This window comes from Tachyglossus aculeatus, chromosome 26 (genome assembly GCF_015852505.1).
Source record: "Tachyglossus aculeatus isolate mTacAcu1 chromosome 26, mTacAcu1.pri, whole genome shotgun sequence".
Taxonomy (NCBI): Eukaryota; Metazoa; Chordata; class Mammalia; order Monotremata; family Tachyglossidae; genus Tachyglossus; species Tachyglossus aculeatus.
The window spans coordinates 573,574-635,502 of record NC_052091.1 but is presented as its reverse complement, the minus strand read 5'-3'; the positions used below and the strand labels follow the sequence as shown (position 1 = coordinate 635,502).

Sequence of the window (61,929 nt, the reverse complement as noted above, 5' to 3'; positions counted from 1 at the left end):
ATTAGGTGGCCTAGGCAGGGGCAGGGGTGTGGGCGGGAGATGGAGGCGGAGGTGTTTGGGAACGTGGCTGTACATTTGCTCACCAGCCCAGCCCGGCCCTGGGGCGCCTGGACCTGTCAGTCTGGATAAAAAGGCTGCGGTGAGGCCCGGGCAGCCCCAGTCGGAGCGCAGGCCCCAATATGAAGCCGGGAGGAACCTGGGAGCCCCGCTGATCCCCCAGGCCAGGTATGGGGGTTCTCCTGGGCAGAAGAGGGTGGGGGGTGGGGGGAGGCAGAGGCCTGTTTCCCAGGGCACAATCTCCCCCCGCAAACCCTAGAGCCCCCAAACTCTTCCAGCTCCCCAAATCTGGTCTCCCCAAGTCTCTGGTCCCTCCCAGAACTGACCCAGATCCCACCTGTCCCCCAAGAACTGACTGGACACCAAACCAACCCTGTCCCCCACAGAACTCCCTGGACCTCCTAGGCCCGACTCTTCCCTCCCAGAGTTGATCGCCGCCCACCCCCTGCCGTGGCTCAGCCCCAGACCTTCCCTTCCCAGAGCTGACCAGCCCCCCCACCCTCCCCCCGCCAAGAACTGACAGGACCTCCCAGCATCAACCCTGCCCCTCCAGAAGTGCCCCCAATCTCCCTCAATGCTCTCTTCCCCCAAATCAACTCTTCTCAAACCCCTCCCTTCCCCCCTGCCACTGAATGAAAGGTGCACGAGGGAAGAGTGCGAGGTGGGAGGTGTCACAGCAAGGCCCCCCACCTACAGGTTCAGACCCACTGATGGTAGGGGTCAAGATCGCCCCAACGGTCTCCTCTACCGGATGTCCCTCTCCAAAGAAAACCTCAGTGGCTCCATTGGGTGGTCCTTCCCGGTCCCGTCTCCAGCCCTCACTCCCTCTTTCCTTTCCCTCCCCTTTGCCCCTTTTCCCCTTCCCCTGCACTCTTCCCCCAATCCCCTCCCCCCCTGCAGGAGATGGCGAACCTCAGAACAGACTTCCCGGCCCCCATGCGTGTGCGCTACGGCGCCATGAGCCATGGGCCCATGGGGGGCGTGGAGACCGCAGCGCCGGTGCCCAACGCCGGCCAGGGCTGTGCCCGCTCTTCGGCCGACACAGAGGCCGGCAGCCGGAGAGGTAGGAGTGCCCGGGGGTGGGGGGCGAGGGCAGCCTCCTCGTGCCCATCCTTGTCCCCCACCGGGCCCAGAAGCAGGCAGGAGTGGGGCGACCCTGCTGAGACACAGACACGCCACCCCGGCCCGGAGCCCTGCCACTGAGGCAAGAGACGGGGTTTGATTCAGGTCTGTGGGAGCGGGCAGGGAACGGGGCAGGGTTAGGGCCGGACCCACCCCCCCGGATCCGGAAGACTCTTGGGGGGACGGGGGTGCTGAGATAGAGGGGGTGGGTTCCAGGCCAGAGAAGCAGACGGAGCCAGACCTGGTCCAGGACAGTCCAAGGGAAGGGGAGAGGGTGCATCCCCCCCAGATGTCCTGTCCCAAGAACGAGCTGTGGGGAGCAGTGAGGAGGTGGGCCTGGGGAGTGGGGTTATGGGGGGAGCTCGAACAGGGGGCAGGAGAAGAGGTGAGTTTAGGGGAGGTGGTTGCCCAGAGGAGAGCGTGGCTCAAGGGGCTGATGATGGGATAAGAGAGAGGGATGGGGAGGGATAGAATGGGAGAAGGAAGGGGAGCAGAGACCCAGGGGTAAGACGAGGAGAGGGAGGAATGATTAGGGGTGAGGGGAAAAGGGACGGGAAGAGAGAGATAGGTTGGGGAGAGCAGGGATGAGAAGATGGGGGTGTGAAAGGTAGGGGTGGGGAGGCAGGACAGCGAGAGGGAATGGGGAGACCGGCTGCCAGGGTTGAGGTCAGAGGTCAGGGTGAGGATGGGAGAAGGGGGAGAAGCGGACCTCGGGCCGGGAGGAAATTTTGGAAGGAGGAAGGAGCCGAAGCAGACCAGAAAGGTCCTGGGTGACGACGAATTTCATTTAAACGAGATGCAAATCAGGAGGCAGAGAGTAGGCAAAGGGGCCCTTGTTCCACCGTGTCTCCCAGGGCCCCGTTGGTCCATTCCAGAGGGCTGAGCACCGAGTTCCCGGAGAGATCAGGGAGTTAGCGGGGCTTGAGGGAGGGATCCAGAAGGGTGTCCAAAGAAAGAGAACGAAGAAGGGGATGGGGGCCCCTCCAGCCCACCCCTTGAGCCCCATCCCCAGCCCCATTCCAACCCCCAAACCCCAACCTCACCCGGGCCCATCCTTCAGCCAAAGCCCTGCCCCAACCCCGGCCCCAGTCCCAGGCACTGCCCCAATCCCAACTCTCACCCTGCCTCAGCCCCAGCCCCAGAGGAGGGGAAGGAGCAGAAGGGGGACATTGGCCCTGGGCCAGCCCTGCTGCTACTGGAAGGCCAGTTGGATCCATGAGGGTGAGTCAGAGTCAGTGCCAGAAGCCCAGGCCTCTGCTCATGCTAGGTAGGGATGAGGGAACCTGTCCCAGGGGAGGAGGTAGTGGGTAGTCCCACTCCAGTGGGCTTCTCTTCACCACCAATAGATCCTCAAAACGAGTGTGGTTTGTAGGCAAGGGGCTGCAGAACAATCTGGGGTAAGGGTGGACTTCAATCAGAAAGCGGTCGGCTACCGGGGTCATGGATCTAGGTCAGCTCTGGGCTAGGCAGGGGCAGCAAGCGGAGGCCCACACTCATCTACATACACGCACACATGCACGCAAACATGCAAACACATATTGAATAATGATACACTCACGCCAACCCCTCCTACAAGCACACACGCACACAGCCTAGCGGGACTAGAGCAGCCCGGCCTGGAGGCAGAGTGAAGTGGGGTAATGGAGTGTCCATTCGCAGGGCAGGATGGAGGGATTTGGGCCTAGCCTTGGGCCCTTCCAGAGCCTCCACTTACCTCTCCCTCTGGTGGGGATTGGCGGGGCCCGGCTCTGGCTGGAGCCCGCGCTGACCTCTCCACCCCAGGCCCCCACTGAGAGTCCATCCCCAGCCCAACCCCCAGCCTCCAGGCTGCGGCCAGCCCCTGTCCCCCGGGGGGGTGGCCCAGGAGGCCCCCCCCAGCCAGCCGGGCAGGGCTGCCACTCACTCCACCTCTTCCTTCCTTCCTTCCTTCCAGGCATGGAGGGAGGGAGCCGGCCCCGGGCGCTCCGCCGGCGGCGGCACCAAGACTCGGTGGCTCCCTCGCCGGTGGCACCAGGACCCGCCAGCTGCACTCCTGCCCCGCAGCACCTCACCCCCCCGGGTGGCCGGCCATGCCCGGGGGCCAGGTCCAGGGGGACCGGGAGCCCATGTCCCCCTCCGCAGCACTGGCACTCACCTGCCAGGTTCTGGCCCAGGGCGCCCGGCCTCACGGCCACCCTGGCAGCGCCGGGGGCGCCGGGACCCACCCGGAGCAGCTGTGGTTACTGTGGAGCGGGCACGGGCTCCCTGGGGCCGGTAGCCCCCCCAGCAGCCACCCAGCCCCCTGAGGCACCAGCCCCATCAGGGCAGCCCAGCGAGGGCCAGGAGAGCCCGGCACAGCCACGTGGCACCTATCGTTTCCCTGGGCCCAGACAGTGGGCCCGTCGCTGCCCCACGAGTTGTCATGTGCACCCAGGGCCTTCTCAAAGCGGGCACCGACTCCAAGAGTTCCCCTGCGGCGGGCACCGCCCAGGTCACCCTAGCGACCAACATCGATTCTGGGGCCACCCCGGCCACCGGCTCCAGCCCCAAGGGAATGGTTGTTGTTGCAGTCGCACCAGGGGGCCCGGTGCCGGTCACCACCCAGCCCCCAGCTGCCCGTGGGCCTGCTCCCCCCAGCCCCCTCCCAGCCCGGGGGGCCCACCACTCCCTCTCCGGTGCAGACTCCCCCCCACCCCCTCGGACCCATCCGTCCGCTACTACTGTCCCCCGCGCCTTGTCCGGACCCCTGATCCGACACCTCCCCAGATCCTCAGGGCCATTTCCTCTCCACCCCGCCAACCCAGCCTCCTTCCCCTCATAGTCCTGGACTGCTGCCTCCTTCCTGAACCCTGCTGCTCTGGGTCAGCTGGGGGTGCTCCCTGCCGGTCCCGGTTAAAGCCTGCCTCTTTGGCCTTGACTACCTGGGGGAGGCCCCGGCAGCCCTCTGTCCCAGGCCACCCAGCTTGTTTGCTTCCAGGGCCCCTGCCCGCCTGCCCGCAGCCCCCTTGTTCCAGGTGGCACCTGTCATCCCGCTCTCACCTCTCTTGTTCTCCTATTCACTGCTTTAAGTTCCTGTGGGCGCTGCAGCCTGAAACCAGTCATCGGGGGGGTGGGGTCGACAGGCTGGGCCTGGGAACCCAGAGGGGCTGGCTCCTACCCCTGAAGGGAGAGAGCCGGGAGGGAGAGGCAGAAGGGTGGGACGGGCGGAGAGCAGAGGGGGCCCAGTGGACCAGGAGTGTCGGGGTCTCTGCGGGCCCGGATGGGTATAGGCCTCTCTCACGGGCCCCGTGTCCCCGCAGACATCCTGACGGAAGATGACGTCTACTGCAGCTGCCTCTCCAAGACTCTGTGCCACGTGTCCACGCCCGTCACCGTGGGCTTCTATGCCCCCTTCGGCTGCCGCCTGCACCTGATGCTCGACAAGATCACCGGTGAGGAGCGGGCGCCGGGTCACCCCGGGCGGGACCCCTGGGGGGTTCCTCTTGCAGCAGGGGTGAGGTGTGGCCGGCAGCCCCCGCCCCGGCTGACCGGGCTGGTGTGGCTTCTGGGGACTCCGCGGGCCCCCGTGACCCCATGCCCCCCGTCCCCGCAGCACTAATGCAGCAGGAGGCGGCGAAGCGAGAGGCAGAGGAGCTGCAGCGGGTGCAGCGGAAGCCACGGGAGGCGTGGGGCTGGGCCTTCCCGTCGCTGCTGTGGCACCTGGTGTTCTACCAGCCCGTGGTAACCGAGATGCACCTGCGCTGCAAGATCGTGCGCTTCGTCTTCATCCGCTTCAGTGCCTGGCAGTACGCGGGCAGCGACAAGCTGTGGGCCGGGCTGGTGACCACGCTGTGCGAGGGGATCCGCAGCCATTACGGGGCACTGCCCCTCAGCTTCTACACCGTTCTGGGCCAGCGGCCGGTCTTCGCCAAGGGCTTCCGCCAGCGCGAGTGGCTTTGCCGCCGCAAGGTCGGCCTGGTCCTGCTGGGGCTGCTGGCCGTGCTGGTCGTGGGCATCGCACTGCTCTACCTGTCGTTGTGCCAGCCCGCCCAGGGCATCAGGGCCAGCGGTGGCCTGCTGAAGGTCCTGGGCGGCACCGCCACCACCCTGTCGGGCTCGGGGCTGCTCATGACGGTGCTGTCACTGGGCAAGAACCTCCTGGTGAGCCAGAAGCAGAAGATCGAGCGGCTTCTGAGCCGCGAACGCTTCGGCAGCCACCTGGGCTTCATGTGCGAGGTGAAGAAGGAAGTGGAGCTGCTCACGAACTTCGTGGCCTTCATGGAGATCTTCCAGCGCCACAAGCTGCGCATCGTGTTGGAGATCACTAGCCTGGACACCTGCTGCCCCGAGCGCGTCGTGGGCGTCCTCAACGCCATCAACACGCTGCTGTCCGACTGCCACGCGCCCTTCATCTTCATCCTGGTGGTCGACCCCAGCATCCTGGTCACCTGCCTCGAGAGCTCGGGCACCATGAGGGGCACGGCCGACAACGGTTACCTCTTCCTCAACCGCATCGTCACGCTGCCCTTCTCCGTGCCCGTCATGGGCCGCCGGGCCAAGCTGCGCTTCCTGCAGGATGCCGTGCAGAGCCGCGACGACCTGCACTACCGGCGGATCGCTCGGGGGCTGCGCCGGGCGCTGGGCAGGGGGGCAGACCCGGGCGAGAGCGCCAAGCTGCTGCGGGTGGAGGTGGGCGCCACAGAGGCCGACAGGGCCCAGCTGGATGCCGAGGCGGCCCGCTGCATCCAGGAGGCCTTCTTCGCCCTGCACAACGAGCATGACTGCCTGTGCGAGTTCGTGCCCGACAACATCATCTCCATGCAGCGCATCGTCAACACGGTGCCCATCACTATCCGCCTGCTACTGCTCCAGCAGCGTGGTGGTGCTGCCCACCTCGCCCTCTCACCACGCCAGGCCACCGCCTGGGTTGTGCTGGCCAACCAGTGGCCGTGCCGCCTCAGTTGGCTGCTACAGTGCCTGGAGGATCGGCGCCAGGCGGAGGCTGCTGCTGCCGACGGGAGGCAGGCCGAGGACTCGGCTCCCGGCGAGCAGCAGGTAGAGAGCGTAGGCCCCGGTGTGGGGACGGCGGAGGGCCCGGCTGCCGGCGGGCCCGGCCGCCTGTGGGATGTCTTCCGGGAGACGTGCGGGGAGCTGGCGGCCATGACCAAGGCTATCCAGAACGTCCTGGCCCTGGACGGCGACCCCGAGCTCTTCGAGCGCTTTCTGGACCTCGACTTCCCCTTCACGGTGCCCGAGGCTGAGCGCCTGCTGCGCTGCACCGTCAACCTGGACCACTCCATCCGCGCCAAGCTGGGGCAGCTGCGGGGCGTTAAGGCCCTCAGGGCCCCGGCGCCCAGTGAGCCCGCCCCGGCAGCCCGACTGCCCCAACCCTCTCCGGACAGACGGGCGGAAGCGTGAGCACTCCCGGCCAGACAGGGCCGAGTGGGAGCGGTACTCTGCCTTGGAGGGTCTGGGGGTCGGGGCAGCGAGAGTGCAGCCCGTCAACAGCCAACCCCCTCCCAAGTGGTCCGGACCCTGGGCTCCACGATGATGAGGTCTTCTGAGGAGGCGGGGCCTGCGGGGCAGAGCAGCCTGAGGGCAGATCGGCCAATAAAGGAAGCTGTGAAAGGCCCGGGCTCTGTGTGCCACCCCAGTAGCTGGGCCGGGAGTCTGGGGTAGCCCCCTCAGACTCCTCTGTTGCACCGCCGCCCCCCCCCACCCAGATAGTGAGAGTCCACTCCAGGGCAGGTCACTGTCCAGTCTGCTCTGGGGCACTGGGGCATAACCCTCCGGCCACGAGCCCGGGCTAGAAAACGTCCCCAACGGGGGTTGGGGACAAGAGGTCTGGATGTTGCTCCCCCGTGTGCAGTGGGGTGGTGGACTGGGGGCTCTGGGGGACGCCTGCTGAAGGGACGGGACCCCGGAAGCAATGCTGACATCTCCCCCTGCGGCCCGGGGCGACGGACAGACGGGGGACAAGGCGGTGACGAATACAGCTCTCCTTTAATAGAAAACAGTGTGACAGATGAGCCACCAGAAAAGACCCGACCCCACCCGACACTCGCAGGTCCGTCGCCCTCTGACGTAGTGTGCTGCAGGTACCCTGCTTTCAGTGTGTGCCGAGGCCGCCGGCCCCCGCCCCCGCTCCCCCCCCACCCCGGCCTGCGGTCCGGGGCCTCCACCCCGGGCCCCGGGCCCACCGTCGTCTTCGGCTGCGGCCTCACAGTTCCCTGATAGGTTTATTGCACTTAAGAAAGCAAGCTTAGGCCTGCCCCCACCCCCTGCGGCCGGCCGGGGTTCCGCTCGGTTACCACGAGGGGTCAAGTCACAGATTAGTACCGACGTCCCCATACGGCACCGGCCCCCGGCCCATCCCGGCACCCCGGGTACAGGCCCGCAGGCGGGCGGGGACGTGGGGGTGACCCCCGGCTCGGCCGCAGGGCCTGAGGCGGGGGCCAAGGGGCAGGCTCCCAGTGGGAGTCGTCTGGCCTGCCCGGGTCCAGCTCCCCGGGGGTGGGGGCGGTGGGGCCAGAAGCCCCGTCCTCCCCACCCTTCCCCGGGCTGGGCGGGATTCACAATAAATAAGGGGACTGGGGCGCAAGGTGGGGAGCGGGCAGGACCGGAGACCGTGACAGCCCAGCTTCCCCGCCCGCTGCCCTAGTGCCCAGTCCACCAGCCCGGTCTCCCCTGCAGGGCTCCTGCATAGCATGGGGGTTTGGGGGTGGGGGCGGCGTGTGGAGGAAGGGGGGTAGGCCGGCCGGGCCCGAGCCTGGGGCAGCCAGACAGCAATGTCACGAGTGCCTGGTCCTTCCTGAGTGGGGCCCACGGGCTGGGGGCGGTCGGAGGTGCCAAATCGTGGAGAGGAGTGTGTAAGGGGGGCTTTTTCCGGAAACAGCTCAGCTCATTGCAGAACACCCCAGAGAGCTGCGGGGGAAGGAGGGTGGGGAGACACCAAGGGCGCGGGTGAGGACCAAGATAGGGGTGAACGGGGGAGGCACGAGGGGTGAGGATCAACATACAGCGGGGACGGGGGTGAGGACGAAGATGGGTGGGAATGGGGGAGACCCGAGGAGCCCGGGGGTGAGGCTCCAGCAGCACTGCCTCACTCCCCTCCCACCAAAGCCCGGCCTCGCCAGGAATCACCCGCCTCCTCACCTAAAGTGTCACAGTGTCGGGCGGTGGGTCCCGGCTGGCCTCCGGCGGGCTCTCCTCCGGCTTCCGCTCGCTCCTTCTGGGCACGGCTTAGCTCTGCGGGAGGAGGGGTCGGCTGACTGGAGGCCAGAACCCCAGGCCTAGGGCTCCACCAGGCCCCGCAGCCCCACCCCCGCCCGAGAGCTTACCGTGCTCCGGGGCCCAGGGGCCCGGGCCCGCCCCCACCCCCCGACCCTTACCGTGCTCCAGGTCCCAGCCCCCGCCCCTTGTCTTGGGCTCGCACGGGAGGGGCGGCTCGGGCAGCGCGTGGGCGAACTCGGCCTTCAATCCGTTGGGCAACAGAGTTTCCGGCGGGCCGGGGCTCGGCCCAGGGGTGGTGGGCGCATCGGGGGAGCGCTCCACCAGAGTCACCACAAACACCTTGTGCCCCCGCCCGGGGCTGGAGCTGGGGACGGGCGGCCCGCCAGCCTGGGGCTCGGCGGAGGTCCGCTCCTCGGGGCTCGGCGGGCTGGCAGGGGGCGGAGGGCTGCTCGGCTCTCGGATCTGTAGGTCACCGCGCCTCTCCTCCTCCATCCCCCCTTCCTCTTCCTCCTCGTCTGTGTCCGAGTCCAAGCCCGCGTCACCCGGCCCGGCCCCCTCCCCGTTCTCCCGTGCGGGCAAGGCCTCCTCGGCCGGCTCCGGCTCTGGTTCTGGCGTCGGTTCCCCCATCTCCGGCATGGACGCCGACAGACGCAACTTCTGCTCCTTCTGCGGCTGCTCTTCCTCCTCCTCCCCTTCCTCCTCCTCACGGCGGGCCAGCGCAAAGTTGCTCTTGCAGCTGTTCTGGATCTCACCCAGAAGCGCTCGCTGTGTCTCGATGAAACTCTTCACCTGCGGCGGTTGGGGGGGGTGGGGGAAAGGGGCACCACAGGGTCACACAGGAGAGCAAGCCGCGTGGGTCCCCCGAGCCTCATTCTCTTCTGTCTCCCGCAAGCCCTGCCCTGACCCAGTCCCCACCCGGCGGTCCTCAGCACCGGAGGGTCTTATCTGGGCCCTCGGCTCTGAGGCCCCTATCCCACGAACAGCTATCGACCGCTTCACGCGATCACCATCTCAGCCAATCCAGCCTGACGCGCTTGTACGACTTCCTGTTCCTCCATCCTCCTTCCCCCTCTTGCCCCCACTGTTGGGAAATACATCTTGCCTGAATTTCTCTCTCCCACTGTCATTTATAAGTCCCTGGGAGGGAATGTTCTTCTCCTTCTGATGCACTTTCTCCAACACTTGCTACAGTGCTAGGAGGTCAGAATATGCCCAGTAAATACCACCGACTGACCCAAAGGCAATACAGGCTGGCCGGGGGGAAGCAGGGAAGTCCGGGGACCCGGATTCCAGCCCCGGCCCTGTTCTTGGCCTGCCGTGGGCTGCGTGTCCTTAGACAAGTCCCTGAACCTCTCTAGGCCTCAGTTTTCTCACCTGTAAAATGGGGACTAATAACACTGGCTTCTCCCTACCTCTCAGGGATGTTATGAGGATAAAAAGAGATCACAGGAGTGAATGTGCTTGGTGACAGTCAAAGGTTTGGAGTAAGGCTAAGTGCTCCTCCCCAGACCAAGACAGCAAAGGTCCGACTGTGTCTCTCCTGTCCACTGGCCACTAAAGGAGCGAGGGTCCAACAGTGTGCCCTCCCCCCCGACACTGACCGCTCAGAGAGCAAGAGTCCAACACTGCACCCCGCTCCAACCACTCACTGCTCAGAGTCGCACCCCTGACCCCAGTAACCGCTCAGAAAGCAAGGACCTGACAGTGCGTCTCTCCCCGCCCCACCATGACCACTCAGAGAGCGAGGGTCCGACACCACCCCCTCCCCCACCACTGACCCCTCTACCTGGCTGTCCCACCGTCACCTGAAACTTAACATATCTAAACCAGAATTCCTTATCTCCCCATCCAAACCTCGTCCTCCCCTTGACTTTCCCATCACTGTAGATGGTACTAGTGTCCTTCCTGTCTCACAAGCCCGTTACCTTGGCGTTGTCCTTAACTCCTCTCTCTCATTCGACCCACATATTCGATCCATCACTAAATCCGGCCAGTTCTACCTTCACCAAATAGCTAAAATCCACCCGTTCCTCTCCATCCAAAGTACTACCACATTAAAACAATCACTCATCCTATCCCACCTGGAACAACTGTATCAGCCTCCTTGATGACCTCCCTGCCTCCACTCTTCCCACATCAGTCCATATTTCACTCTACTGCCGCATCATTTTTCTACAAAAACGTTCAGGCCGGGATCCCCCACTCCTCAAGAACCTCCTGGGATTGCCCATCCACCTCCGCATCAACAGAAACACCTCACCGTCGGGTTTAAAGAACTCTATCACCTCACTCCCTCCTACCTCACCTTGCTATTCTAATACTACAACCAGCGGGCACACTTTGCCCCTCTAATGCCAACCTTCTCACTGTACCTCCATCTGGTCTCTCTTGCTGCTGACCTCTTGCCCATAACCTGCCTCTGGCCTGAAATGCCCTTCCTCTTTATATTCAACAATTACCCTCCCCTCTCCAAAGCCATATTGAAGGCACACCTCCTCCAAGAGGCCTTTCCTGACTAAGCCCTCCTTTCCTCTTCTCTCACTCCCTTCTGCATCACCCTGACTTGCTCCCTCTATTAATCCCCCCACACAGCCATATAGCACTTACGTCCATATCTATTTTATTTATATTAACATCACTCTTCCCCTCTAGACTGTAAGCTCGTTGTGGGCACGGAATGTGTCATATTATTGTATTGCACTCTGTCAAGGGCTTAGTACAGTGCTCTGCACACAGTAAGCGCTCAATAATAATAATAATGGCATTTATTATGCGCTTATTATGTGCAAAGCACTGTTCTAAGCGCTGGGGAGTTTACAGGGTGATCAGGTTGTCCCACGTGGGGCTCACAGCCTTAATCCCCATTTTACAGATGAGGTAACTGAGGCAAAGGGAAGTTAAGTGACTTGCCCAAAGTCACAGAGCTGACAAGTGGCAGAGCCTGGATGTGAACCGCTGACCTCTGACTCCAAAGCCCGTACTCCTTCCACTGAGCCACGCTGCTTCAATAAATACGAGTGAATGAGTGAACGAACGAATACATACGACTGACTGACTGACCACTGGAAGAGCGAGGGTCCAATAGTGCACCCCTTCCCCCGGCTCCCATACTCCAGGGACCGCTCGGAAAGCGTGGGTCCGACAACACTGCCCGGAGCCCCCGGCCCACACCGCTGGCTGAGGCATGCTCCACCTGGCTCTTAAGAGATTAACAGGGATCACCAGATCACAGATTCCAACTGTTACTGCGGGGCATCAAAGTGGATCCAGGGCCACCCGTCTCCCCAGATCCAGGCAAAATTCTTCAATTCTATCCAGAAAGTCACCCTCCCTTCCTCCCACCCCTCTTAGCCAGCGGCCTCTAGCCGGGCCACTGGGCTGACCGGGATTCCCTGTCTGAAGGGGCCGAGCGGGGGAGCGTCGCAGCTTGGGGGAGGGGGCCGGCCGGCCGGCTCTGCACTCACTGCCTCCTTCTTGGGCTCACGGTCCAGATCGAGGCGCAGCAGTGAGCGGTTGACCTTGAGCGCCAGGGACAGTGCCATGAGGCCGCCCGTCTTGATCTCGTTCTCCCGCAGGTCTAGGCGCAGCAGCCGGGGGCTTTCGGCGATGAACTCGGCTACGGCCACGGCGCCTACGCGGGAGAGCCCGTGAGCAGCTGCGTCTTTGTGCCCCATGCCCCGGACCGCTGCCCGGACCACCCCCTCCGAGGCCCCCGGCCTGCCCTCACCCTCGCAGGTGAGCTTGGCGGAAGCCAGGCCGAGGCGCAGCACGGAGCGGTTGGAGATCAGCCCGATCTTCAGGCTGCGGACGCCCTCGTTGCCAATGGGGTTGTGGCCCAGGTTCAGGGTCTCCAGGCTCTGAGTGTGCGGCTGTGGGGCGGGGGCCCCCGTTGGCGCCGGTCAGACCCCCCCACCCCAGGCCTCTCCCATCCCCAACAGAGAGGCCGGGACGGACCCACAGACCGTTCACAACCCCAGGATCGGCCACTCTCGGCCACCCTCCGCCCCCTCACCCTGCTCTCGGCCCCGCATTCCACCTTGCTCCCCAGCCCCCGTCTTCTGGCCCCGGCCTGCTCCCGTCCCCGCCTCCTGACCCCGGTGGCTCTTTGGCCCACTTGGCTGGTGCCAGCCCCTGCCCTCACCAGGGTCAGCCCCAGGAAGGCCATGCCAGGATGGCTCAGCTGGTTGTTCCACAGGACAAGGGTGACCAGCCCCTTCCGTTGCTCCTTCAGCCCCTCGCAGATGTAGGCCAGACCTGGGATGGGACAGGGGTGTCACACATGGGGCTGGGGGTATCAGACAGGGGCCTCCCACTGCCCACACCCACCTTGGGCTCTGGGCACCAGAGCGACAAGGACAAGCCCGGGAGGTGGGGAGGGGTGGCGGAGCGCGCGCGCGCGCGCGTGTGTGTGTGTGTGTGTGTGTGTGTGTGTGTTGGGGTGCACAGAAATGGGATGGACCCGAGGCAGACAAACTTCATGAATACACAGGAACGGATTGGGGGTGGAATGATGGGGAGAGAAATGGGAGCCGGATGGGAACTGGATGTCAGTTAGCGGGGTTGGTTGCCGGGGGCCAGGAACGGACCAGGGGCGGGATGACGGGAAGGCAAATGAGTGGCCGGATATGGGGTGGATAGGGGCCGGGAACAGAATGGGGGTAGGATGATGGGCAGAAGATCAGTTGGCCGGACGGGGACCGGAGGTCAAACGGGGGGTGTGGGTGGGGGCCAGGAACAGACCAGGGGTGGGATGATGGGCAGCTGAAGGGCCAGGGGCCGGGAACCGCACCGGAGTCGAGGAGGTGGTTGTTGCGCAGGTCCAGGGTCTGGATGGAGCTGTTGAAACGCAGGAGGTTCCCCAGCTGGGCTGAGTCCTGCAGCCCGTTCAGCTTGTTGTCGGCCAGATAGAGCTCCCGCAATGTCACGTTCATCTTCAGGGCCGTGGCTGGCCGGCGCAGAGAGGACCGGGCGGGGGAGAGGACCGGATGGGGGTCAGGCCCGGGCCACTGGGGGGACGGGAGAGGAACGGGCGGGTCGGGGAGAGGGCCAGCCTGGGGAACAGGAGAGGACTGGACGGTGAGGAGGGGAGGCCCGGTAGGACGGGGGAGGGCCGGGTGGGTGGGAGAATGGGAGCGAGTTGGACAGTGTGGAGGGGAGGGCTGGGCGTGGGAGGAGGGGAGAGCCTGGAGGGGAGAGGGGAGGATGGGACAGGGACGGCTGAGGACCAGGCAGGGGAGATGATGGCCAGGGAGGGGGCAGGTTCGAATCGGGCGTCTGAGGGGTGGGGGCGCTCACCCAGCAGCATGAGCGGGCGGCCCGAGAGCCCGGCGTTCTCCAGGTGCAGCACTGCCAGGCTGGCGTTGAGGCGCAGGGCCCGGGCCACGAAGGGAGCGGACTGGTCCAGGAGGGGAGTGCTGCGGGCCTCCAGGCACTGCAGGCAGCTGGTCTGGGGGCCGCAACGGGCCACGGGGGACCGCGGGAGGGCCGTGAGCCGGGCCTCCGGCAAACCGGAGCCGCCCCCATGCCACCCCCCCCAACCCGCCCTCCAGGGCACGGCCCAGCCCCACAGCCCCACCTTCCTCATCATGTGGGCGGCGGCCTGCCAGCCGCGGGTGCCTATGTGCTTGTTGGCGGAGATGTTGAGGCGGGTGGCCGACTCGTAGTACTCGATCATGTCGAACAGCGCCGAGGCCCCCTGGGGGCGGGGATGCCGTCACCCCCACCGCCGGGGACGGCTCCAAACCCGGGTGGCCGGGCCCACCTCTGACCCTCCCTCCCTCCCTCCACATCACAGGGCTGGGAGATGGGGAAGCGCAGGCGTGGGAGGGAGGGGGCTGGGGTGAGCAGGAAGAGGTGGGTGGGTGGACAAGAGTGGGAGGAAGACATGGGGGTGGCAGGGAAGATGGGAGGAGGCTAACGGGAAGGGAGGGGAGGGAACGGACCTGAGGAGAAGGGGTGGAAGGGAGGGGGGAGTGTGAAAGGGGGTGGATGGGAGGGGGTTGGTGGGAGGGGGTAGGATGGGAGGGGGTGGACGGAAGGAGGTGGGGGTGAACGGGGCAGGAGGGGCTGAGAGGGGAGGGGCCAGGTTCAATCCTGGCTCCGGTTTGCTCACATCCTCGTCCAAGCTGGTCTGCTCCAGGTCTACGACCTTGAACTGCAGCCGCTTGAAGATCTCCTCCAGGGCCTCACAGGCCCGGGCGTCCAGCTTCTCCCCTGTGGGGTGGGGGGGAGGGGAGGGGCGGAGCGGCCCTCAGTGTCCCCTCCTCCACCCCCACCCACAGCGGTGGTCCTCACCCTTCAGGTCCAGTCAGGTGCAAGGGGTGTGAGCAGAAAGAAGGGGAGGGGGTGTGAGCGGAGGGGAGTGGGTGTGAGCAGAGGGGAGGGGCAGGGTGGGGTGGCCCTCGGTGTCACCTCTCCCCCAGCCCGCCCGTGGTGGTGGCGGCACCCCTCATCCTTCAGGTCTAGGCAGTTCAGAGGGGAGTGGGCGGCAGCAGTGGGGAGGGACGGAGGAGGGTAGCCCTCAGCGTCACCTCCTCCCAGCCCGCCCTTGGCGGGGGTGGCGGACAGGGGCGGGGAGGGGGCCCTCACCCTTCAGGTCCAGACAGTCGATCCGAGGGGTCAGCACGGGGAGATCCTGGGGGTGAGAGGACGAGGGGACGCTGGCCGTGGGGTGGGTCCCGCCCCGCTCCCACTCTCGCCCCAGGGTCCTCGCCAGGGGTTGGGAGAGCACGGCCTGCTAGCCATCCCTTCCCCGTGGGGTCCGGGACCTCCCTCCCCTTCTTCCCTCGGCCCCCCGCGCCCGCTGCCGCCCCCCGCAGTGCGCACCTCTATCTGTTTGAGAAGCTTGGGGACCTGCCTGCAGTTGAGCTTGTGGCAGGCCTGGCGATAAGCCGTCAACACTTCCTCCACCGTCACGTTCTGGGCTGTGGGCACAGCGGGCGGCTGCGGCGCAGAGCCAGGGGGAGCGGGCGCACCTCCCCCCCCAGCCAGAGCTTCCAAGGGTCCAGTGTGTTCCCGGACACCCCCATCCCCTCACACGGACCCGAGCCCAGCCCCGAGGTTGGCAACGGGCCCCCTGGGAGCAGCCCCGCCCCTCCACCCGGGTGCCACGTTGGCAAAGCGTTGGGCTCCCTGCCACGAACAGCACCTCGGGGCAGTCAGCCGGCCCTCAGGTGGCCCTTAGCAGGCCGGCCAGACCCCGGGCCAGGGAAGAGAGGAAAGGTCAGGGTGGGTCAGGCGGGAAGGGGCAGCAGGCAGGTGGGGTTCATTCTTCAGTGCCCCCCACCCCCCTCCCCTGGGCATCAGGAAGTGGGACCAGACCTGCTCACAGCCTCCCTACCCCAGTTCAGGCTGCCGGACTTTGGGTCCCATAGCCCATCTACACTGTTCGGCAGCGTGCCAGGCCCGGGCCTGGGGAGGGCACGGGGCTGAGCAGATGGCAGCCACATCGGGTTGCTCCCGCCCCCCGGGGCTGGGACTCGTGATTTCTGGGTGATTCCCCCTGAATACACCCACCAGGAGGAGGGGCTGGGCCTCTCTTCGGACAAACTACGGGGCAGGAGCCCACTCTTCACGAGGCGGCCTCCACAAGGGTCTTGGTCCCACTTAGCCCAGCCCTGCAAAGGGGGTGGGGGGGAGCGGGCATATGCAGGGACTAAGCCAAGGCTTTTGGGAGAGGGGCCGGGGGGCAGCTGCCGGGGAACCTGGCTCCCGAGGCGGCCCAGGGCCTTCCAGCTGCCCAGCACGGAGTGAAGGAGGCCCACCCGCAGGAGAGCGTCCCGGGAGAGTGTCCGCTCCTGCGTTGGGGGCAGAGTCCTCGGGCAGGGCCGGCTGGGGTGGGGCGAGGAGGAGCCGGGCCCGGCAGAAGAAGAAGGAGTGAGAGGATGAGGAAGGGGCAAGGGGCAGAGCAAGGCGGGGCAGGACTGGGGGCCAGGCCAGCGGAGCTCCCGGGCCAGGTGGCCTGCTCAATAAAGCCGATAAGGGGGTTTCCCAGGTGGGGACCCCAACTCCTGGGACCTGGGTCTCATGGACAGAACAATGCCCAACAGGGCCTGGGAGCAGGGAGCTGGGGGTCTGGGCCGCTGGGGACGGCCAACTTTATTTTTTTTTAATGGTATTTATTAAATGCTTTCTACGTGCCAGGCACCGTACTAAGCGCTGTTGTAGTGTACCCTCCCAAGTGCTTAGTACGGTGCTCTGCTATCGTTCACTCATATTTACTGAGCTTCTAGAACATTCAATAGCAATAATAACGATTACGGTATTTATTCAGCACTTACTATGTGCCAGGCACTGTACTATAATAAGTTTATCATAGGACAACATGTACATTTATGTACAATAAATGGCACTGACTGACTGGGGGCTGGGGCAGAGGTCTGCAACAGGGGGCTAGGCGCGGGGACCTGGGGGCAGGGGGGGAGCTGAGTGCAGAGGTCCTTCCCTCTAGACTTTAAGCCCCTCTAGACTGTGGCTTAGTGGATAGAGTACAGGCCTGGGAGTCAGGAGCTGGGTTCTAATCGCGGCTCTGCCACTTGTCTGCTGTGTGACCCTGGGCAAGTCACTTCACTTCTCTGTGCCTCGGTTATGTCATCTGTAAAATGGGGATTAAGACTGTGAGCCCCATATAAGACAGGGACTGTGTCCAACCTTTATATCTACTCTAGCGCTTAGAACAGTGCTTGCCACAGAGTAAGCGTAACAAATACCCTCATTATCACTATTACTGTTATTATTACTAACAAATACCACCCAATGTGGGCAAGGAATGTGTTTACCAACTCTGTCATACTCCCAAGCACCCAGTACAGTGCTCTGCAGACTCTCTCCCCCTCGTCCCCCTCTCCATCCCCCCGTCTTACCTCCTTCCCTTCCCCACAGCACCTGTATATATGTATATATGTTTGTACATATTTATTACTCTATTTATTTTACTTGTACATATCTATTTTATTTATTTTATTTTGTTAATATGTTTGGTTTTGTTCTCTGTCTCCCCCTTCTAGACTGTGAGCCCACTGTTGGGTAGGGACCGTCTCTATATGTTGCCAACTTGTACTTCCCAAGCACTTAGTCCAGTGCTCTGCACACAGTAAGCGCTCAATAAATACGATTGATTGATTGATTGTAAGCACTCGATGAATACGACTGATTGATTTACCTGAGGTTGGGGAAAGGGGGCTGGGAGCTGGAGCAGACTGGGCCTGACTCTTATCCCCAGGCCCCATCCCTCTAGACCGTAAACTCACTTAGGGGCAGGGAACGTGTCTACCAACTCTGTGGTACTGCTCTATTGTAGAGAAGCAGCGTGGCTCAGTGGAGAGAGCCCGGGCTTTGGAGTCAGAGGTCATGGGTTCAAATCCCGACTCCGCCACGTCTGTTGTGTGACATCGGGCAAGTCACTTAACTTCTCTGAGCCTCAGTTACCTCATCTGTAAAACGGGGATTAAGACTGTGAGCCCCATGTGGGACAACCTGATCACCTTGTATCCCCCCAGCGCTTAGAACAGTGCTTTGCATATAGTAAGTGCTTAACAAATGCCGTTATTATTACTATTCTCTAGGCCTCAGTTACCCCCGACGTAAAATGGGGATTAAGACTGGGAGCCCCACGTGGGGCGACCTGTTTACCTTGTATCTACCCCAGCACTTAGCACCTAGTAAGCACTTAACAAATACCATCATCATTATTATTATTATTACTCTCCCAAATGCGCAGGGCAGTGCTCGGCACACAGTAAGCACAACTACTCTCCATAAAGATGACTGACTGGATAATTGGTGGGCTGGGGCAAGGAGCTGGGGGGCTCGACTCCACCACCCCAGCCCTGTCTCACTGGACTGGTGAGCTCGTCTGTGGGCTGAAAGCGCGTCTACCAACTCTGTCATAGGGCTGTCTTGTAATAATAATAATAATTATTATTATTATGGTATTTATTAAGGGCTGTGTGCCAAGCACTGTTCTAAGCGCTAGGGTGGAGATGAGGTAAACAGGTTGCCCCGCGTGCGGCTCACAGTCTTAATCCTCATTTTAAATCGGAGGTAACTGAGGCCCAGAGAAGTGAAGTGACTCGTCCAGGCTCACGCCGTGCACGAGTGGCGGGGTGGGAATTAGAACCCATGTCCTCTGACTCCCAAGCCCGGGCTCTTCATTCAACTCCCGCCCCCCTCCCAGAATGTGAACCCACTGTTGGATAGGGACCGTCTCTATATGTTGCCAACTTGTACTTCTCAAGCGCTTAGTACGGTGCTCTGCACACAGTAAGCGCTCAGTAAATACGATTGATTGATTGATTTACTGGAGTGGGAATTAGAACCCACGTCCTCTGACTCCCAAGCCCGGGCTCTTCATTCAACTCCCCCCCGCCCCTTCTAGACTGTGAGCCCACTGTTGGGTAGGGACCGTCTCTATATGTTGCCAACCTGTACTTCCCAAGCGCTTAGTACAGTGCTCTGCACACAGTAAGCGCTCAATAATAATAATAACGCTGGTATTTGTTAAGCGCTTACTATGTGCAAAGCACTGTTCTAAGCGCTGGGGGGGAACACAAGGAGATGAGGTTGTCCCATGTGGGGCTCACAGTCTTCATTCCCATTTTACAGATGAGGGCACTGACGATTGATTGATTGATTTACTGAGCGGTTACTGTGTGCACAGCACCGTACTAGGCGCTAGAAAGTACAATTCGGGAACAGAGCTAATCCCTACGCAACAACGGGCTCACAGCGTAGAAGACGGGGGGCAACAAAACAAGTGGACAGGCAACAAGTAGCCAGGCTCTTGCCCCCGGGCCACGCTGCTTCTCAGGTAGAAGGGGGGAGGCGGACAACAAAACAAAACAAGTGGACAGGCAACAAGTAGCCCGGCTCTTGCCCCCGGGCCACGCTGCTTCTCCGGTTTGTACTCTCCCAAGCGCTCAGTACAGTACACTAGTACCAGTCCACTAAATGTGAGGGGTTGGGGGTCGGAGGTCAGGCAGGGCCGGAGTCCATTCCTTCCCCCCCCCCCCGCCCCGCCCGCCCTGGGCCCGTTACCGTGTCTCCACGGGTCCTTGGGCTCCACCGCTCCGGATACGATGTCGTCGTCGTCGGGGAAGGTGACCCTCTTGGCCGCGGGGCGCGGGCCGGGGGTGGGCCCGGGCCCGGGCCCGGGGGTAGGGGGGTCCTGCGGGGGGCCCTCCGGGGGAGGCTCGGCCTCTGCGGGAGACACCGCCTCCTCTGCGCGCTCCATGGCCGCCGCCGCCGCCTCCAGGCCCGCCTCCAGGCCTGCCGCCGCCACCGCCTGGGCCTCCCCACCGGGCCTCCCTCCTCCTCCTCCTCCTCCTCTTCTCACCGGGCCCCGGCGGCCGGGTACATCCCCCGGAGGGGGCCAAGGGGCCGGGCCGGGGACAAGCCGCCGGGAGGAGGAGGAGGAGCAGGAGCCGCCGCCGCCGCCGCCTCCCCCCGGGGGGGCATGAGCTTGAACCCGGACCGGACCGGACCGGATCGGGACCGTCCGCCGCCTCCGGGAGGCCCTCGCGTAGCAGCAGCAGCGGCGACAGTAGCAGTAGCCGGCGCTGGGGATCCGCCGCCGCCGCACTTTCGCCACGCCCGCCGCCCCTCCTCCCTCCTCCTCCTCCTCCCCCGGTGCCCCTGCCCGGGCTCCCTGCCGCCGCCGCCGCCGAGCCCGGTGCCCGGCCCCCGCACCCGACCCCTTCCCCGGGTGGCCGGGCCAGTGGGCGAGGGACGGGGCCAGGGGGCGAGGGACGAACCCAAGAGCGCCCAGACCCACAGGCCGGGGAATTCAAGGGGCGCAGGCCTGGGAGGGGGGACGGGGGTCAAAGGTCAGGGGCCTCCTTGGCGGGAGGCAGGGTGCCAGGGTGGGGGGCTCTAATCCCGGCTCCGCCACCTGTCTGCTGTGGGACCTTGGGCCGGTCACTTCACTTCCCTGGGCCTCAGTCCCCTCATCCGTCAAATGGGGATGGAGACCAAATCCCGGCCCCGCCACCTGTCTGCTGTGGGACCTTGGGCCGGTCGCTTCACTTCCCTGGGCCTCAGTCCCCTCATCCGTCAAATGGGGATGGAGACCAAATCCCGGCCCCACCACCTGTCTGCTGTGAGAACTTGGGCCGGTCACTTCACTTCCCTGGGCCTCAGTCCCCTCATCCGTTAAAAGGGGATGGAGACCAAATCCCGGCCCCGCCACCTGTCTGCTGTGGGACCTTGGGCCGGTCACTTCACGTCCCTGGGCCTCAGTCCCCTCATCCGTCAAATGGGGATGGAGACCAAATCCCGGCTCCGCCACCTGTCTGCTGTGGGACCTTGGGCCGGTCACTTCACTTCCCTGGGCCTCAGTCCCCTCATCCGTCAAATGGGGATGGAGACCAAATCCCGGCCCCACCACCTGTCTGCTGTGGGACCTTGGGCCGGTCGCTTCACTTCCCTGGGCCTCAGTCCCCTCATCCGTCAAATGGGGATGGAGACCAAATCCCGGCCCCGCCACCTGTCTGCTGTGGGACCTTGGGCCGGTCACTTCACTTCCCTGGGCCTCAGTCCCCTCATCCGTCAAATGGGGATGGAGACCAAATCCCGGCTCCGCCACCTGTCTGCTGTGGGACCTTGGGCCGGTCACTTCACTTCCCTGGGCCTCAGTCCCCTCATCTGTCAAATGGGGATGGAGACCGTGAGCCCCCCGTGGGACAGGGACTGTGTCCCACCCAATCTGCTTGTATCCACCCCGGTGCTCAGTACAGTGCCTGGCACATAGTAAGGACTTAACGAATACCGTAATTAAGATTATTATTATTAGTAATGGAGAGACACATCCCCGCCCCGCAACTAGTCTAGGAGGGGAGATTATCTACGCGGTAATGCGGCCTTCCCAGACTGAGCCTCCTCCTTCCTCTCCCCCTCCTTCCCCTTCCCACAGCACCTGTACATATGTATATATGTTTGTACGGATTTATTACTCTATTTTATTTGTACATATCTATTCTATTTATTTTATTTCGTTAGTATGTTTGGTTTTATTCTCTGTCTCCCCCTTCTAGACTGTGAGCCCACTGTTGGGTAGGGACTGTCTCTATATGTTGCCAGCTTGTACTTCCCAAGCGCTTAGTACAGTGCTCTGCACACAGTAAGCGCTCAATAAATACGATTGATTGATTGATTGATTGATTGATTGACTCCTGGTGGTCCCCATCGGGGCACCCGAGATCCCCCAACCCCCAGGGGTGGGTGGGTGGAAGGGAGGGCTGGAGAGACGGCTCGCTCTCCGATGGCCCCTTCCCCTCCGCCGTAAATACAAATATAAATGGTATCTGTGAAGCACTTACTAAGGGCCAGGCACTGTGAAATAAATAAATGAGGGTGTTTGGGTGGATATACAAGCCAATCGGGTTCGGCACACGGGGTTTACAGTCTTATTCCCCATTTTACGGCTGAGGTAACTGAGGCAGAGAAAAATGAAATGACTTGCCCAAGGTCACGGGGCAGAGTTGGGATTAGAACTCAGACCTTCTGATTCCCAGACCGGTGCTCTATCCACTAGGCCACGCTATACTAAGCGCTGGAGTGGATATGAGTTAGTTTTTGGATGCAGCCCCCGTCCCACATGGGACTCACGGTCCTAATCCTCATTTTACAGATGAAGCCACTGAGGCACTGAGAAGCTAAGCGACTTGCCCAAGGTCACACTGCAGGCAAGTGACGGAGCCGGGGTTAGGACCCAGGTCCTTCTGACTCCTAGGCCTCGGCTCTGCCCATTAGGCCACACTGCTTCTCTGGCATCAAGCCTGTCCACATCTCCCCTATCCAAAAAAAAGCCAGACACCACTGCACCACCCAGCTATCGCCCTGACCCCCTCCTCCCGTTCCTGCTCCAACTCCTCTGGCGCCTCGCTCCCAGCCGCTGACTCTACTTCCTCTTCTCCGACTGCTTCCTTGATCCTCTGCAGGCGGTTTCTGCCCCCCTTCGCTCCACTGCGCCGGCTCTCCCTAAAGTCACCCACAACCTCTTCCCTGCCTAAGCCTAAGGGACGCCCCTCCGCGCTAATCCTCCTCTACCCCTCGGCCGCCTTTGTCGCTGAGGACCCCAACTTCTCCTGGAAACACTAGACGGCCCTTCAGTCAATCAATCAATCAATAGTATTTCCTGAGCACTCACTGTGTGCGGAGCTCTGTACGGAGAGCTGAGGAGGCTATGATAGAGTTGGTGGGATGCGAGTTTATATTCTGGAAGGGAAGATGGACATTAATATAAATGACCCCTAGGAGAAACCACATTGTTCACCGGCTTTTTTTCAGCCTTCCACTCCCTAATGGAGGGGAACAATTAATAATAGTGGCGTTTGCTACTTGCTTACTATTTGCCAAGCACGGTACAAAGCATTGGGGTAGACTGTACTTCCCAAGCGCTTAGTACAGTGCTCTGCACACAGTAAGCGCTCAATAAATACGACTGAATAAATACAGGATGTTCGGGTTGTCCACAATCCTTTGTGCCACGTAGGGCTCACAGTCTAAGAAGGAGGAAGAACTGGTACTTATTCCCCATTTTATAGTTGAGGAAACTGAGGCAGGGAGAAGCTACCTAAGGTCACACAGCGGGCCAGCAGTGAAGCTGGGATAAGAACCCAGGTTCCCTGACTCAAGGCTCGATTTATTTCTTTACTCGATCTACACTCACTGTCTTGTCAAAAGTTTCAACTACCACATGGATCACCCCGAAATCTTGTCACTCACCTCAGCTTCTCTCTCCGCTGTGGAGTAGCAGCATGGCCTAATGGGTAGAACATGAGCCTGGGAGTCTGAAGGACCTGGGTTCTAATCCTGGCCCTGCCACCTGTCTGCTATGTGCCCTTGGGCAAGTCACTTAGCTGATGTGTACCTCAGCTACTTCATCTGAAAAATGGGGATTAAGACTGTGAGCCCCATGTGGGACATGGACTGCGTCTAATCTGATTAGTTTATATCTAGCCCAGCGCTTAGTACTGTGTCTGGTACATAGTAAGCGCTTAACAAATGCCATAAAAAAAGAAAAAAACCCTCCCATCTCCCATCTCCCATCTCCAGGATAGCCCCAAGGATGCCCACTGATGCTCGACACCCGCCTCCGCCACTTGTCTGCTGGGTGACCTTAGGCAAGTGGCTTAATTTCTCCGGGTCTCAGTTACCTCCTTTGTAAAATGGGGTTTAAAACCTTAAGCCCCATGAGAGACAGGGACTGTGTCCAAACTTGATTAGCTTGTATCTATTCCAGGGCTTAGAATAGTGCTTGACACATAGTAAGCGCTTAAAAAATCCCATCGTCATCATTATGTTTTGTCTAAAATTGAACTCATTTTCCCTCCTAAATGGTTTCCTCCACCCAACTTCCTTATCCCATTTGCCACCATCAACCCCACCACCCTCTTCCCCTCTGAAGCCCACAACCTGGGCATTATCTACAACTCCTCCCTCTCTTTCAACGTCCGCACTCAGTCGTGGCCAAGCCCTGTGGGTGGCTCCAGGATCCCCTCCTTCCTCCCCATCCAAACGGCCACCACGCTAGTCCAGGCCCTTGGTCCGCCCCAGCTTGGTTGGAACATCAGTCTCTCCGCGGGTCTGCCTGCCTCCAGTCTGTATGTTACTCTGCTGCCCGGGTCAGTTTTTGAAAACATCACTTCGCCTATGTTTCTCGACTCCTCAAAAACTTCCAATGCTTGCCCCGTAGTCTTCGCATCTAGCGGAAAGCCCCAACCAACGGCTTTAAGGCACTCAGTCAAGCCTCTCCCTCTAAACGATCCACTCTCTTCTCCCACCGCATCCCAGCTCACAAGCTTCTTCCTTCCTAAACCATCCTACCCACTGTGACTCATTCTCGCCTCTCCCACAGCCGACCTCTCGCTCATGGCCTCCCCTTCCCAGGACTCCCTCCCCCTTCAAATTAAGCAGACTGCGGCCTTTGCCATCTTCGAAGCCCTGCCGACACCAAATCTCCAGAAAGCCTCCCAGCTTCATTTCCAATCTCCCATTTACATCCTCTTGGCTGTCAAGTACCCTAGTGGAAAAAGCGCAGGCCTGGAATTCAGAGGACTTGGGTTCTAATCCCAGCTCCACCACTTGTCTGCCCTGTGACCTTCGGCAAGTCCCTTTACTTCTCTGTGTCCCTTTTCTCCCATCTGCAAATATGGGGATTCAATATCTGTGCTCCCTCCTACTTAGAATGTGAGCCCCATGTGGGACCTGATTATTTTGTACTTCCCAAGCGCTTAGTACAGTGCTCTGCACACAGTAAGCGCTTAATAAATACAATTGAATGAACGTAGTAAGCAATTAACAAATACCGAAGCTATTATATAGGCACACATAAATGCTCTATTGCTTCCTCCCAGCTGTCATTTGTTTTAGTGTTTGTCTCCCCACCTAGATGGTGAGCTGCTTGAAGGCAAGGATCATGTCCACTAACGCTGCAGTATTTGCCCAGTGCAGTAGAGGTGGTGGGCGCCCAATCAATATTGTCGATTGATTGAGAGAGCCAGTGGCCTCCCACGCCCCTTGGCCTCCAACTGAAGTCACCGGGCAGGCCGACTGGCCTCATAATAATAATAATGATGGCATTTATTAAGCGCTTACTCGGTGCAAGGCACTGTTCTAAGCACTGGGGAGGTTGCAGGGTGATCAGGTTGTCCCACGGGGGGGCTCACATCTTAATCCCCATTTTACAGATGAGGGAACTGAGGCCCAGAGAAGTGAAGTGACTTGACCAAAGTCACCCAGCTGACAGGTGGCGGAGTCGGGATTTGAACCCATGACCCAAGCTAGCTCTTGTCCTCCCTTCAAGGCCCTACTGAGAGCTCACCTACTCCAGGAGCCCTTCCCAGACTGAGCTCCTTCCTTCCTCTCCCCCTCGTCCCCCTCTCCATCCCCCCCATCTTACCTCCTTCCCTTCCCCACAGCACCTGTATATATGTTTGTACGTATTTATTACTCTATTTATTTTACTTGTACATATCTATTCTATTTATTTTATTTTGTTAATATGTTTGGTTTTGTTCTCTGTCTCCCCCTTTTAGACTGTGAGCCCACTGTTGGGTAGGGACTGTCTCTATGTGTTGCCAACTTGTACTTCCCAAGCGCTTAGTACAGTGCTCTGCACACAGTAAGCGCTCAATAAATATGATTGATGATGATGACCCCTGACTCCAAAGCCCGGGCTCTTTCCACTGAGCCAAGCTGCCCCTCTAAGCCTGATCTACCCCTCTCCGTGGGACAGCCTGATCACCTTGTAACCTCCCCAGCGCTTAGTAAGCGCTTAATAAATAGCATTATAATATTATTATAATTTATTTATTTTATGGCGGCATCAGGATTAGAACCCAGATCGGCGCCGGATCCTGCTGAGCGCCACAGACAGAGGCCACGGAGAGCCGGGTCCGGGGGTGGGGGGTGTTGGCGTTTATTGGAGGGCGGCAGGGTGGGCCGAGGGTCCCCCTGGAAGGAGTAGGCGATGATGTCACTTCACTTCTCTGTGCCTCAGTGACCTCATCTGTAAAACGGGGATGAAGACTGTGAGCCCCCTGTGGGACAGCCTGATCACCTTGTAACCTCCCCAGTGCTTAATAAATGGCATGATAATATTATTATTATTTATTTATTTTATGGCGGGGTCAGGATTAGAACCCAGAGAGGCGCTGGATCCCCCAGGCTCTGCCGAGGCCACGGAGAGCCGGGTCTGGGGGTGGGGGGTGTTAGTGTTTATTGGAGGGCGGCGAGGGTCCAGCTGGAAGGAGTAGGCGATGATGTCGCTGCAGCGGAGCAGGGCCTCAGTTACCTCATCTGTAAAACGGGGATGAAGACTGTGAGCCCCCCGTGGGACAGCCTGATCACCTTGTAACCTCCCCAGCGCTTCATAAATGGCATGATAATATTATTATAATTCATTTATTTTATGGCGGCGTCAGGATTAGAACCCAGATCGGCGCCGGATCCCGCCGAGCGCCAGAGACAGAGGCCACGGGGAGCCGGGGGTGGGGGGTGTAGGCGTTTATTGGAGGGCGGCCAGGGTGGGCCGAAGGTCCAGCTGGAAGGAGTAGGCGATGATGTCGCTGCAGCGGAGCAGGGCCTCAGTTACCTCATCTGTAAAACGGGGATGAAGACTGTGAACCCCCCCGTGGGACAGCCTGATCACCTTGTAACCTCCCCAGGGCTTAATAAACGGCATGATAATATTATTATTGTTCATTTATTTTATGGTGGCGTCAGCATTAGAACCCAGATCGGCGTCGGATCCCCCAGGCCCTGCCGAGGCCACGGAGAGCCGGGTCCGGGGGTGGGGGGTGTTGGTGTTTATTGGAGGGCGGCCGAGGGTCCAGCTGGAAGGAGTAGGCGATGATGTCGCTGCAGCGGAGCAGGGCCTCAGTTACCTCATCTGTAAAACGGGGATGAAGACTGTGAGCCCCCCGTGGGACAGCCTGATCACCTTGTAACCTCCCCAGGGCTTAATAAACGGCATGGTAATATTATTATTGTTCATTTATTTTATGGCGGCGTCAGGATTAGAACCCAGATCGGCGGCGGATCCCCCAGGCCCCGCCGAGGCCACGGAGAGCCGGGGGTGGGGGGGTGTTGGCGTTTATTGGGGGGCGGCCGGGGGGGCCGAAGGTCCAGCTGGAAGGAGTAGGCGATGATGTCGCTGCAGCGGAGCAGGGCCTCAGTTACCTCATCTGTAAAACGGGGATGAAGACTGTGAGCCCCCCGTGGGACAGCCTGATCACCTTTTAACCTCCCCAGGGCTTAATAAACGGCATGATAATATTATTATTGTTCATTTATTTTATGGCGGCGTCAGGATGAGAACCCAGAGAGGCGCCGGATCCCCCAGGCCCCGCCGAGGCCACGGAGAGCCGGGGGTGGGGGGGTGTTGGCGTTTATTGGGGGGCGGCCAGGGGGTTCCGAGGGTCCAGCTGGAAGGAGTAGGCGATGATGTCGCTGCAGCGGAGCAGGGCCTCAGTGACCTCATCTGTAAAACGGGGGTGAAGACTGTGAGCCCCCCCGTGGGACAGCCTGATCACCTTTTAACCTCCCCAGGGCTTAATAAACAGCATGATAATATTATTATTGTTCATTTATTTTATGGCGGCGTCAGGATGAGAACCCAGATCGGCGGCGGATCCCCCAGGCCCCGCCGAGGCCACGGAGAGCCGGGGGTGGGGGGGTGTTGGCGTTTATTGGGGGGCGGCCAGGGGGTTCCGAGGGTCCAGCTGGAAGGAGTAGGCGATGATGTCGCTGCAGCGGAGCAGGGCCTCAGTTACCTCATCTGTAAAACGGGGATGAAGACTGTGAACCCCCCCGTGGGACAGCCTGATCACCTTGTAACCTCCCCAGGGCTTAATAAACGGCATGATAATATTATTATTGTTCATTTATTTTATGGCGGCGTCAGGATTAGAACCCAGATCGGCGGCGGATCCCCCCAGGCCCCGCTGAGGCCACGGAGAGCCGGGTCCGGGGGTGAGGTTGGCGTTTATTGGGGGGCGGCCAGAGGGTTCCGAGGGTCCAGCTGGAAGGAGTAGGCGATGATGTCGCTGCAGCGGAGCAGGGCCTCCCGCTGCGTGCCCAGCGGCGTCTGCAGCTCGGACACGTGGAAGTTGGCCACGTCCAGGTCGGAGGCGGCGAAGCGGGCCGACACGAGGACGCGCTCGTGCAGGGCGAAGCGGACCGGGCGGCCGCTCATGCACAGCACGCTGCGGAGGTAGCGCTCCCGCAGCTCGGCCCGCACCTCCTGCTGCTGCCGCCGCTGCCGCCACTCGGGACTCCCCGCCGCCGCCGCCGCCCCCAGGCTCCGGGGGCTGAAGGGGTCGAAGCCGCGGCTGGTCCCGTCCGGCCCCCGGGGCAGGCGCAGCACGGGCACCGGCCTGAGCATGGGGCAGCCTGCGCGGGCCCCGAGGCAGGCGCAGGCCGGGCCGCCCCAAAAACCGCTTCCGGCCGACCCCGGGACGCTTCCGGCGGCGTCGCCTCCGCAACGGTCCGCCCGGACCCACGGCGCCTACAGTTCCGGGACCGAGACCACCCGGAGAGGCGGCGCGGGGGGCGGGGGGGAGGAGCGGAACCTCCCCTTCCGGTGACTGCCGTGACCTCTGACCCGCCCCCACGCGGCTGCCCCGGGCTCCGTGCCTCGGGGGGTGTGTGTGTCATCATCATCAATCGTATTTATTGAGCGCTTACTGTGTGCAGAGCACCGCACTAAGCGCTTGGGAAGTACAAGTTGGCAACATAGAGAGACGGTTGGCAGTGAGCTCGCAGTCTACCCTTGGGCCCCCCGGGTCTCCCTCCCGCACCCCATCAGGCACGGCCGAGGGGGGAGTCCGACCCCCGACCCTAGAGGGCGGTGCCGCGCTCGGCCCCAAGAGGGCGGTACGGAGCGGGGCCCCTAGAGGGCGGTGCGGCGCTGGGCCCCTAGAGGGCGGTGCGGCGCTGGGCCCCTAGAGGGCGGTACGGAGCTGGGCCCCTAGAGGGCGGTGCGGTGCTGGGCCCCTGGAGGGCGGTGCGGTGCTGGGCCCCTGGAGGGCGGTGCGGAGCTGGGCCCTTAGAGGGCGGTGCCGCGCTGGGCTCCTAGAGGACGGTACGGAGCTGGGCCCTTAGAGGGCGGTGCCGCGCTGGGCCACTAGAGGGAGATGCTGCGCTGGGCCCCTAGAGGGCGGTGCCGCGCTGGGCCACTAGAGGGAGATGCTGCGCTGGGCCCCTAGAGGGCGGTGCCGCGCTGGGCCACTAGAGGGAGATGCTGCGCTGGGCCCCTAGCGGGCGGTGCCGCGCTGGGCCACTAGAGGGAGATGCTGCGCTGGGCCCCTAGAGGGCGGTGCCGCGCTGGGCCACTAGAGGGAGATGCTGCGCTGGGCCCCTAGAGGGCGGAGCCGCGCTCGGCCCCTAGAGGGCGGTACGGAGCTGGGCCCTTAGAGGGCGGTGCCGCGCTGGGCCACTAGAGGGAGATGCTGCGCTGGGCCCCTAGAGGGCGGTGCGGCGCTGGGCCCCTAGAGGGCGATGCCGCGCTGGGCCCCTAGAGGGCGGTACGGCACTGGGCCCCTAGAGGGCGGTGCGGCACTGGGCTCCTAGAGGGCGGTGCGGCGCTCGGCCCCTAGAGGGCGATGCCGCGCTGGGCCACTAGAGGGAGATGCTGCGCTGGGCCCCTAGAGGGCGGTGCGGCACTGGGCCCCTAGAGGGCGGTGCGGCACTGGGCTCCTAGAGGGCGGTGCGGCGCTCGGCCCCTAGAGGGCGATGCCGCGCTGGGCCCCTAGAGGGCGGTGCGGAGCTGGGCCCCTAGAGGGCGTTGCGGCTGCGGTGTGGCGTGTCCCCGCCCCCGGCCCCCGGTCCCCGCCCCCGGGGCGTGTCGGGCTCGTCCGGCCCCACGTGCGGCCCCGTCCCGCCCCCGGCCCCCGGCCCCCGCCCCGCCCCGCCCCGCCAGGTGTCCCCGGTCCCTCACCTGCGGCCCCCGCGGCGCCCGGAGCCCCCCGCCGCACCATGTCCCGCCGGAAGCTGGGCAGCTGCCCGCGCCCGCTGCGGGGGCCCGAGCCGGGGCTGGAGGCGAGGGCCGACTCGGAGCCGGAGCCCGACGCCGATCCCGCCCCGCCGGAGCCGGACCTCAGGCCGGAGCCGGAGTCCGGTGAGTCCGGGGGGGAGCGGGGAGCGGCGGCGGCGTTGGCGTCCGGGGCGCTCGGGGCGGCCACGCGGACCCTCCCGCGCCGCCGCCCTCCGCCGCCCTGACCGCCGTCCCTTCCTCCCCGGTTCTCTCTCTCTCTCTCTCTCTCTCTCCTCTGTCTCCGTGCTTGGCGGCCGGTCAGCGGGTCCGTGTCCGTCCGCGGGCGCCGACCTCCTGACGTGCGGCCGCTGCCTGCTGACCCTCCCGTTGCGCCACATCGTGGCCTTCATCGAGCACAAGCGCGGCCGCTGCCGCCGCCCCCCCGGGCCCCGCCAGCCCCGCCACCGGACCGCAGGTGGGTCGGTGGGGAGGCCGGGGGTCCCGGCGGGGGTCCCGGCGGGCGGCGGCCCGGCTCCCTCCCTGCCCGCGCTGGCCCGCGGGCCCCTCGCCAGGCACCGGCCGGGGCCCTGCCCGCGGCCCTGCCCGCCCTGCCCCGGCTGGGCGGCGGCGACCTGCCAGCTGGCCCCGGGCCCAGGCGGACGGCGACGGGGGGGGCGAGTTTCACTTCTCGATCTCTCGCCCGAAATAGTCCCCAGGTGCCGGGGGGGGAGGGAGGGAGGGAGCTTGGGCCGGTCCCCTCCCCGCGTCCCCCTCCCCACGTCCCCCCTCCCCACGTCCCCCTCCCCGCCATTCGCACCCTGCTCCCGCAGGGTCGGTCCCGCCCTCGGCCGTTCGCAGCTCGGTGCCCCCTCGCCCCCCGCCGTTCGCACCTCGTCTCCCGCCCCCTGACAGGCCGGTCCGGCCCGCCCCGTCCCTCCTGGCCGTCTCACTTCCTCCTCCTGCTGCAACCGATCACCGGGGCGCGGGCCGTCCGGTGGATGCTACCCGGAAAGCCCCCGTCCGCACCCTAACCGGGCCGCCCCCATCCCCCAATCAGTCAATCAATCGTATTTATTGAGCGCTTACTGTGTGCAGAGCACTGTACTAAGCGCTTGGCAATACATAGAGACGGTCCTTACCCAACAGTGGGCTCACAGTCTAAAAAGGGGGCCCATGCCTCCATCCTCGCGTGATGGTGTGTCCGTGTCCCCACGTGACGGTGCGTCCGCATCCCCATCCCCGCGTGACGGTGTGTCCGTGTCCGGCAGGCCCGCCGGAGCCCGCGTCCTTCACCTGCAGCAGCTGCGGGGGCTGGTTCGGAGGCGCCTGGGCCCTGCTGCAGCACGTCCAGGAGCGGCACGGCCTCGCCCTCTACCTGAGCACGCCGGGCCCCCGGCTCGACGACCGGGACCCGGAGCCGGGGTCGGGGCCCGTCCGGGGCCCGAGGCGCGGGGGAGGCCGGCGGGCCGGGCCGGGGGCCGGGGGCCCGGCCCACACCTGCGAGTTCTGCGGCAAGGCCTTCCGCTCGCTCAGCAACCTGACGGTGCACCGGCGGTCGCACACCGGGGAGCGGCCCTACCGCTGCCCCCGCTGCCCTTACGCCTGTGCCCAGAGCAGCAAGCTGACCCGCCACCTGCGCACCCACCAGCGCGCCCCCGCCGCGCCCCCGGAGCCCCCTCGCAGCGGGGCGCCCCCCGCCGCGCCCCCGGAACCCGCCGGGGCCGCCGCCACCCCCACCCCGGCCGGGGGCCCCGAGGCGGGCGGCGGACGGGCCCCGTGGGGCGGGGAGGAGCCGGGGTCCCCGGGCGGCCCCCCCGGCGGGGCTGGGGGAGGACCAGGGGGGCGGCGAGGAGGCGGCGGTGGTGGCGGTGGCGGGCCGCTGCCGGGGGCGGGCGGCCGGCCGCAGCGACACGTGCGAGTTCTGCGGCAAGGTCTTCCGCAGCAGCAGCAACCTGACGGTGCACCGGCGGTCGCACACCGGGGAGCGGCCCTACCACTGCCCGCTCTGCCCCTATGCCTGCGCCCAGAGCAGCAAGCTGACCCGCCACCTGCGGACCCACGGCCCCGCCCCGGGCGCCCCGCCCTTCCAGTGTCCGCGCTGCCTCGTGCCCTTCGGCCTGCGGGCCACCCTGGACAAGCACCTCAAGCGGCACCACGGCGAGCCGGGCACCGGAGCCTGACCCGCCCCTGCCCACCCCCAATAAACCTTCCTGCTGTTTGTAGCCAGCTGCCGTGCTCTCTCTCTCCCATGTGGCCGCTGCCCCACAGCCGGACTGACCGGTTTTGGTGTGGGGGGGGTGGAGAGGAGAGAGTGGGGCGCGGGGTGGCGGGGGGGAGCCGCCTGGCTCCACAAACAGCTTCCCCTGCCGCTGCCCCGGGCACGGCCGTGCTGGCAGCGAAAGCGGCCTGCCCGGTTCCGTTGGGGGGCGGGGGCGGGCCGGGCAGGGGCCTGGGCCTGCAGGCCCCCCGGGGGCCAGGGGCAAGAGAGGTGGGGTGGGTTGGGGTGGGGCAACCTCCCGCTACACCCCCCTCCCCCGGTTGATGGACAGGCCAGGCACGGTTAAATAACATTTCCTTTATTTCGCATCCGCGGGACCCCCCCTCCCATCCCCCCGCCCCCCCCCAAACCCTCCCTAGTGTCGGTAATGAGGACTCCGACTCCGGGACCGAGATCGGGATCGGGACCGAGATCGGGACCGAGACCTTCTGCAGAGAGGAAAGAGAGAGAGAGAGCGGGAGAGAATGAGCTGGGGCCACGGAGCGGGGCTGGAGGGGTCAGAGGTCAGGAGATGTGGCAACTGCAGAGCTTACCTGCGAGAGGAGCTGTAGTCGCGGCCTGGGGGGAGAAGGGACAATGTGTCAGTGGCTGGGGGGGAGAGGTGGGGGGTGTCTGCCGAGCTGGCCCTTGGTGGGGGGCATTTGGGACGGGCGCTTGGCACACTCACCGTGGCGTGGGGGAGGGGAGGGGGAGCGGCTGTGCCGGCTGTACTGGCGTTCCCATTCTTCCCGTTCTTTCTCCCGGCGTTCCCGCTCCCTGGGCGGAGGGACACCTCAGTCAGGCTCGGGCACGGGGAGCCAAGCGGGGCAGGGCGGGCCCGTCCCGGCCCACCCGGTCAGAGAGGGAGGGGGAGCGAGCGGGGGGTCTTGTACCCATTTGACAGATGGGTTGACGGAGGCCCAGGCAGGTTTGGCGACACAGGGCAGGGGGACGGGCTGGACTAGAGCCCGGGGCGGGTCCCCGACCGCCAGGCCTTCGCTCTTTCCGCCGGTGGGTCGGGGCGGCCAGAGAAGGGGGTCGGGGCAGGGCCGCTTACTTCATGCGGATCTTGCGGGCCATGGCTCGCAGCTCGTCCTCTCGCTCCTGCGGCAGATGGGGGCTGTGAGGCGGGGACGGTTCCCCGGTCGGGGGCGACCCCCGCCCCCCGCCGGCACCCGCCTCCCCCCGGTCCCGCCTCACCTGCCGCTCGTGCTCTTGCTGTATCATCTTCTCCTGAGCAGCCTTCTTATCCGCCCGGACTACATGGGAGCGTGGTGGGGATGAGAGGGGAGGGGAAGAGAGGCGGAGCGCCGTCAACCCCAACCCCGCTGCCGACCCCCTCCACGCCAGTCCCCAGAGGACAGAGGTCCACGCAGAGGACCTGGGGACTCCGGGTGTGTGCCCGCCGGTACCGATGTTGCCTTGCAATGGGGGGATGCGGGGATTCAGTGTGTCTGCAGGCGTGCTGGGGGGAGAGGAGGACAGGGGCGGAGGCTGCTTGTTGCTGGGGAGTGGGGGCGAAACATACACTGCTTGTTCAGGGCCTTCTGCATTCGCAGCTTCAACTTCTCCTGCGGCGTCAGCTTGGGCTGTGGGGGGAGACGGGCAGTGAGACCCGGCCCCCCCCGCACCCAGACCGCTCCATGTCTGGACCTTGAGGTGGGGGACGGGGTGGGCCCCCTCCGGCCCGAGAGCCCGGCCCCCCCCCGCAGCCCACCGGGGAGGGGAGCGCACACCAACCCGCGCTGTGGCTCGAGGCCTCCCCCGCACCCCGATCCCGCAGACGCCCCGTGGTACCCGGGGCCGTCGGTCCCCCTCCCGCTGCTCCCAACCACCCCCGAAGCCACCGGGGCAGGTGGTGGCCGAGTCCTAGCCCGTGGCGGGTGGGATAGGAGGGGGCGGGAGAGGGGCACGGCCAGTCCGCGTCTCTCAGAGCCCGGGGTCGGTCCGGCTTGGGCCGCCGGGCTGGGCCCGGGGGGGGCGCGGGCGGGCGGGAGTTAGATAGTCAGTCCAAATTCTTACTGACTTTGGCAGCTCCTGTCTCTCTACCGGCAACGGTATCCGCCCTGCCAGGAGCCGGGAAGATGGGAAGAAGGAGGCGGGGGTCAGGGTGGACCGAGGCAGGCTCTGCACCCCCCGCTCCCGACCCTTCCCCATTTTCCCGGGTCGGTCCGACCTCCCTCGGCCCCCTGCCGCCCCGGGTCCATCCTCCCTCTGTCTTCCCGGGGCCGGCCGTCCTCCCGCTCACTTTTTCAGCTTCTCCCCGACGGCTGGGGACGCGGCGGGTCGAGGCAGCTTCTCCCTCGGAGGAGACGGGGAGGGCGAGGGGCTGCGGGGGCTGCGGGAGCTGCGGGAGCTGCGGCTCCAGGGGCTGCGGCTGTGGCTGCGGCTCCACGTGCTGCGGCTGCTGCTGCGGCGGCGCCCGGGCCGGCCCCCGCGACGATGACGCTCCACGGAGCGCGAGCGGCTCCTGGCGGGGCAGAGGACGATGAGGGGGAGGGGCTCCGGGGGGCACCAAGGGTAGGGATGGAGGGGCGGGGGGATCGGGAAATTGGCCGGGGGGGTCCTCCGTCCCGCCCCCGCCCCACCTGGTCCGTCGCCGGGCCCCGTAGGCCGTCCGGCGGCTGCGCTCGGGGGAGCGGGAGAAGCGGCGGCCGTCGCGGGAGCTCCCACCGGAGGGCCGGCGGCCCCGGCTGCGGGAGCGAGAGTGGCGGCGACGGGAGCGGGAGCGGGAGCGGACCAGGCGGCCGGAGCGGTGGTGCCCCGGGGCCAGGCCGCGGCGGGAGCGGGAGCTGGAGCGAGACGATGACGTGGACGAGGCGGAGGAGGGAGAGGGGCTGGAGCGGCGCCTGCAGGAGGTCACGGGGGCGGTCACCGAGGAGGCACCGCCGGGGGGGGCCGGGGGTCGTCGCTGGGGGGGTGCGGTCGGCGGTGGGGTCATTGCCCGGAGCGCCCCCCCCGGCCTCCCGCCCCAGCCCCCAGCGGGCGTTACCGACCGGGTACCCGCGCTACGACCGGGCGCGGAGGCGGCCACGGGCGGGGGGTGGCCGGCGCGGGGTTTCGCGGGCCCCGGGGGCCGACCGGGCCCGGCCCCGCCCGTCCCGGCTGCCGCCGCCGCCGCTGCCGCCGCCGCCGCCTCCTCGTCGCTGCCGCCGAAGCTGGTGATGAAGGTGATGGTCTCCTCGTGGCCCGGCGTGGGCGAGCGGGAGCGGGAGCGCGAGCGGGAGCGCGCCTCGGAACTCGACTCTGACGGGGACCTGGGCGGCGGGAGGCGCGGGGTCAGGTCAGCGTCGGACCCCTGACCCCAGCCCCCCGACCCCAGACTCCCACCATCCCAACTCACCGCTTATAGGGGTCGTAGGTGGGGCTGTCCCGGCGTGCGTAGCTACGAAGAGAAGCGGGGTGGGGTCGGCAAGTAGTGCGGGACAGACCCGGGGGGTGATGCGTGGAAGGAGGCTGAGGTGGTCTGGGCGGGGGCCGGGCCGGGGCTGGGGGCGGTCGTACCTGGGTGGACTGATCTTGCGGCCCTTCAGCCGCTTCTCCCGGAACTCCCTCCTCTGGCGCCGCGATCGCCGGCCCTGTTACCAGAGCCGGTGTGAGGGGGGGTCCCAAACGCCTGCCCTCAATCCCGCCCCGTGCCCCCGGGCCCCACCCTGCACCCCTACGTCCCACCCCGTACGCCCTGACCCCACCCCGCAGCCCGTACAGAGTACATGGCCTTCTCCTCCTCCAGCGCCTTGGCATGCTGGATGGCCTCGGCCTCCTCCTTGTCTTTCCGAAGCATCCTGACCAGTGGAAGGATGGATAGACAGTCAGACTCCAGTCCCACACCCGCAGGCCCGCCACGTGACCCACCTCCTCCATGAAGCTCTCCCAGATCACACCCCGAGTCCATCCATCCTTCCTCCTCTGCCTCCTCCCCTCCTGTGCCCTCGTGTCCGTGGGTCTGGTCCTCCCCCTGGCCAGGTGGGGGCCCGATGGGGGCCCAGGCGCACACACATACATGTATACACACACCCACACCCACACCCAGATACGGGGGCCGACGGGGGTGGTCTCACCGGACAAAATCCCCTTCGGCCAGGCCGTAGCTGGTGGCCTGCTTGTTGAGATCAGCAACCTGCTCTGGGCTCAGCTCATCCACATCCACCTCCACATCTGCAGCACACGGTTCCCCGTAAGCAGGGCTGAGCAGCAGGGTGGGGGTAGGGGAACTGGGGAGGGGCCAGAGAACAGCGGGGGGGAGGCCAGGTCGGGAAGGAGAAGGGCGCGGAGGGGCCGTGACGGACGCACCGATGTCCGGGATGACCTCGTCCTCATCCTCCTCACTCTCCTCCTCCGAGTCGTCGTCGTCGTCGTCCTTGTCGGGCGCCTTCTCCTCCTCGGCCACGGTGCTGTCCTCGTACGTGTACCCGATCGAGGCCTTCTTTTCTGCCAGCCTGGACCGGACGCGGGGGCGGGGGGCCGGGGTTCAGCCTACAGCTCTTGACACCGTCCCGGCCCCGCACCCCAAGGGTGAGCGGCCTGAGCCGAGGGCAGAGGAAGGGGAGGAGCGGCAGAGGGGCCCTCAGGTTAGTGCAGGAGGGTGGGGGGTGCCAAGTGATATGGGTGACACTACCCCCCCACGGCCCCCCACTCACTTCTTCTTGTCGTCATCGCCGGGTCTCTGCAGGCCCCCATACAGCTCATCCATATAGATCTGATACAGGCACTGCTCCTCGGAAACTAGGCCCCCCCAATCCCAGCACGGCACGGTCAGGTCCGGCTCCGACCCCACCCTGCACCACCGCTCGGCAGATGCCTTCCCGGGCCCCGCCCGGCTCCCCCGCCGCCCTCCCCAGTCTGCCCCACCGCCAGGCCCCACTCACTGCCAGCGAAGTCATTCTGCACGAGGCCCCGGTAACGTTCATAGTTGCACTTCCGCTCGTCCGGCTCCTGCTCGGGTGAGCTGAGGAGAACCAGACACTCCGGCGGGGGCCGACTGGGCCGGGGAGGGTGGGATGATGGGGGGGGTGAGGGGCCAGGCGTTCAAACGTGGCCGAGCGGGGGGGAGGGGGCATGCCCGGGGATGGCGGGACCAGGGGATGGGGACACTCACACGGCACTGAGTAGGGGCGGGGTGTACTCGGGGATGTGGTCCAGGTGGGCTCGCACGTCAAACCTGTCGATCATAGTGTTGGTATCCCCCTGCCATGGCATCCTGCAGAGAGAGAACACTCAAGCCGGTCCGTCTCCCCCCCAGCCCCACCGCCACGCCGGGGCCCGCCGCCACCCTCCCCGCCACCCCGGCTCCTCACATGTTGACGGGGCTTTCTGCTGCCAAGGCCACGGCAGAATCCAGGTGCACCTTGCAGGCCTGGCCATGCACCTGCAGGAACTGCGCTGGATCCTTCTTCTGCAGAGACCCCGGGGCCCCCCCCCCCACCCTACCGTCAGCGACAGACCCCACCTCCCTTCACCCTGCCACCCTGCGACAGGCACCACCCCCAGTGACAGATACAAGCTCGCTTCATCCCCAAGTCAGACACCACCACCCCATGCACCCCAACGTCGGTGACAGACGACAGACCCCCCCCCCCGCCCCCGCAACCCGGGGGCGACAGATACAACCTCCCCCCATTCCCAAGTCAGTCACCGCCTCCCCACCCTCCCCTCTGTCAGCGACAGACACCATCTCCCAGTGACAGATTCAGGGAAAATACCTGTTATTTATTTATTTATATGAGCAGGTGTCTCCCCCTCTAGACTGTGAGCTCATTGTGGGTAGGAATGTGTCTGTTAAACTGCCCTCTCTCAAGCATTTAGTACAGTGCTTTGCACACAGTAAGCACTCAATAAATACGACTGAATGAATGAATGAATGAATGAATGCACCCCCTCCCCCCGAGTGACAAGTACAACCTCTCTTTGTCCCCAAATCGGACAGCACATCCCCACCCAGCCAACTATGACAGACCACTTGTCCTCAACACCACCCCCGGCCCCACATCAGCAACGGACACCACCCCTTGAGGGACAGGGACGGGGTCTAATTCCCACCTCTGTTTTTTTCTCAGCGTTCAACAGACTGCACGTTAGGCACTTAATACGTACTATTATTCATTCACTCAGTCGTATTTATTGAGTGCCTTTTAATAATAATGATAATGATGGTATTTGTTAAGCGCCTACTATGCGCAAAGCACTATTCTAAGCACTGGGGGGATACAAGGTGATCAGGTTGTCCCACATGGGGCTCACAGTCTTCATCCCCATTTTACAGATGAGGTAACTGAGGCACAGAGAAGTAAAGTGACTTGCCCAAAGTCACCCAGCCAATAAGTGGCGGAGCCAGGATTAGAACCCACGACCTCTGACTCCCAAACCCGGGTTCTTTCCACTGAGCTTACTGTGTGCAGAGCACTGTCCTGAGTGCTGGGAAAGTACAATTCAGCTACAAGTAGAAATAATCCCTGCCCACAACGGGCTCCCAGTCTACCACCGATTTTGACACCTGTCTCCATGTTTTGTTTTGTTGTCTATCATTCATTCATTCATTCAATCGTATTTATTGAGCGCTTACTGTGTGCAGAGCACTGTACTAAGCGCTTGGGAAGTACAAGTTGGCAACATATAGAGACGGTCCCTACCCAACAGTGGGCTCACAGTCTAGAAGGGGGAGACAGAGAACAAAACAAAACATATTAACAAAATAAAATAAATAGAATAAATATGTACAAACAAAATAAATAAATGGAGTAATAAATACATACAACCCTGTCTCCCCCTTCTAGCCCGTGAGCCCGTTGTTGGGTAGGGACCGTCTCTCTATGTTGCCGACTTGAACTTCCCAAGCGCCTAGTACAGTGTTCTGCACACGGTAAGCGCTCAATAAATACGACTGAATAACAATGATAATAATAATGATGGCATTTACTGAGCGCTTACTATGTATAAAGCACTGTTCTAAGCGCTGGGGAGGTTACAAGGCGATCAGGTTGTCCCCCGTGGGGCTCACAGTCTTCATCCCCATTTTACAGATGAGGCCAAGAGAATCAATCAATTGTATTTATTGAGTGCTTAATGTGTGCAGAGAACTGTACTAAGCGCTTGGGAAGTACAAGTTGGCAACATATAGAGACGGTCCCTACCCAACAGTGGTGGGCTCACAGTCTAGAAGTGAAGTGACTTGCCCCAAGTCAGGTGGCTGACAAGTGGCGGAGCTGGGATTCGAACCCATGACCTCTGCCTCCCAAACCCGGGCTCTTTCCACTGAGCCACGCTGCCAGCACCTGTCAGACTCTGGCCACGGGTCACTTCACCTCTCTGGATCTCGTTTACCCCACCTGGGGTGGGAGGGGGTCAGCGTGGCTCAGTGGAAAGAGCCCGGGCTTTGGAGTCAGAGGTCATAGGTTCGAATCCCGACTCCTTGGGCAAGTCACTTAATCAATCAATCGTATTTATTGAGCGCTTACTGTGTGCAGAGCACCGTACTAAGCGCTTACGAAGTACAAGTTGGCAACATATAGAGACGGTCCCTACCCAACAGTGGGCTCACAGTCTAGAAGGGGGAAGACAGAGAACAAAACCAAACATATTAACAAAATAAAATAGATATGTACAAGTAAACTAAATAAATAGAGAGTAATAAATATGTACAAACACATACATATATACAGGTGCTGTGGGGAAGGGAAGGAGGTAAGACGGGGGGATGGACAGGGGGACGAGGGGGAGAGGAAGGAGGGGGCTCAGTCTGGGAAGGCCTCCTCTTTAACTTAACTTCTCTGTGCCTCAGTTACCTCATCTTCTAGACTGTGAGCCCACTGTTGGGTAGGGACCGTCACTCTATGTTGCCAACTTGTACTTCCCAAGCGCTTAGTCCAGTGCTCTGCACACAGTAAGCGCTCAATAAATACGATTGATTAATTGATTGATTGATCTGTCAAATGGGGGTTAAGACTGGAAGCCCCCCGTGGGACAACCCGATCACCTTGCATCTCCCCCAGCGCTTAGAACAGTGCTTGGCACATAGTAGGCGATTACTAAACGCCGTTATCATGACTAAATCCGTGCCGGCGACCCCCTCCGCGCTTGTGGGTGGGGGCCGGGGCCCCGGGCTCACGCACGATCTTCTCGTAGTACTCGCGCCTCCGCTCCGCACGCTTCTTATAGTCGACCATCATCCCGCGCAGCTTCCGCTCGTGCTTCCGCGCCTCGTGCCACATGGCGCCCCCCGGGCTGCTGCGGGGCACGGACCGTGTCCGGGGCGACCGGGCTCCCCCCCCCCACGCCGGTCCGGCGGGGAGAAAGCGGGGGGAGGGGGGCGGCCCGACTCTCGCCACTCACCGGCCGCGGCGGCCGCCCCCTCCCCGTTGCGCCTCCCTTCCCCTCCGCCCCGCCCCCTGCCGGCCGCCACCGGAACCGGAACCGACCGTCCGACGCCGACGGGCCCAGCGGCGGCCCCTCCCACCTCGACCGGGGGCGGGGCGGGAATGACGTCACTTCCGGACCCTCCCACCCGTCTCGCGCGCGCCTGCGCAGTATCGGCCCTCGCCTCAGGAGGCGGCGCCGAGGGCGTCGTCTCGTGGCTCCCCTTCCTCTCCCCTCAGTCCCTCATTCATTCATTATCACCAGAATCAATCAATCGTCATCATCATCAGTCGTATTGATTGAGCGCTTACTGTGTGCAGAGCACTGTGCTAAGCGCTTGGGAAGTCCAAATTGGCAACATATAGAGACGGTCCCTACCCAACAGCGGGCTCACAGTCTAAAAGGGGGAGACGGAGAACAAAACCAAACACACTGACAAAATAAAATAAATAGAATAGATATGTACAAGTAAAATAAATAGAGTGATAAATATGTACAAACATATATACATCATCATCATCATCAATCGTATTTATTGAGCGCTTACTGTGTGCAGAGCACTGGACTAAGCGCTTGGGAAGTACAAGTTGGCAGCATAGAGAGACGGTCCCTACCCAACAGTGGGCTCACAGTCTAAAAGGGGGAGACAGAGAACAAAACCAAACATACCAACAAAATAAAATAAATAGGGTAGATATGTACAAGTAAAACAGAGTAGTAAATATGTACAACCATATATACATATATACAGGTGCTGTGGGGAAGAGAAGGAGGTAAGATGGGGGGATGGAGAGGGGGACGAGGGGGAGAGGAAGGAAGGGGCTCAGTCTGGGAAGGCCTCCTGGAGGAGGTGAGCTCTCAGTAGGGCCTTGAAGGGAGGAAGAGAGCGAGCTTGGCGGATGGGCAGAGGGATTGGGGGCATTCCAGGCCCGGGGGTCGATGGCGGGACAGGCGAGAACGAGGCCTAACGGTGAGGAGATTAGCGGTAGAGGAGCGGAGGGTGCGGGCTGAGCTGGAGAAGGAGAGAAGGGAGGTGAGGTAGGAGGGGGCGAGGCCATGGACGGTCTTGAAGCCCAGGGTGAGGAGTTTCTGCCTGATGCGCAGATTGATTGGTAGCCACTGGAGATTTTTGAGGAGGGGAGTAACATGCCCACAGCGTTTCTGGACAAAGACTATCCGGGCAGCAGCATGAAGTATGGATTGAAGTGGGGAGAGACACGAGGATGGGAGATCAGAGAGAATGAATGAGATCATTCATTCGTTATCCTCATAATAAATCAATCGATTGCATTTATTGAGCGCTTACCGTGTGGGAAGTACAAATTGGCAACATATAGAGACAGTCCCTACCCAACAGTGGGCTCACAGTCTAGGAGGGGGAAGACAGAGAACGAAACCAAACATACTAACAAAATAAAATAAAATAGATATGTACAAGTAAAATAAATAAAGTGTACAAATACATATACATATATACAGCTGCTGTGGGGAAGGGAAGGAGGTAAGACGGGGGGGATGGAGAGGGGGACGAGGGAGAGAGGAAGGAGGGGGCTCAGTCTGGGAAGGCCTCCTCAACTTCTCTGTGCCTCAGTTACCTCATCTGGAAAATGGGGATTACTCAATCAATCAATCAATCGTATTTATTGAGCGCTTACTGTGTGCAGAGCACTGGACTAAGCGCTTGGGAAGTCCAAGTTGGCAACATAGAAAGACGGTCCCTACCCAACCGTGGGCTCACAGTCTAGAAGGGAAGCGAATTGCCCAAAGTCGCCCAGTTGACAAGTGGCGGAGGCGGGATTCAAACCCATAACCTCTGACTCCAGAGCCCGTGCTCTTTCCACTGAGCCGCACTGCTTCTCTTAGTCCAGTGCTCTGCACACAGTTTTAGACTGTGAGCCCGTTGTTGGGTAGGGCCCGTCTCTATCTGTTGCCGACTTGTATTTCCCAAGCGCTTTGTCCAGTGCTCTGCACACAGTAAGCGCTCAATAAATACAATGGAATGAATGAATGGAGCCCATTGTTGGGTAGGGACCATCTCTATCTGGTGCCGACTTGTCCTTCCCAAGCGCCTGCGGTCACGTGGCTCCCTTTCCTCTCCATTCAGTCCCTCATTCATTCATTATAATAATAATAATGATGATGGCATTTGTTAAGCGCTTACTATGGGCAGAGCACTGTTCTAAGCGCTGGGGGGGGTTTCAGGTTGTCCCCCATGGGGTTCACAGTCTTAATCCCCATTTTACAGATGAGGTCACTGAGGCTCAGAGAAGTTAAGTGACTTGCCCAAGGTCACACGGCAGACAGGTGGTGGAGACGGGATTCAAACCCATGACCTCTGACTCCAAAGCCCGGGCTCTTTCCACTGAGCTACACTGCTCCTCCCACTGAGCCATGCTGCTCCTCATTCATTCATTCCTTTCATAGTATCGATTGAGCGCTTACCGTGTGCAGAGCACTGGACTAAGCGCTTGGGAAATACAAGTCGGCACCAGATAGAGACTGTCCCTACCCAACAACAGGCTCCATTAATTCACTCCGTCATATCTACTGACCGCTTACTGTGTGCAGAGCATTGTACTAAGCGCTTGGGAAGTACAAGTCGGCACCAGATAGAGAGCGTCCCTACCCAACAGCAGACTCCATTCATTCATTCCGTCGTATCTATTGAGCGCTTACCATGTGCAGAGCACTGGACTAAGCGCTTGGGAAATACAAGTCGGCACCAGATCGAGACGGTCCCTACCCAACAACGGGCTCCATTCATTCATTCCATCGTATCTATTGAGCGCTTACTGTGTGCAGAGTGCTGGACAAAGCGCTTGGGAAATACAAGTCGGCAACAGATAGAGACGGTCACTACCCAACAACGGGCTCACGGTCTAAATCTGTGTGCAGAGCAGTGGACGAAGAGAAGCAGCGCGGCTCAGTGAAAAGAGCACGAGCTCTGGAGTCAGAGGTTGTGGGTTCGAATCCCACCTCCGCCACTTGTCAGCTGGGTGACTTTGGGCAATTCACTTCCCTTCTAGACTGTGAGCCCAAGGTTGGGTAGGGACCGTCTCTCTGTTGCCAACTTGTACTTCCCAAGGGCTTAGTACAGTGCTCTGCACACAGTATGCGCTCAATCAATACGATTGAATGAATGAATGAATGAATTCTCTGGGCCTCAGTTACCTCATCTGGAAAATGGGGATGAAGACCGTGAGCCCTCCGTGGGGCAACCTGATCACCTTGTAACCTCCCCAGTGCTTAGAACAGTGTTTTGCACATAGTAAGCGCTTAATAAATGCCCTTATTATTACTAAGGAAGTCGACAACAGAGACAGTCCCTACCCAACCACGGGGCGCCACCCCCGCCCTCCAACCCGCCCAAGCAGAGGCCGATACTGCTAGAGAGAAAACTCAAACCGACTTTATTCCACATTCCCCAGCCGCAGGGGTGGGGGTCCCTGCCACCTCCAGACCCCCACCCCCGAGCCCCACCCCCGCCCCACCCCGCCTCCCGCTACGTGGGCTCCGGTCCCGGCTGCAGCAGGCCCAGCGCGAAGCCACCGCCGCCACCGCTGCCGCCGTCGCGGTACTGGTTGGGAAACATGTTGCTGCCCACGAGGCTGGCGGTGCCCTCGCCCGGGGGCCCGGCCAGAGGGAATGTGTCCAGCAGGTGCATCAGCTCGTGGCCCGGAGCGGGGGCCGCGTCCTGCAGCAGGTCCAGCCCGGGGAGAGGGAGGGACAGCGGGCCGGGGACGCCGGCGGGGACGGGCTCGAAGCCGCCAACGCCAACGCCACCCCCTCCTGCTCCTCCTCCGCAGTGGGCGAAGAGGAAGCCGTAGTCGTCCAGCGAGTCCGGCCCGGCCGGCGGCTCCAGGCCGGGCAGCGTCACCGCGGGCACGAAGCCCGGCTCCGCCAGGCCGGGCAGCGGGAAGAACGGGGCGGCTGCGGGGACAGACGCGGGCTGAGCCGGGGTGGCCGCCCGCAGCTCCGGAGGGGACGGCCAGGGGACGGCGAGGGGGCGTGCCCACCGTCACGGACAGGGAGGGTCCGGGGGGCACGGGAAAGCCGAGCGGGGGCCCCCACCCGGGTGCCCCCAGACCCACCTGAGGTGTGACCCGGAGGGGCCAGGGTGGCCGGCTTCCGCTGGCGCCGTTTGCTCTCGATGCCATGAGGGTCTGGGGGAGGGGGCCGAGGGCACCGGGGTGAAACGTCCGCCCCATCTTTATCCCCCTCTCCCCCCTCCGCCCTCTGCATGGGCCGCCCCCCCGGAGCGGGGCGGGTCGTTGAGGGACGTGGGGAGGGGGGATTATACACACCGGAGCTGTTCAGCTCGCCCATAACGTCGGGCACCCCCCGCTTCCGCTTCTTGTCCACCCCGTAACTGTCTGCTCGGGGGAGGAGAAAGAGAACCGTCAGGGGCGCAGAGGGAGAAGCAACGTGGCTCCGTGGAAAGAGCCCAGGCTTGGGAGTCAGAGGTCGTGGGTTCCAATCCCTCTCCGCCGCTTGTCAGCTGGGTGACTTTGGGCCTGTTACCTCATCTATAAAATGAGAGTCAAGACTGTGAGCCCCACGTGGGACAACCTAATTACGTTGTATCTACCCCAGCGCTCAGAACAGTGCTTGGCACACAGTAAGCGCTTGGCAAATAATGATGATGATGGCTTTTGTTAAGCGCACAAATACCATCATTCTCTACCCCAGCACGGCAAGCGCTTAACAAATACCATCATTATGATGATGACTGTTATCTACTCCAGCACTTTGAAGAGTGCTTGGCACATAGTAAGTGCTTAATAATAATAATAGCATTGATTAAGCGCTTACTATGTGCAAAGCACTGTTCTAAACTCTGGGGAGGTTATGAAGTGATCAAGTTGTCCCCCGTGGGGCTCAGTCTTAATCCTCATTTTACAAATGAGGTAACTGAGGCCTAGAGAAGTTAAGCGACTTGCCCAAAGTCACACAGCTGACAAGTGGCAGAGCCTGGATTTGAACCCATGACCTCTGACTCCAAAGCCCGGAATCTTTCCACTGAACCACCCTGCTTCTCTACAAATACCATCATTATTATTATTTATTATTGTCAGCGGGGTGGGCAGCGGAGGCTGAGGCGGGGCCTCCTCCCCCCTGCCCCCCGGTCCCGGGTCTGGGGGGGTGGGCGGCGGTCGGGGTTACCGTGGTCACGGGGCAGGTAGGTGAAGGGCAGCGGGTCGCTGCAGACCCCGTCGGTGAGGCGCTGCAGGAACACGCGCACGCGGACAGGCGCTGGGATCTCCAAGTCCTCGTAGGGCGGCGTCTTGAGCACGATGGCGATCTGCCGGTGAACGTCGGCTTGCGAGAAGTCCGCGCGGCCCTCCCACGAGTCCGTACTGAACACCACCGAGATGTCCTCTGCGGGGCGGGACGGGAGGGGACGCGGGGGCGTCAGGGGGCCCCGGGGGGGTCGCGCCTCGGCCCCCCGGCCCCGGGCCCCCCGGGCTCACCCTTCTGCACTTTGTCGCACAGCAGGTAGAGCTCCTCCCCGCCCGTGCAAGGCCCGCTGTCCTTGTTGAGGCGGCAGATTCGGAGCTCTGACGTATTGGTGGATTCTGTGGGGAGAGGCTGCCTGCACCCCTGCACTCTCGGGCCGAGTGAGGGAGGCCCCCGACCTCCCAGACCGCCCCATCAGAGCTCACCTCCTCCAAGAGGCCTTCCCAGACTGAGCCCCCTTTTCCCTCTCCTCCTCCCCATCCCCCTGCCCTATCTCCTTCCCCTCCCCACAGCACCTGTATATATGTTTGTACAGATTTATTACTCTATTTTACTTGTACGTATTTACTATTCTATTTATTTTAATGATGTGCATTTAGCTTTAATTCTATTTGTTCTGACGACGTGACACCTGTCCACATGTTTTGTTTTGTTGTCTGTCTCCCCCTTCTAGACTGTGAGCCCGTTGTTGGGTAGGAACCGTCTATGTTGCCAACTTGTACTTCCCAAGCGCTTAGTCCAGTGCTCTGCACACTGTAAGCGCTCAATAAATACGATTGAATGAATGAATCTCGTTCCCCTCCCCACAGCACCTGTATAAATGTTTGTACAGATTTATTACTCTATCTTACTTGTACATATTTACTATTCTATTTATTTTGTTAATGATGTGCATTTAGCTTTAATTCAATTTGTTCTGACGACGTGACACCTGTCCGCATGTTTTGTTTTGTTGTCTGTCTCCCCCTTCTAGACTGTGAGCCCGTTGTTGCGTAGGGACCGTCTATGTTGCCAACTTGTACTTCCCAAGCGCTTAGTCCAGTGCTCGGCACACAGTAAGCGCTCAGTAAATATGATTGAATGAATGAATAGAATGAATACATCCCACCACACACACCCCCACCCCTGCACCGTCCGGCCCGAGGCAGGGAGGCCCCCGATCTCCAAACGTTCCCCCCACAGACACACACACCCCTGCACCGCCCGACCCGAGGCGGCCCCTCCGAGCTCCCGGACCCTGCCGCCCCTCCCCTGCCCATCCCCGCTCCTCACTCTTGTCGTAGACGGGCTCAGATAGGACGGGCTCCAGCCGCCTTGGCTGGCCCTGGGGGTCGCGGTAGGACGCCTGGAAGCAGATGCGGACGACGTTCATGTCCACTTCCTGGTGGTTCCTCAGGGAGCCAGCTGGAGGGGCGGAGGACAGAGCCGGCCAGTCGGCAGGGATGCGGGGCCGCGGTGGGTGGGGGACGCTATGGCAGAGAAGGGGCTATGGGGAAGGGGCAGACGACCACCCGGCTTGGGCGTGAGGCCGGGGGTCCACTCTGCCCTAGGAATCTCGCCTGTTCTTTTCCCCCGATCCTGGACGATGGAGAGTTAGACTCCACTTCCAAACCAACCGCCCGCCCTCCTGCTGTGCATTATTGGGGGTGGGGGGGAGAGGAGAGAGGATCTCAGAGAAGCAGCATGGCTCAGTGGAAAGAGCACAGGCTTGGAAGTCAGAGGTCATGAGTTCGAATCCCGGCTCCGCCACCTGTCAGCTGTGTGACCTTGGGCAAGTCACTTAACTTCTCTGGGCCTCAGTTACCTCATCTGGAAAATGGGGATTAAGACTGTGAGCCCCACGTGGGACAATCTGATCACCCTGTATCCCCCCCAGCGCTTAGAACAGTGCTTCGCACATAGCAAGCACCTAACAAATACCATCATTATTGTTATTATCATCTCACCGCTGAAAGGGTCAATCCCGAGTTGAATCTTCCTCTCGATAGCAGCCTCAATTTCCCGTTTACGCACACACTGGATCCCCAGATTGTTGAAGCTATAAGGAGGGGGCGACAGGCGGCTCAGCCTGGAGCCCACCCGGTTACCAATCCGGTCACGCTGCCAGAGCCGGGCCCAACTGCTCGGGGGCCGGAAAAACTCTCTAGACTTCCCTCTAGACTGTAAGCCCATTGTGGACAGAGATGGTCTCTATTGCTGTACTGTACTTTCCAAGTGCTTAGTACAGTGCTCTGCACTGAGTAAATGCTCAATAAATATGATCGAATGAATGAGGATGGGCTGGACCATCCCTGGAGGGGTCTTATATGGTGTGGGCTATACCTGGCTGGCGTGGGGGGAGGAGGAGAGACGGGACCTGAGTGGACCCATACTTAGGGGACCATAGCTGAGGTGGGGCTGGGGATGGGGTCGGGGGTCGGGCCTGGAGGGGCCGTTGCTGCGGTGGGGGGGGGTCAGGCCTGGAAGGGCTGTTGCCGGTTTCATTCATTCATTCAATCGTATTTATTGAGCACTTACTGTGTGCAGAGCACTGGACTAAGCGCTTGGGAAGTACAAGTTGGCAACATAGAGAGACGGTCCCTACCCAACAACGGGCTCACACTCTTGAAGGGGGAAACAGACAACAAAACAAAACATGTGGACAGGTGTCAAGTTGTCAGAACAGAAAGAATTAAAGCTAAATGCACATCATTAACAAAATAAATAGAATAGTAAATATGTACAAGTAAAATAGAGTAATAAATCTGTACAAACATATATACAGGTGCTGAGGGGAGGGGAAGGAGATAGGGCGTCGACTTCTTCTAGACTGTGAGCCCACTGTTGGGTAGGGACCGTCTCTATATGTTGCCAACTTGTACTTCCCAAGCGCTTAGCACAGTGCTCTGCACAAAGTAAGCGCTCAATAAATGCGATTGAATGAATGAATAGGGTGTGGGGACGGGGAGGAGGAGAAGAAAAAGGGGGGCTCAGTCTGGGAAGGCCTCTTGGAGGAAGCGAACTCTCAGAAGGGCTATGAAAGAAGACAGCTAGCTTGGCGGATGTGTGGATTGGGGGGTCGTGCTCCGAGGGGCCAATCCTGAGGTCGTGCCTGGAGGGACGGAGGCTGGGGCAGGGACTGTAGCCGGGAGCTTCAAGGCTGTCCATTACCTCGCCCCCTCCTACCTCACCTCCCTTCTCTCCTTCTCCAGCCCAGCCCGCACCCTCCGCTCCTCTGCCGCTAATCTCCTCACCGGGCCTCGTTCTCGCCTGTCCCGCCATCGGCCCCCGGGCCTGGAATGCCCTCCCTCTGCCCATCCTCCAAGCTAGCTCTCTTCCTCCCTTCAAGGCCCTACTGAGAGCTCACCTCCTCCAGGAGGCCTTCCCACACTGAGCCCCTTCCTTCCTCTCCCCCTCGTCCCCCTCTCCACCCCCCGCCTTACCTCCTTCCCTTCCCCACAGCACCTGTACATGTGTTTGTACATATTTATTACTCTATTTATTTTACTTGTACGTATCTACTCAATTTATTTTATTTTGTTAGTATGTTTGGTTTTGTTCTCCGTCACCCCCTTTTAGACTGTGAGCCCACTGTTGGGTAGGGACCGTCTCTAGACGTTGCCAACGTTCCCAAGCGCTTAGGCCAGTGCTCTGCACACAGTAAGCGCTCAATCAATTCGATCGATTGATGGATTGAGGGCCGTACCTGTGGCGCGGGCAAACGTGGGGCCTTAGCCGCACCCGGCAGACGCCGTCGGCGCAGTCTTTGCCCACCAGTCCGTGCGGGTGGACCCGGTGTGGCCAGTCCTTCCAGACGAGACAGGCCACCACGTCAACTTCCCGGAGCCCCTCGCAGTGCCGCAGCTGGACGGGGCGGACGGGAGGGGCGGGGGTCGGCCGGGGGGCGAGCGGGCGGTCCCCCCCCCCCCCCGCCTCCCGGCCGGGCCCCCGGGCCCCCCGGCCCTCGCCGTCGGGGCCCCCACCTCGATGGCGGGCAGCGTCTTGCTGGCCTCGGAGCTGGTCTCGCCCAGGATGCTGCCGGCCGAGCGGCCCTCGCACTCGTAGCGGAAGCGCATGCCGCGCTGCTTGGGCTGCTCCGTGATGACCAGCCGGGGCCGGAGCCGGGGCTGCGGCGGGAGCGGGGCCGGGGCCGGGGCCGGGACCGGCGACGGCTGCAGCAGCTGCTCCAAGGGTCCGGGGGCTCCGGCCCAGGCCGCCGCCGGGGGAGCGGGAGGGCCGGGGGGAGGGAGCGGGTCCCCCCCGCCCAGGGTGACGGTGCTCAGGGAGGCCGGGGAGGGGCCCCGGGACACCAGCCGCGGCCCCGGGCCCTCTCCGCCCCCCGACTCCGGCCGGAAACCGTTCTCCTTGATGTATTCGTCTATGATTTCTGGAGAGCGGGACGGGACGGGACGGGACGGTCAGCGACCGGCCGGCCGGCCGGCCGGGCCCCCCCCCCCCCCCAAGCCCGCCCGGTCGGTGGGGGCGCGGCCGGTGCCGGCCTGGGTCCCCGCCGCCCCCGCTCCCCGGCTCCGCCCCCGGCCCGGCACTCACCCAGTTCCTCTGGGGGTCGCGGGACGGGCGCCGGGAGGAAACGGGCAGAAGTGAGATGGGCGGGCCGCCCCGCAGCCCGCGCCCCCCGGCCGCCCCGCCCCGCCCCGCCCCGCAGCCCGCGCCCCGCGCCGCCCGATGGCGGCCCCTCCCCGCCGCGGGGACCCCGGAGGACGGAACGGGGCGGTGGGGAGGCGGAGAGGCGGAGAGGCGGAGAGGCGGGGCGGGGCGGGGCGTCGGGGGTCACCCCGGGGTCACCAGCCCCGGCCGGGCCCGGGACGTGCAGGGCCCTGGGAGGACGCCGGGGGGCGGTCGCGAGCAGACCGGGCTCCCCCGGGCCTCCCTCCGCTCCCCCCGGACCCCCGCTCCCCTCGGGCCTCCGCTCCCCCCTGGACCCCCGCTCCCCCTCGGACCTCCGCTCCCCTCGGGCCTCCGCTCCCCTCCGGCCTCCACTACCCCCGGACCTCCTCTCCCCCTCGGACCTCCGCTCCCCTCGGGCCTCCGCTCCCCCCTGGACCCCCGCTCCCCCTCGGGCCTCCGCTCCCCTCCGGCCTCCGCTACCCCCGGACCTCCGCTCCCCTCGGACCTCCTCTCCCCTCGGACCTCCTCTCCCCCTCGGACCTCCGCTCCTCCTCGGACCTCCGCTCCCCCCGGACCTCCGCTCCCCCTCGGACCTCCGCTCCCCCTCGGGCCTCCAATCCCCCCGGGCCTCCGCTCCCCCTCGGACCCCCGCTCCCCCTCGGACCCCCGCTCCCCCCCGGACCCCCGCTCTCCCCCGGACCTCCGCTCCCTCCGGGCCTCCGCTCCCCTCCGGCCTCCACTACCCCCGGACCTCCTCTCCCCCGGACCTCCGCTCCCTCCGGGCCTCCGCTCCCCCCTGGACCCCCGCTCCCCCTCGGGCCTCCGCTCCCCTCCGGCCTCCGCTACCCCCGGACCTCCGCTCCCCTCGGACCTCCTCTCCCCTCGGACCTCCTCTCCCCCTCGGACCTCCGCTCCTCCTCGGACCTCCGCTCCCCCCCGGACCTCCGCTCCCCCTCGGACCTCCGCTCCCCCTCGGGCCTCCAATCCCCCCGGGCCTCCGCTCCCCCTCGGACCCCCGCTCCCCCTCGGACCCCCGCTCCCCCCCGGACCCCCGCTCTCCCCCGGACCTCCGCTCCCTCCGGGCCTCCGCTCCCCCCGGGCCTCCGCTCTCCCGCCCGCTCTCCCTTGTCTCCCGGCCCCTCGGGGTCCGGCCCCGCGGGCGTTGGCGAGGCTCACCGGTGCTCCGGGACGAGGACAGGGCGAGGCCCGGTAGGTCGACGGCACCTGGGGGCAGCGCGGGCGGGATGAGCGGGGCGGCCTTCTCGGACGAGGAGGGAGCGATGGGGACCGACCGGACCCCCGACCCATCCCGCTCCCGGTCCCCCGGGGGCTGCCCCGCCCCCCGCACCTCACTGTCCTGGGAGGCTCTGCCCCTACCGCTCCCCCGCTCCTCTCCCCCGGGGTCTCCGCCCCCTTCCCTCCCGGGGTCCCGGGGTGCCGGGGTCCCGGGGCGGCTCGGCTCCCCCGCCCCCTGCCCCCCCTCACCCAGCGGGGGCAGATCGGCGGCGGGCGGGCGCGCTCCGCGGCGGCTCCGCATGGCCGGGCCGGGCCGGGCCGGGCCGGGCGGCTCTGCTGTCCCCGCGGGGCCGGTGGGTCCGGTGGGTCCGGTGGGTCGGCGTCCCGGGGGCCGGGGGCCGGGGCCGAAGGTGGGGGGAGGGGCGGGGCCGCGGAATTCCCCGGCGCCGCGCCCCCGCGCCTCCCATTGGCCGCCGCCGCCCGTGATGTCACGGCGGGGGAAACGGGAAACCCCCTGCCGACCACGTGACCCGGGGGCGGGGGACCGGCCCGGCCCAGCCTGGCCCAGCCCGGCCCGGGGTGGGGCCTGGGCCGCGGGGGGCGGCGCCCCCCGGCTTTGGACGTGTCCGTCCCCCCCCAACACACACCCCCCCCGCAGCCCCCCAGCCCCTGGCAGAAGGAGGGCCCAGACAGCAAAGCTAAGTTAAACACCATATGAATTTATTAAATCCAGAGTCCGTGTTAAGGGGGACGATGAGCGGAAATGGGCTGGGGGGAAGAGGAGTGCGGGGGGCAAGGTGGAGGAGGGGGATCCCGCGGCCCAGCCCGGCCCCAGCCCGCCCGCCCGCCCGGCCCGCCCTGACACCTGCATACGGAATGATTCACAATGACCACGGACGCGCTGGACGTTCCCACGGACTCGGGGGCGAGCGGATGGGCGGGCGGGCGGGCGGTCCCGGAACCGAGGCCCGGCCCGGGCCCTCCGCCCCGACAAGCCCCGGGGCCGCTCCCCACTCCCCCCACGGTCCGCGGGCCCCGGTGCCGGGGGGCGGCGGGGGGCGCTCCTCGGCCCAGGGGTGCGGGTCGGCCGGGACGGCGGCTAATCCCTCTTCTTGTCCTCTAAAGGCTTGGGGGCCCCCGTGGCGGGGGAGCCGGCCCCCGGCTCCGGACGCACAGTGTCCCCTGTGGTGGAGGGCCCGCTGGGCGCCGCCAGCCCATCCCCGCTGGTCCCAAACTCATTGAGCCGCGTGGGGTCCACTCGGTAGATCCAGCGCTGGTAGAGGTATATGAAGAACACCACATCTGAGGGGCAGAGAGGGTCGGGCCACACCAGGGTTAGCTGGCTACCTCCATCGAGCTCCATCTCCATCCCCTCGCCCACTGCCTGCCTCTGGCCTGGAACACCCGCCCTCCCTCCTCTAATCCCACAGACGGTGACTCCTCCCCTTTCAAAGCCTCACTGAAGACACATCTCCTCCAAGAGGCCTTCCCTGACTACACCCTCCTTTCCTCTTCTCCCTCTCCCTTCAGCGTTGCCCTGACTTGTTCATCCCCCCAGCCCCACGGCACTTAAGTCCCTATCTGTAATTTACTGATATATATTAATGCCTGCAGACTGTAAGCTCTAGACTGTAGCTCGTCATAGGCGGGGAAGATGTCTGTTTTTATGGTGATAGAGTTCTTCCCCAAGCGCCTAGAATGGTGTTCTGCACAAAATAATCACTCAATAAATACGACAATGAACTGAATGAATGAACGGCTGGACTGCGGGGAGCAGAGGCCAGAGCAGCCAGAGTCTCTGTGGCTCCCAACGGGTGCCCCCTCCCTCCCCCGCCCCGCCCGCCGACCCCCTCAGCGGGCCCCGGCCCTGCCCCACCGCCTGGCCGGTGCCCCGGGCCCACCCTCACCGTCACGCAGGCACCCAATGCGGTACATCATGGGCATTTTGATGACGAAGGCAAACAGGTCGTCGATGAAGGTGTTGAGCGCCTTGTAGCTGAGCATGCGCCAAGGCAGATGGGCCACCGACTGCAACTTGTAGTTGATGAACAGCTGGGGCGTCATTGTGATGAAGCCTGGAGGTCGGCGGGACCGGGGCGGGTGGGGTGGAGGGAGGGCAGGAGAGCTGCTGGGGGCCTGGCGGGGGGCACGGAAGCCCCAGCCCCGCCTCGGCCCCAACCCACCTCACCCCAGGGGAGAGCTAAGGTCCCCGGGCCTGCAGACCGCCCCCCATCACAGCAGGGGAGGGGAGATCCCGGAGGGGGCTGGAGGCTCACCGAAGGTCAGCAGGAAGCCGTAGAGCATACTGAGCACCCACGAGTACCAGCCTTTGTGCTCCAGATACAACAGGCTGTACACCGCGTAGCAGCCCAGAAGAGGGAAGAGAGTCCAGGACAGATACCGGAATGCCATCTGTGGGTGTGGAGGGAGGGGTGAGGGGGTGGGGGCCGGAGCCCACTCACCTGGGTGGGCCCTGGGCCCCCAAGGGGGTGGGAGTGGCCACACTCACCTTTGCCGCATGTCTGCTTCCAGAGCCCCAGGGGGCTCGGGCCGGGAAGCCGGAGGTGCCGGGAAGGGGTGAGAGCCGTTGGCCCCCCGACCCCAGGGTCCCCCTGGCCCCGGACCCATCCCCCTCCCTTCCACACCCACCTCCCGTCGTGGGCGTCCACCTCCTTCCCCGCACTCACATCATCATAGACCTTGGTGGAGGATTCGACGTAGGTCGACTTGTCCTTAAACGTCAACCGTGGAAACACACCCACCACCTTGTGCTCGCGGTCCAGCTGCCGGGGGAGGGGGGGGGAGTGGTGGTGCGGGCAGGTGAGGGGAGGGTCGGGTGAGGGCTGGGGGGATGGCGAGGGGAAGGGGCCGGGGAGAGCCGGTGAGGGGAAGGGCCCTACCCGGATGTCCATGACCTTGGTGATCTTCCACAGGTCGATGAGCAGACCGACAAAGACGCTGATCTGCACGACAAAGTTGGTCTCGTTGTCCAGGATGTACAGCAGAACCACGAGTGACTGGAAGACCCCGAAGACCACAGAGCGGACGGACAGGCCTTCCAGCGACTGCCGGCTGTTCCAGAACTGGATGTCTGCAGAGACGAGGGGCGGGCGTCAGGACCCGGGCCTGGGGGGTCATCAGGACCAAGGTCTGGGAACCGTCAGGACTAGGAAAGTCAGGGCCAGGGCCTGGGGGCGGTCAGGATCGGGAGAGTCAAGGCCGGGGCCTAGGGGCCGTCAGGACTCTGAAAGTCAGGGCCAGGGCCTAGGGGTCGTCGGAACCGGGAGAGTCAGGGCCAGGGTCTTGGGGGGTCATCAGGACCAGGAGACTCAGGGCTAGAGCCTAGAGGTCATTAGGACCACAGTCTGGGGGCCATCAGGACCACGGCCTGGAGGTCGTTAGGACCGTGCGAGTCACGGCCACAGCCTGGGGGGTCATCAGGACTGAGAGTCAGGACCAGGGCCTGGGGGTCATTAGGACCAGAGCCAGGGAGAGAGTCAGAGCCACAGCCAGGGGGGGGTCACCAGGACCAGGAGATTTACGGCTAGAGCCTGGAGGTCGTTAGGAACACAGCCTGAGGGTCATAAGGACCAGAGGCAGTGAGGAGGTCAGGATGAGGAGAGTTGGGGTCACAGCCTGGGGGGGTGTGGTGGTGGTCTTCAGAACTGGAAGGGTCAGGGCCAGTGCCTGAGGAACGTCAGGACTGTGAAAGTTTCAGCCACAGCCTGGAGGTCATCAGGACAGAGAATCAGGACCGGGGCTGAGGGGTCATTAGGACCAGCGTCAGGGAGGCAGTCAGGACCAGAAGAGTCAGGCCCACAGCCTGGGGTTCGTCAAGACCGGAAGAGTCAGAGCCAGGGCCTGGGGGCCATCAGGTCCAGAAGAGTCAGAGTCAGGGCCTGGGGCCCATGAAGACCGGGCAAGTCAGGGTTACGGCCTAGGGGTCATCAGGGCTGGGAGAGTCACGGCTACAACCGGGAGTCATTAGGACCAGAGTCGGGGACACTGTCAGGACAAGGAGAGTCAGGACTACAGCCTGGGGCCCATCAGGACCAGAGCCAGGGAGGTGGTCAGGACTAGGAGAATCGGAGCCACAGTCTAGGGTCAGCAAGACCAGAAGAGTCAGAGCCACAGCACAGGGGTTGTCAGGACGGCGAGAGCCGTCAGGACCGGGAGAGTCAGGGCCAGAGTCTGGGGGCCGCCGGGATCAGGAGAGTCAGGGCCAGGGCCTGGGGGGCGCCGGGATCGGGAGAGTCAGGACCAGGACCAGGGCCTGGGGGCCATCAGGACCAGAGCCAAGGGGCCATTGGGACCCAGGGGTTAGAGCCAGGGGGGCTGTCAGGGACAGGAGAGTCAGGCTAGAGCCACGAAGGGGGTGGGAGAGTGGGGAACCGAGGCTAAGGAGAGGCCGCCCCTTAGGGCTCAGCAGCCGGCAGCTCCCCAAACAGTCCCAGTCCAACCCCTTCTGATTCCCCTGGGGCCCAGAGGACCATCTCCCTTTCTCTTGGTCCCCCACGATAGGCTCACGACGGACAGACATTCCCGGGCCTCGCTCGGGGAGGGAGGGGGCCGGGGCCGCACCGTTCTTGAAGGCCAGGAACTCAAAGATGCTGTGCACGATGGAGACGGCGATGGTCAGGGCCAGCAGGTAAGGGTTGGTCTCCAGCAAGGCCACCTGCGGGCAAGGGGAGGACTCAGGAAACCCGTCGTGCAGGCCCCCAGCCCCCGCCCCCGTCCACTGCCCCACAACCAGCCGACCTTGACCGAGTCCTGCTCCTCATCAGACTGCTCGTACAGGTCCTCGCCCAGGAAGTGCCAGGGGGAGCGGGTGCTCTGGGCGGCATAGAGCTGCCAGCGCCACAGGGACAGCGGGCAGAAGGAGAGGTGCAGGGGCAGGTGCTGCACGGAGTCGTTGATGGGGAAATAATCCTTCTGCAGGTTCCAATAGTCATTGAAGTAGACGATGGGATAGTAGTCACCGCTGACCGCGTCAAACTTCACATCTGCCACACGGATGGGGAGGAGATAGGGCGAACGCTCACCCCCGGCCCCATCCGAGGCTCCAACCCAAAGCTGTGGGCCCCCGTCCTGCCCCGGGGGACTGGAAGTAGGCCCTGCCCCACTCCCCTTCTTCCCCACCGGCTGGAGCTTACACTGATCCAACGGTGGGGGTACACTGCCCTTGACCCAGGGCGTGTGGTCATCCACGATATTGATGGTCAGGTTGGGGTGCCAATGCGAGATCACTTCCACCGGACCAAAATCCTCTGCCCGCTGCAAGGGAAGGGGAGTGTGAATGGGGGCAGGGTTGACCCCGGTCAGGACAGGGAGTCGGGGAGGGTCCGTCTCGGACCAGAGCGGGCAGCCGGGGGAGGGTCCGTCCCAGGCCGGAGCGGGCAGCCGGGGGAGGGTCCGTTCTAGGCGGGAGCGGGAGCTGGGGGAGGATCCGGCCCGGGCCAGAACGGGGAGCCAGGGGAGGTTCCGGTCGAGGCTGGTGCAGGCAGCCGGGGCCAAGCCCGCTCCTACGCCCCCCACGCCCGCTCCCACCCACCTCCGCCCCCACCCCACGGAGTCCAGAGGCCCAGGGGCAGGCAGGGGGTGGGGAGGTGGGCAGGTGGGCAGCCAGCCAGCTTGAGTGAGTCACCAGGGAAGGGGAAGTCCAGTGGGGCTGGATTTCCAACAGGGCTGTGGCCTGCAGGGGGAAACCCAGGGCAGGGCTTGGGGGCAGGGTGCCCAGGAGACTGGGGGGGCCCACAGAGCACAGGAGGCAGGGGAGGGGGGAACAGAGTCCAGGAGGCAGGGGAGGGGGGCACGGAGCCCAGGAGGCAGGGGAGGGGGGGGCACGGGGCCCAGGAGGCAGGGTTGTGGGGGCACGGAGCCCAGGAGGCCAGGAAGGGAGGCACGGAGCCCAGGATGGAGGGGAGGGGGGCACAAAGACCAGGAGGCAGGAGAGGGGGGCACAGTGCTCAGGAGGCCGGGGAGGGGGACAAGGAGCACAGGATGGACGGGAGGGGGACATGGAGCCCAGGAGAGGGGCACGGAGCCCAGAGGGCAGGGGAAGGGGGCACGGAAGCAGGGGAGAGGCAAAGGGAAGCTTAGAGGCAGAGACTGGGGAGTGGTCAAGGGTGACACACAGAGTCAAGAGCTGGAGGTAGCCGAGGAGGAACCCACAGAGGTGGAGGCACACCTAGGCCGGGGACCCTCCAGGTGACAGGAAGGGCACCGGTCCCAGTCTTTTGGAGAAAGTGGTGGTGCCCAAATCAGCCCTGCCAGGGGCAGAGGGACCGGGCTCCGTCACCTTAATCATCTCGGGGTCCGCGTCTGTCTCTCCCGTCAGCAGGTTCTTGGTTTTCTGGAAGCGGCGACGCTTGTACTTATTGATCACTGCGGGCGAGGTGTGGGGGGCAGTCAGCCGGCTGCTGGGGGGGACCCACGGGGTGCCAGGCGCCCGCTTGCTTGAAGCCGCTTGGGGACCCTGGGGTCTCCCCTGGATGGTTCCAACTCAGTCCCCCTCCCCGCCCCCCCACATCCCTCCCACTGGGACCGTGCATGGGACCTATCTTCCAAAGCCCCTTAGTACAGAGCCTGGAACGCAGTAAGTACTTAACAAATACGATTCTTTTTTTAAAGAAACAAAAGACAAAGAAAGAAAAACCTCCACAGCCCCCCCTGCCCCCCACCCGCAGCGAGGGCTGGGTTGTGACTCCTCCAGTTCCCTCTGCCCCTTCCCGGGGCCCGGCCCCCAGGGGGCCCAGCAGCCACAGATTACAGTAATAATAACAATTATGGTATTTGTTAAGCGCTTCCCGTGTGCCAGGCACTGTACTAAGCGCTGGGGTGATACAAGCAGATTGCGTTGGACACAGTCCCTGTCCCATGTAGGGCTCACAGTCTCAATCCCCATTTGACAGATAAGATAACCGAGGCACCGAGAAGTGAAGCGACTTGCCCAAGGTCACGCAGCAGACAAGCGGTGGAATAGGGATTAGTCTTCCAACTCCCAGGCCCGTGCTTTATCCACTACGCCACGCCGCTTCACGGATGGGGTGGGGAGATTGGGCTGTCCTGCTAGTGGCCTCCCTTCCCTGCCTGGAGTCCGTCCCCACCCCCCAGCCCCCCCCCCCCCAACCCCTCACTCCACGTCATATGCCCGGTGGTGCAGGTCCCCACCCCCAGGTCCCTCACTTCGAGACGTGTGCACCGTGGCCAGGCGCCGGTACAGGGCCTTGTGCTTGGGGTCCGGGTGGAAGCCGCTCTTGGTGAAGTACACGTGGAGGTACATGGAGCCATTCTGCTGCACGCTCTGTGGGCACAGGGGGTGGCGGGGTGAGGAGGGAGGTGCTCCCCACCTGTCTTCCGGGCCCGGGCCACAGAAAAGGTGACCCGGCCTCGCCCCCCGCCTGACTCCCCAGCTCAGACCGTCCCTCTGGGGCAGGACGTTGGGCTACCTGGGGGATGGGCAGCTCGGCGTAGTGGCCGAAGCAGCCGTCGGCATGCTCGCCGCTGGTCCAGTCCCCGTACACCAGGTCCTGCTGCTCCCAGACCAGGGCGCTGGAACTGTTGAAGTCTGTAAAGTGCTCGTGCTCGGAGACGTACACGTGCAGGGTCTGGGCGGAAGGGATGAGACGGGCAGGGGCTGGGCCGGGGCCAGCTGGGCCTTGCTAGGGCTGCACTGCCCCCAGCCCCCCACGCATTGCAGCAAACTTCCCAACGTTGGGCCCCGCTTCCCATCAGTCCAGTCCCTGACCTGCCCCAGCCTTCCCCCACCCGCCATGGTCTTGCTAAAGCCCTCTGACTCCCCTTCCCAGCCCCTTCACAGTCCAGTCTGACCCACACCGCATCCTCCATCCGGCCCCTGCCCCAACATGGTCCAGGCCCTGCCCTGTACCAGCCCCTCCCAACCCCCAGGCCCCGGGAGGACCCAATCGGCCCTCACCCCGACAAGGTACGGCCCCTGATCCCGTTCCAGCCCCCTCCTATCCCCTGGACCGTGATAGGACTCTCTGCCCGCTGCAGCCCCCCGCACCACACAAGTCCAGCCCCCCAGACCTTGGTAGGATCCCACCCCCAGCTCCTCCCCTCCTCAGCCCAGCCGTCAAACCCCCACCCCCTGCCCCGAGAACCGTACCATCAGCGTGTCCTTGGGGAACAGGTTACGGCTGGGCACGCGCAGGGCCGCTCCGGGGCTGCTGGGGTCCTGGGGCGCTGGGCCGCGCCGGAACCAGCTGCTGATGGCCCAGATGATGAAGATCCTGCAAGGGGGGGAGGGGGAGGAGGATGGGGGCAGGGCAGGGGGTTCTCGGTCGAGAACCTGTTCAGAGGTCAGGGAAACCTCTGAGGCGCCATTCAGACAGGCAGCGCTCGGACCTAAGGATGGAACGGGCCCTCACCCCTCGGCCCCCAGCCCCGCATCCCTGCCTTTGATGTGGAGGCCCAGGCTCCTCTGCTAGCCCCATCTTGCCCTCTCACAAACGTGGTAGCCCAGACCCTCTTCCCGCCGGCCTGATCCCTTTCCCTGGACAAGGTGGGCAGCTCTCCCACCTCTCCCTGCCCTGAACAGCCAAGGCTCCTGTTCCCCTGAACCTGAACGAGTCCGCCCAGACCCTCCCTTCCACTCCCCTGGAAAAGGCGGGCAGCTCCCCTACCTCTCCCTGCCCTTGACATCCCAGGCCCCTGCTCTCCCGGTCCTGAACGGGTCCGTCCAGACCCACCCTTCCGCTCCCCTGGCCGAGGCGGGCCAGCCCTCTTCCCCCAGCTCCTTACCTGAACAAGACGCCCTTGACGACCTGCCAGGCATTGGGTGCCGGCTGTGGGGGCGGATTCGGGGGCTGCGTATCTGCGGGGGCCTCCCCTCTGGCGCTGCCATTGCTGGTTACCTGCTGGCGGGGGCCGGGTGAGGGTGGCAGACCGGGCCAGGGCTCCCCGGGTTGACAGCACGGTAAGGCTGGGGCGCATCTCACACGGACTAGGGGAGCCCCTCAATCCCCACGGGCAGGAGTTGGGGAATGATCGACACCCGGCCTCCAGTCCCCCACCACTACGGACGACATAGTTCTCTGTCTCCCCCTTCTAGATTGTGAGCCCACTGTTGGGTAGGGACTGGCTCTATATGTTGCCAACTTGTACTTCCCAAGCGCTCAGCACAGTGTTGTGCACACAGTAAGCGCTCAATAAATACGATTGATTGATTGATTGACGTGGGTCGCTGGGCCTTCTGGCAGACCCAGGCCCGTTGGGAAGGGGCCAGGGGAGCTAGCGGGGCGGGGGTCGAGCCCGAGACCCCTGCGGGCCCCGCTCCGAGCTGGTCCTAGGATCCCCGACCAGGTCGAAGTTCCCGGGGCCGGTGCTCGGTCCCCTGCGGCCCCCCGGGCCGCGCCCCTCGCAGAGAGGGGGGTCTGGCGGGCTCCGTGGCGGCCTGAGCCCCCGTGTCCCGGCCCGGGGATGCCGGCTGGGGCCCGGGGAAGGCCTCTCACTGCCAATGGGGCCCCCAGGGCCGGATAATAATAATAATAATAATAATGGTGGCATTTGTTAAGCGCTTACTATGTGCAAAGCACTGTTCTAAGCGCGGGGGGGGGGGGGGGGAGAGGGCTCAACCCGGAACTGGCCTCGGGGATGAGGAGGTCGGCGGCGGTGGCCTCCGGGGACCGGGGGCGGGGCGGGTCCAAGGGCAGGCCAGGGACAGAAGGGGCAGAAGGGGCAGAGGGGGCAGAGGGGGCAGGGACCCTCCCCCTCGAGCCGCTCCCTCCCTCCCTCCCTCCCCCGGGGGCAGTCGGAGGTCGGACGATTCTCCCAAAGCCCCAGGGCGGAAGGAGGCCAGGGCTGGGGTCCAATCAGTCAATCGTATTTATTGAGCGCCTACTGTGTGCTGAGCACTGTACTAAGCGCTTGGGGGACATATCGAGGCGGTCCCTACCGACAGTGGGCTCACAGTCTAAAAGGGGGGATCCAAATGAGCGTTTGGGGAGGGGGGGGGATTGGGGGCGGCGGGGAAGGGGCGGGTGGGGGTCCCGGTCCGGCGCGGTTTGCCCCCTGCCGGGCCCTGTACCTGCCCGGAGCCGCCGCCGCCGCCGCCGCCGGTGGCCAGTTGGCTCCGGGTCCCGTCGTCCTCCTGCGCAGCCGCCATCTTCCCGCTCCGTTTCCCCCCGCCCCCCCCCGGTCCCCGTCCCGGCCCCCCGCCCCCCGCGCCGGTGCCCGGGAGATCGCGCGAGATCTGCCCCGGCTCCCGTCACCGCACACCGCCCGGAACTGACGGCGCCGCTTGGCCCCACACGGCCACCGTCGGGACCCTCCGGCCGGCTGGGCTCGGCTGGGCGGGGCTCCCTTCCCGGCGGCCTTTGCGCCCTCCGTCGGCCCCGCCCCTCGCTGTCAGGCCTCAAGCCTACCCGTCTACTGT

At 63.5% G+C, this 61,929-nt stretch overlaps 7 protein-coding genes across 10 annotated transcripts; 2 read left to right on the top strand and 5 right to left on the bottom strand.

Moving 5' to 3' along the window:
• The first annotated feature begins 4,459 nt into the window (after positions 1-4,459).
• NKPD1 (NTPase KAP family P-loop domain containing 1) lies at positions 4,460-7,371 on the top strand. The gene is made up of 5 exons (XM_038767630.1): positions 4,460-4,589; positions 4,751-6,138; positions 6,229-6,493; positions 6,540-6,663; positions 7,236-7,371. Exons 1-5 carry the CDS (start codon positions 4,571-4,573, stop codon positions 7,369-7,371), a joined length of 1,932 nt encoding a protein of 643 aa, XP_038623558.1. The 5' UTR covers positions 4,460-4,570.
• PPP1R37 (protein phosphatase 1 regulatory subunit 37) lies at positions 7,327-24,348 on the bottom strand. The gene is made up of 16 exons (XM_038767629.1): positions 24,285-24,348; positions 23,979-24,070; positions 19,851-20,062; positions 19,405-19,694; positions 15,196-15,293; positions 14,959-15,004; positions 14,483-14,583; positions 13,946-14,065; positions 13,666-13,816; positions 13,160-13,315; positions 12,512-12,624; positions 12,098-12,239; positions 11,835-12,001; positions 8,529-9,159; positions 8,293-8,385; positions 7,327-8,061 (listed from the first exon to the last, which is right to left on the bottom strand). The coding sequence occupies exons 1-16, from the start codon at positions 24,346-24,348 to the stop codon at positions 8,039-8,041; spliced, it is 2,499 nt and encodes an 832-aa protein (XP_038623557.1). The 3' UTR covers positions 7,327-8,038.
• A 3,070-nt stretch (positions 24,349-27,418) lies between these two features.
• Positions 27,419-28,414, bottom strand: GEMIN7 (gem nuclear organelle associated protein 7). Of its 2 annotated transcripts, XM_038767327.1 has the most exons (2): positions 27,932-28,414; positions 27,419-27,632 (listed from the first exon to the last, which is right to left on the bottom strand). In XM_038767327.1, the coding sequence occupies exons 1-2, from the start codon at positions 28,250-28,252 to the stop codon at positions 27,555-27,557; spliced, it is 399 nt and encodes a 132-aa protein (XP_038623255.1). In that variant the 5' UTR covers positions 28,253-28,414; the 3' UTR covers positions 27,419-27,554. The 2 variants fall into 2 exon arrangements, with proteins under 2 accessions (XP_038623255.1, XP_038623254.1); XM_038767326.1 differs by lacking the exon at positions 27,419-27,632 and having other exon boundaries at positions 27,737-28,409.
• A 1,187-nt stretch (positions 28,415-29,601) lies between these two features.
• ZNF296 (zinc finger protein 296) lies at positions 29,602-32,050 on the top strand. The gene is made up of 4 exons (XM_038767628.1): positions 29,602-29,986; positions 30,165-30,317; positions 31,111-31,598; positions 31,681-32,050. The coding sequence occupies exons 1-4, from the start codon at positions 29,602-29,604 to the stop codon at positions 32,020-32,022; spliced, it is 1,368 nt and encodes a 455-aa protein (XP_038623556.1). The 3' UTR covers positions 32,023-32,050.
• Positions 32,051-32,468: 418 nt separating this feature from the next.
• Positions 32,469-40,418, bottom strand: LOC119945986 (CLK4 associating serine/arginine rich protein). 2 transcript variants are annotated; one of them, XM_038767324.1, is made up of 20 exons: positions 40,208-40,418; positions 37,397-37,494; positions 37,198-37,299; positions 36,968-37,080; positions 36,740-36,824; positions 36,393-36,538; positions 36,161-36,257; positions 35,806-35,884; positions 35,604-35,677; positions 35,443-35,484; positions 35,096-35,356; positions 34,688-34,948; positions 34,348-34,569; positions 34,126-34,165; positions 33,628-33,688; positions 33,300-33,358; positions 33,157-33,203; positions 32,788-32,876; positions 32,654-32,678; positions 32,469-32,548 (listed from the first exon to the last, which is right to left on the bottom strand). In XM_038767324.1, the coding sequence occupies exons 1-20, from the start codon at positions 40,304-40,306 to the stop codon at positions 32,476-32,478; spliced, it is 2,073 nt and encodes a 690-aa protein (XP_038623252.1). In that variant the 5' UTR covers positions 40,307-40,418; the 3' UTR covers positions 32,469-32,475. The 2 variants fall into 2 exon arrangements, with proteins under 2 accessions (XP_038623252.1, XP_038623253.1); XM_038767325.1 differs by having other exon boundaries at positions 36,968-37,047; positions 40,208-40,417.
• Positions 40,419-43,953: 3,535 nt separating this feature from the next.
• RELB (RELB proto-oncogene, NF-kB subunit) lies at positions 43,954-51,834 on the bottom strand. Its single transcript, XM_038767627.1, has 11 exons — positions 51,474-51,834; positions 50,220-50,228; positions 49,652-50,055; positions 49,375-49,532; positions 47,636-47,727; positions 46,962-47,093; positions 45,923-46,027; positions 45,615-45,830; positions 44,756-44,824; positions 44,543-44,614; positions 43,954-44,381 (listed from the first exon to the last, which is right to left on the bottom strand). The coding sequence occupies exons 1-11, from the start codon at positions 51,832-51,834 to the stop codon at positions 43,954-43,956; spliced, it is 2,046 nt and encodes a 681-aa protein (XP_038623555.1).
• A 697-nt stretch (positions 51,835-52,531) lies between these two features.
• On the bottom strand, positions 52,532-61,664 carry CLPTM1 (CLPTM1 regulator of GABA type A receptor forward trafficking). 2 transcript variants are annotated; one of them, XM_038767538.1, is made up of 14 exons: positions 61,582-61,664; positions 60,297-60,412; positions 59,662-59,785; positions 58,982-59,140; positions 58,719-58,836; positions 57,832-57,917; positions 56,687-56,807; positions 56,292-56,536; positions 56,115-56,208; positions 54,434-54,624; positions 54,221-54,316; positions 53,810-53,945; positions 53,441-53,608; positions 52,532-52,835 (listed from the first exon to the last, which is right to left on the bottom strand). In XM_038767538.1, the coding sequence occupies exons 1-14, from the start codon at positions 61,657-61,659 to the stop codon at positions 52,633-52,635; spliced, it is 1,935 nt and encodes a 644-aa protein (XP_038623466.1). In that variant the 5' UTR covers positions 61,660-61,664; the 3' UTR covers positions 52,532-52,632. The 2 variants fall into 2 exon arrangements, with proteins under 2 accessions (XP_038623466.1, XP_038623467.1); XM_038767539.1 differs by having other exon boundaries at positions 60,297-60,409.
• Between the last annotated feature and the right edge of the window lie 265 nt (positions 61,665-61,929).

What these genes read in the sequence shown, in the direction of transcription:
- NKPD1 (XM_038767630.1), top strand. An exon ending in CCTCAGGGCCCCGGCGCCCA is followed by an intron (nt 6,494 to 6,539) that starts GTGAGCCCGCCC and finishes CTCTCCGGACAG; the next exon opens with ACGGGCGGAAGCGTGAGCAC. An exon ending in AGCCAACCCCCTCCCAAGTG is followed by an intron (nt 6,664 to 7,235) that starts GTCCGGACCCTG and finishes AGTGTGCTGCAG; the next exon opens with GTACCCTGCTTTCAGTGTGT.
- PPP1R37 (XM_038767629.1), bottom strand. Translation starts at nt 24,348, where the DNA reads ATGAAGCTGGGAGGCTTTCTGGAGATTTGGTGTCGGCAGGGCTTCGAA. An exon ending in AAACTGACCCGGGCAGCAGA is followed by an intron (nt 20,063 to 23,978) that starts GTAACATACAGA and finishes CACCCGGGGAAG; the next exon opens with GGGTCGGGTGCGGGGGCCGG. An exon ending in CCGCCCGCTCATGCTGCTGG is followed by an intron (nt 13,316 to 13,665) that starts GTGAGCGCCCCC and finishes TGCGCCGGCCAG; the next exon opens with CCACGGCCCTGAAGATGAAC.
- GEMIN7 (XM_038767327.1), bottom strand. Translation starts at nt 28,252, where the DNA reads ATGCTCAGGCCGGTGCCCGTGCTGCGCCTGCCCCGGGGGCCGGACGGG. An exon ending in CGCTGGGCACGCAGCGGGAG is followed by an intron (nt 27,633 to 27,931) that starts GCCCTGCTCCGC and finishes GAGGTAACTGAG; the next exon opens with GCCCTGCTCCGCTGCAGCGA.
- ZNF296 (XM_038767628.1), top strand. Translation starts at nt 29,602, where the DNA reads ATGCCGCGCTGGGCCCCTAGAGGGCGGTGCGGAGCTGGGCCCCTAGAG. An exon ending in CAGGCCGGAGCCGGAGTCCG is followed by an intron (nt 29,987 to 30,164) that starts GTGAGTCCGGGG and finishes GCGGCCGGTCAG; the next exon opens with CGGGTCCGTGTCCGTCCGCG. An exon ending in GCCCCGCCACCGGACCGCAG is followed by an intron (nt 30,318 to 31,110) that starts GTGGGTCGGTGG and finishes CGTGTCCGGCAG; the next exon opens with GCCCGCCGGAGCCCGCGTCC.
- LOC119945986 (XM_038767324.1), bottom strand. Translation starts at nt 40,306, where the DNA reads ATGTGGCACGAGGCGCGGAAGCACGAGCGGAAGCTGCGCGGGATGATG. An exon ending in GGTCGTAGCGCGGGTACCCG is followed by an intron (nt 34,949 to 35,095) that starts GTCGGTAACGCC and finishes GACCTCCTGCAG; the next exon opens with GCGCCGCTCCAGCCCCTCTC. An exon ending in CTCCCCTCCCCCACGCCACG is followed by an intron (nt 32,679 to 32,787) that starts GTGAGTGTGCCA and finishes TTCTCCCCCCAG; the next exon opens with GCCGCGACTACAGCTCCTCT.
- RELB (XM_038767627.1), bottom strand. Translation starts at nt 51,834, where the DNA reads ATGCGGAGCCGCCGCGGAGCGCGCCCGCCCGCCGCCGATCTGCCCCCG. An exon ending in CACGTTTGCCCGCGCCACAG is followed by an intron (nt 47,728 to 49,374) that starts GTACGGCCCTCA and finishes CCCTCCTTATAG; the next exon opens with CTTCAACAATCTGGGGATCC. An exon ending in TGAGCCCGTCTACGACAAGA is followed by an intron (nt 46,028 to 46,961) that starts GTGAGGAGCGGG and finishes CTCTCCCCACAG; the next exon opens with AATCCACCAATACGTCAGAG.
- CLPTM1 (XM_038767538.1), bottom strand. Translation starts at nt 61,659, where the DNA reads ATGGCGGCTGCGCAGGAGGACGACGGGACCCGGAGCCAACTGGCCACC. An exon ending in CACGGTGCACACGTCTCGAA is followed by an intron (nt 57,918 to 58,718) that starts GTGAGGGACCTG and finishes CCTCGCCCGCAG; the next exon opens with TGATCAATAAGTACAAGCGT. An exon ending in GTTCCTGGCCTTCAAGAACG is followed by an intron (nt 54,625 to 56,114) that starts GTGCGGCCCCGG and finishes TCGTCTCTGCAG; the next exon opens with ACATCCAGTTCTGGAACAGC.